This window comes from Tachysurus fulvidraco, chromosome 20 (assembly GCF_022655615.1).
Source record: "Tachysurus fulvidraco isolate hzauxx_2018 chromosome 20, HZAU_PFXX_2.0, whole genome shotgun sequence".
NCBI lineage: Eukaryota > Metazoa > Chordata > Actinopteri > Siluriformes > Bagridae > Tachysurus > Tachysurus fulvidraco.
Window position 1 is genome coordinate 18,920,145 of NC_062537.1, and position 72,089 is coordinate 18,992,233.

Below are 72,089 nucleotides of genomic sequence, written 5' to 3' on the forward strand. Positions count from 1 at the left end.
ATAGATAGATAGATAGATAGATCGATCGATCACAGGGTACAATGTAACTAAGTGTCAATCATTATGGTGCATAAAATGGTCAAATAAATTATTAATATATAAAAAATATAAAATAAACATACGTGATCCAATAAAACTCTATTTAGTTGGTAATAATAATTAGCTGAGGTTTAAAATCATTGTGTGCCGGATTTATCTGAATGTATCCTATAACTACACAACCCAGGATTCACTTTACCCGGGTTTAATAATCAGTTGTCACAAGTCATTAGTAATGCAGAGAAAACCTCATAGCAAGAGTCCAGGATTTTCATACAAAACATGAGAAAAGGCTTATAAGCTGACAGCAAGACCTAGGAGTTATGTTCATTTTACACCGGAAAAGCAAATCTTCACAGCGTTGCCGCCATGTCGCCGGATCAATTCAGCGATCAGCAGGGTACTGCTTTTAAAAATGAAATGCTGATTGCTTTATTTGTCAGACATTGAGCTTTCTACCTAAGCGAGTGATAAAGTAGCATGCTGCTAACCTTGAGGATCATTAACCTTGTGCAAAATTAAGACGTCTCAGCTTATTAACCGCATCTGAAGGGCAAGAAAATCGTAATGTGTACATTTCATTATAGCTTCAAAATAAAGAATTGCTTAATTAACTTAATTTACTCGTGACATGCTAAGAGTATCGATTTCTATGCTAGCCTATAGCCTATATAGTTTGAATTATTACTTTTGTTTCTCATGGCAGAGTTCTCACATCTGTGTTTTAGTAACAGGGCTGTTAACTGTGTATTGCATCAGAAAACAAAAATGAAGTCTGTGCAGAAAGAATATAGATCCAACGAAGGAAAGAGAAAAAGAGTGAAAAATATGAAAAAAGTGTTACTTCTTTGGATTTAATGACAGACTAAAGAGTGTTTTTTTAGGGTATAGATAGATATAGATGGTTTATTGTAGATAGTGAGTTATTTAGATGTTAAACGTAGGTGCAGTCTCACATTATTGTACGTAGCTAGCCGTTGCTAACTGCCATAGCTAGTGAACCTCGTTTTTACATTAATAGAAAAAAAAACTTTATAGAACTTTATAAAAGTTTATAGCATGGCAGATGAATTAAAGACACAGCTTTTTTTTTTAAAGCAAAACTCTATAATCATGTTTAAATATTAAAAAAAAAAATAAAAAGTTAGAATTGTAACTCCACTGTGAAAGTTAGACACGTCGTAGCTGTTTGATTACATTCTGAGAAAAAAGAATAGGAATATTTCAAAAAACTATTTGTTTTCATTTTTCAATTATTATGAACATATGCTATGCATTTTCACTTCCATGCCAGCTTTTGGTCAAATAGTTTGCTCTTAACACATTTTGTTGCCCCATCTTTCAGTGAATTCAGTGACCTTTTTAGTGACCTGTCTTCTGTTTTGTATTTACAGAAATTTGTTTTTGGAATGTTTATATCATGAAATGTTTATACACCACTTTATACTGAAGCTTAAAAGATCAGGGTTGTGTCTCTTTGCTGGTGTTGCTAAAGGTTTGCTGGGGTTGATCTTAGTGCAGCTGAGCAGTTGATACCATTGACCATGCTATTTTACTTAATAGGCTAGAAAATGTTGTTTGGTGTTAAAGGGACAGCCCTCCCCTGGCTCAGGTCTTCATTCATTCATTCATTCATTCATTTATTTTCTACCGCTTATCTGAACTTCTCGGGTCACGGGGAGCCTGTGCCTATCTCAGGCGTCATCGGGCATCAAGGCAGGATACACCCTGGACGGAGTGCCAACCCATCACAGGGCACACACACACTCTCATTCACTCACACACTCACACACTACAAACAATTTTCCAGAGATGCCAATCAACCTACCATGCATGTCTTTGGACCGGGGAGGAAACCGGAGTACCCGGAGTAAACCCCCAAGGCACGGGGAGAACATGCAAACTCCACACATACAAGGCGGAGGTGGGAATCGACCCCCCAACCCTGGAGGTGTGAGTCGAACGTGCTGACCGCTAAGCCACCGTCCCGTCCCCCCGGCTCAGGTCTTATTTGATGGATTTCTATCAGTTTGTAGATCTAAATGGTGACTACACTAAACAAACTTAGGTAATGTTTGGTGTTCCGCAAGCTTCTGTTTTCGGGCACTGCTTTTCTCCCTATATATGCTACCCCTTGGTGCAATTATTCGTAAGCATGTTGCCTTCCACTGTTATGCGGATGACACATAGCTATATGTTTCAGCTACGTCAGATGTGAGTTACCAGCTTAATAAGATTAAAGATTGTGTGAAGGACATTAGACAGTGGATGCTTACTAACCTTCTCCTGCTTAACTATGAAGACAGAAGTTCTTGTACTTGGAACACAGGCAGCCAGAAGTAAGCTTCTGATTACAGAGTTACTCTGGATGGTCTTTCTATTACGTCATGTGCAGCAGTAAAAGACCTTAGTGTGATTATTGATACCGGTCTCTCATTTAAAGCTTACATAAATAATATCACAAGGGTAGCCATCTTTCTTCTCAGAAATATCGCCAAGATACGAAATATGATGTAATGCATTTGTTCATGCATATATGATGTTCATGCATTTGTTACCTCTAGGTTGGACTATTGTAATGCTTTACTGTCTGGATGTTCCAATAGGAGCATTAGTTACTCAAGAGCTCTCAACTGCAGTATAATAATGTTGTTATTTACATCACTTACTCTTCAATGTCACACAAATGAGGATGGTTTCCCTTCTGAGCCTGGTTCCTCTCAAGGTTTCTTCCTCATATCATCTCAGGGAGTTGTATATATTTACATTTTACATTTGTATTTTATTTTTACTCGTATTTCTTCTTATTATTATGATGCATATTTCTTTCTTTTTTTTCTCTTCTGTTTCTATACTTCTGTAAAGCTGCTTTGAGACAATGTGAATTGTTAAAAGCGCTATACAAATAAATTGAATTTGAATTTGAATTAAACATGTGGACATATTCTATGTGTACACTAGATAGCAGAGCCTCCATCTGAACCAGTTTAATTTTATAATTTTATATGCCCTAATGTGTCGGGGGGCACGGTGGCTTAGTGGGTAGCACGTTCGCCTCACACCTCCAGGGTCGGGGTTCGATTCCCGCCTCCGCCTTGTGTGTGTGGAGTTTGCATGTTCTCCCCGTGCCTCGGGGGTTTCCTCCGGGTACTCCGGTTTCCTCCCCCGGTCCAAAGACATGCATGGTAGGTTGATTGGCATCTCTGGAAAATTGTCCGTAGTGTGTGAATGAGAGTGTGTGTGTGCCCTGCGATGGGTTGGCAATCCATCCAGGGTGTATCCTGCCTTGATGCCCGATGACGCCTGAGATAGGCACAGGCTCCCCGTGACCCGAGGTAGTTCGGATAAAGCGGTAGAAAATGAATGAATGAATGCCCTAACGTGGTCAATGAGAATTCGACAGAAAAATATATACATGTTTTGTACATTATTGTACATTTTGAACTGTATTTCCTTTTTAATTACCATCTTTAGGCAAGGACAAAACAACCCTTTACACAATGACGGAAGTTATTTCCTAACACGTTACATAATTCCTTGTTAAGGATCAAAGGTAGGTGTGGGAAGAGTTTGATTAGTGGGGAAACATTAACACAACATTTAAAACCATTATGGCTCATCATATCTGTTCAGGCGACACAAAGACACATAAAGAGTCACACATACAATATGGCTGATTCAATTACCAAACCTAATGACCATGTGCTATAAATGTGTGTGTGTGTGTGTGTGTGTGTGTGTGTGTGTGTGTGTGTGTGTGTGTGTGTGTGTGTGTGTGTGTGTGTGAATGGTGAAATCCAGATCTCTAATGCGAATCCCATTACACCTCCTGATAATATGTGCTATATGATGCACTAGCATTGATACAGAAGTAAAAACTCTAATGTAGGGTGGGGTTTATGTGGGTTTTTGGTATTTTTCTCATATATACAATAGAGCAGAGTTAATTTTTTTCTTTGCATATCCAAAATTTGGTGGAGTTTAGGGGTCAGGGCCAACAGCGGCAGCTTGGCAGTGCTGGGGCATGAATCCTGATCCTCTGATCAACAACCCAGAGACTTGAGCCTCCACTGCGCCTTTAAAGAAACTGTAAAGAAGTGTGATTTCTTTACAGCTGCACCAACCAACTGCCTCAGAAAAAATTCATGTACTCAGAGTAATGTTTTTATTGACCCCAACCACCAAAGTTAAAATATGTGAAGAAAGACTTGCGGTAATGTATATGTGACACAAGAAATTCCAGTGTACTGTAGGTTATAATACAGATGAAGAATTTGAGGCCAGAAAGCTGGAAGTGAAGATTTCCAAGAACACTTCAAATCAACAACAAATTTGGACGTCAGTGAGACAATCATGTACGGTTGAAAGATATTAGCTTGTTTTTCCCTTGGGAGTATTTTTAAATACTGCCTTTAGATGGGGGATTTAAAGTGCTCTCCATTATCATGACTCTGTCAACATGTGCACAATAGAAAATTAAAGGAAGCTTATTCAGAAAATGCTGTGAGCACTTAAAATGATCTAACGACTGCCTTTGAGAGGGGAAATGGCAGCTTACAACAAAGAATGGATGTTATTACTAGCCGAAGTATGCCCTCGATTTTCATATTTGGATGTGGATGAAAGAGAAAGTTTAATTTTCTTAAAAAAAAATACATTTGAGCATCATACGGTATGATGGCATACAGACCCTGGCACCGGGAATGATGCCTGCTTGCTTATAAGTGCTGTGCGTCTGGCACCGAGACTCGTGTATTCATCATGGCTTGGCCAGCAGGCTTGATGTGCTCGCCTCCTCCCCTGGGTTTGGCCAAATGAGCACTAATGGAGGACGCAGTGCTCTGCTGATGGGCCGCTAATGGTGATGGAGGTAGCACGACTGCACCTTTTTTTTTTTATCATTTTGTAAGACGGTACTGAGCTCGACCGCTGTTCAGGGACAATAACTGTTCACAACACAATGGTGAAGTTTTGTTTGGTCAATCTCTTGTTTTGGTGTCCGTGCATTATTTATTATTATTTTATATTCTTGATATATAGAGAAGAAAGCATCAGGATCCGAATTAGTTAATGAGATCACCACATGCTGATAAAATGCACTGTAAAAAAAAATCCTTTATAAGGTCTCAGGATACTCAGGATAATGTGGGGTTGGCGATGACCAACGATGAAGCTTGTATATTCTCTTCGGCTTCATATCGGCCGTTAGATTCTCCTGTATTTTCTCCAGTACTGCAGCTGCTGCTATTAACATTTCATGACAATTTTCATAACAAAAGGATAAAGGATTGGCTGCTTAACCTAAACCATGCCAATACCATAAATCCCAAGCTGAGTCATGCAGTGTGTTTGTCCACGGTTTTCACATAGCTCCCATGTTTGCAACAAAGAACGCGAAGCCTAAAAAACATCATTTATTTGCACTTCAATTACATCATGTTGTTCGTGGAAGCTGACCAAATGTCATCTCCACGTGAAACCTGTAACATGAGGTCCTAATGGAGAGCAGTGACAACACTACCATATTGTCCTCCTTCATGTCGCAGTTCTGTTCCTGTTTATTTTGGTTTCAGTTCTAGACACTAGCTCAAAGTTTCAGTTGTTTGTTGCCCGATTGTGCTCATCGTTCCTCGTGTAACTTCCCGGACTAGTTTAGACATCTTATCATGCTTTATTTTCACTATTTCTATCTATTTACTAGATTTTTTAGATTATCCATGTTACAAAACAAAAACAAAAACATAAATGTTACTTAACTCTGCTTACTTAAATGCTGAAAATTTCACTACAATTTACTCCAGAAGTTACGTATACGCGTTCTATATTGACTCATCGTATTTTACTTTTTCTTACATTCTGTCTGAATTCCTGGTTGAAATTTCTAGAAAATCAAGATTTGTGATGGTTTGACACCCAATTATTACACCGCTATATGCTTTATGTTCATCCTATTCTAGTCTTTGTCCAAGTATCACTTGAACTCTTCTGGGAAGGCTTACCACTAGAAAGTACAGAGTGGCTGTGGGTATTTGTGATCATTCACAAATGAAGTGGTAGCTCAGTGTTTGAGTTGTTGGACTACTGATCATAAGGTTGTGAGCTCAAAACCCAGGACTACCAAGCTGCAACTGCTGGGCCCTTAACCTTCAACAGCTTTGTAGTATTAATAAGATAAATGTAAGACAGGATACGGGCATTTGCCAAATGCTGTAGATGTACTGCGATCATTTAGCCGTAAGAGCCTGAGTGAGGTCTGATGAAGCCTGGGGTGCAGTCAGTTAGGGTTGAGGTCAGAGCCACTCAAGTTTTTCCACACCAAATTTGGCAAACCATGTTATCTGGGACAGGTCTGGGCCTTTTAGTTACAGGGAAGGGTAATTATAATGCTACAGCACAGAAATAATACTTATATAGCCGTATGCTTGCAATTACATTTATAGTAACAGTTTGGGGAAGAACCACATATGGGTTATGATGGCTCATTGTCCACAAACCATCGGATATATCGATTCGGCTACTTTCAGTCCTGAAATTGTCCTGAATCCTGCTTTTTGAATATTTCCCATACTTCTTACTGTTTTTCATCATTAGCCTAGCATCTGGTTAACACATTTTTTTGCACATGTCCTTTATGAATTCTACTCTTTGGATAGTATCCAGGTTTCCTTCTTTCTAATTTCTGTTTTTGTGTTGTTTTCAAATGTAAGAATACATTTCGGTATTTGTTTATGGTATCTTATGACTCATAGTTCATGAAAGAACGTTAATAAAGGAGCGTTTAGATATAATTACTGCCTGAACCGTGGCTCCTGTCTGTTATAGTCATGCTGAGATTTCATACAGGTAGCTTTGAACAGAGGGCTAAGGTAACACTAGTGTTTATAAATGAAAGATCATTACATTTAATCTGCTCCACTGGGTTCCACATCGCTGCAGGATCTCTAACAGTCGGGAGTCTTATCCGAACGCTAATGTATACTGAGCCTTAAGATAATGATACGCCTGCATAACTCCGTTATGAGTCCAGATGAAGAAGAAGCTTTCTCTTCATCAAAGCTCAAGTATGAACATGATCAGACTGAAATGAAGCCGAGAGGCTTCAGGAAGAGAGTACAGAGTTTTACTCAGGTCTGTCACCTAGTTTTACTTCTCCTCTTTCTCCAAATCTTTCATCTTCATCTATGATGTCATCATGATTTTCTGCTTTGTCTGATCATTTCCTTGACCAAGATGATCACTAAAAGGAGCATCATCATTTTTTATCTGTTCCTATTCTTCTCCGTCATCATCATCATCATCATCATCATCATCATCATCATCATCATCATCATCATCATCATGGTTTGTCATAATCACAATCCTCTTATTATCTTCTCCCTCTCGCTGGGTTTATATCATTATCATCAGCATCAGCATCATTTTCTTATTTCCTCCTCTTTCTTTCTTAATCAGTTCTTCATTGTTATTGTTGTCATCATCATCAGCATCAGCATCAACAACAGTGTATTGTTTTTTTCTTTATTCTATTTTTAATTCTTCATTCTATTTTATAATTATTTTCTTCTTCTTCTTCTTCTTCTTCTTCTTCTTCTTCTAAATTGTATTATTTATAAAATGTTTCCACTCGTTCTCAATATTTTCATTAATCATAATGATTTTCTTTTTCTTCTTTTTTATTCTTCAGCTCTTTCACAATATATTCTTCACTTTTTCTTCATAATAATCGTCATCATCATCATCATCATCATCGTCATCATCATCATGTGTATCATAGTTTGTTGCTATTTGTTGTTATTGTGCTGCTAACCCTTATTGTTGACATTATTATTATTATTATTATTATTATTATTATTATTATTATTATTATTATTATTATTATTATCATCAGTAATATGCATTATTGTGCAGTGTTGCATTACATAACCTTTATATAAACAAACAAAATAATTAGAATTCATTATCATGTTGTTACAATCCACAAATCCATTGTGAACTCCATTAAGGCTGATGTGTGTGTGTGTGTGTGTGTGTGTGTGTGTGTGTGTGTGTGTGTGTGTGTGTGTGTGTGTGTGTGTGTGTGTGTGCACGCTTTTTGACATGATGATGATTATAATGCTTATGTTTACACACAGTGAAGAGACAGACCCTAGCTCCACTCTCCACGCCTCAGGAAGCTGCTGATGTATTTGACGTCTTTTGCAGCCTCACTCGGATCTTATTGGTCCAGTTCAGCCGGACCAATGCAGAGCCTCCGTGTGCAGGATGTTGTCAGTTTTTTCCTCCCCCATTAGCGACTATGAGGAGCTTCTGCACCCAGTGACGTGCGAGTGCATCCTCCTTTCATTCAACTTTTAATCTTGCGTCGCTTTGCATCACCTAAGAAGAGACCTGGAGGACTTCAGTACCGGAGCTGTCCACTCTCCACTCACTCTCCACCCTTAGCGTCACGATTTCACACACACACACACACACACACACACACACACACACACACACACACACACACACACACACACACACACACACACACACACACACACACACACACACACACACACACACACACACACACTTGAGCAGAGCACTGACATGCCGGGCTGCAGTGCATAGTAAAAGGAAGCGACAAAGTGCAAACGGAGTGCATTTGAGTCTCAACACAGGTACGTTCCCGTTTTCTTCTCGAGGGTGGCTATTCTTCTTTCATCTACTTTTATTTTATTCTTATTATTCTTCTTATTATCGTTATTTATTTTTATTGAATGGCCGTGCAACGGACGGAGTTTCACTTTGTCCCGTGCTCTCGAGCAATCGGGGCTACTCACGTTTTATTGATTAAGACGCGCGCGTGTGGTGTATTTGGGTCAGCGCTCGCGCGAGGGTGTGGATACGATTTAGTTCGTTCATCAGCCTCATTAGTTACAATAAAGAAACAAATATAAATAAAATAAATCACGCCGAGTTTAAACATGCATGCATTTCTGTAAAAAAAATTAAAATTAAAATTAATGCACGCGGGTGCATGGTTCATTTTCAGATCTCTCTCTCTCTCTCTCTCTCTCTCTCTCTCTCTCTCTCTCTCTCTCTCTCTCTCTCTCTCTCTCTCTCTGTGTGTGTGTGTGTGTGTGTGTGTGTGTGTGTGTGTGTGTGTGTGTGTGTGTGTTAGCAGTAAAATCGGCACTGCGGAGCTGAATGTATCAAATCAGCCTTCTTTAAATTATTCCTGCATCACCTCTGACGTATTTCAAGAATCACTACGTATTGCTTGTGGATATGCCTGTACACTCTCAGGGATAAAATGGTACCAAAGGGTACTTTTCCTTATCGCTTTGGGGGTTTTGAGTGGTACACGTTTAACCTTGGAAGAAGGAGGTGAAGTATCTTTATCTTTAAAACAAGAATAAACCTGTAAAGGAACATCAGAGACCCATCAAAGTCTCACATATGTACCATCGTTCAAGATCAAATGTAAAGGTGAGTGAAGGTACATACTACGATGTGTAGCCTTTAGGACACGTGTACCTTAAGGGTGGGTAACTTTTGTTTGCAGCCTGGTTTGTCCTGAGATATTTCCTTGAACAGCTTTATTCCTACATGACAGCTTTTCTTTTTGCGTTGCCGTATACGGCACTCTCAGAACTGAAGTTCACCTGTTACCACTGTATAATGTTTCTCCATGAGAAGGTATGTTTGTAGCTTATCTTAAATAAGTGAACGGTCATACATGCTTGTAGAATCTCATAAACAAAATTCTACCAACCTGTACTTTTCTTTGTCTTTGCTTAAACATTTTTGTGCTTTAATCATAAATGATTGCTTTTCAAATTTTTTCAAACTCAAATTCCGCCTGAGGATTCTGTCGCTCTATCAGAAATACATTTCCTTGTTGTTGGGATGCTTCCTTTAAGTAAACCTTATATTTTTGTTTCTTTATCCTGGGAATGTGCATGTAATAAAGATTTAAGGGTTTGTCAGTGATCCATTAACATTATAAAGGTGAAAGATACACCTTAAGAGCAATAAGTTGTATTTGGTATCCTTCTATTTTGTGGTATAAAGTCAAACCAAATATTTTTGTTCATTCAAAGTTCCCAAGAAACAAATCTAAGTATCTCAGACTCTTATACACAATCTGCTCACACTGAACATCCCCAAGGTTTCTTTCTTACTCTAAGTCAGTTTTTCCAAATGGGTTTTTTTCCAAATGGGTTTTTTTCCAAATAGGTTCCTACTTTTCCAAATAGGTTCCTTTGGCTTATTCATTCGAAATCTCGATTAAATCTTTGGGACAATTTTAGAAGTGCTGTACAGATTGAAATTGAAGTGAAAATTTCCTATTTGGAGCCAACAGTGATTTCAGAATTCATTAAGTAACTTTAATAACTTTCATTTTCCTTGATACTCTCATGAATGTGGATGCTCGTTACAGCAGATCGTCCATTCTGCATATTTTATTTGGGACAGGTATTAAACCAGATGCCGTTCCTGATGCTCCCATTTTATCTGGGCTTGGAGTTAACCCCTTAAAACCCCCAGTTAACCTGACCGCCACTAGAGCACTAGGGGACCAAATGCAAGTAATAAAAGTAATACACTAAAAACCGGAAGCTTTAGTGTTCAGGTGAGTTAGAGAGTTGTAATATCTGGATTGGATTGGGAATGGGAGTTGTGGTTGTTGTATGTGACACAATACAAGAAGGAAATGTTGTATTAAGGCTAGAGCTTTTAGGACATGTGAATATGTACACAATTAGACCACAAATTAGTTAAAGGAATAACTAAGGGATTTGTATTTCTCCTATCTATCTATCTATCTATCTATCTATCTATCTATCTATCTATCTATCTATCTATCTATCTATCTATCTATCTATCTATCTATCTATCTATCTATCTATCTATCTATCTATCTATCTATCTATCTATCTATCTACCTACCTACCTACCTACATACCTACCTACCTACCTACCTATTTCCACTTTGTCTGTAATGAATGTTTAACTCCTAGCAGATTAAGAGGTTAAATAGATTTTTTAGCAAAATATATTTCACAAAAAATATACATCATATGTTTTATTGTTTATATTACTTCAGGTATATTTGATGTTGCACAACATAGCAGAGTCATTCGACCCATCTATCTCTTTCATCCTCTATTCTGAATACTTTTAAACTGAAAACATTAGTGCAAGATGATAAGAAATGTTGTTTAACTTTAAGGTATCCATTTGGCTAAATTTCACATGAGCATCTGCACTGAAAGCTGTAGCTATTGACCTTTACTCTATTTGATTATCCGTTTTCATTGCGTGGTTTATTGAGATTGTGCTCGTTTCTGACCTTTATAGCTCTGTTAATATTGCTGATCCTTAAGGATCCTGTAACATCCCAGACGAACGTTTTAAAGTGGAAATGCGGTTCCTTGGGATGTCTACTGTCTCCGCAGTGCTCAGTGGTGGTGGCTGTGTTCCTGTGCCAGTGCATGTGTCCTGACTTTAATGCAATGCTTCTTTCTATGACCTTGTTTTAGGAGACACCTTTCCTTGCATGCCATGCCTATTTAGCACCACTGCTCTTTCACCTGTCTTTGATGATCACTCTGATTCTCCAAACCGATTTTTAAGGGGAAGGGATAATTGGTGGGAAAATACATTTTGGTGGAAAGAGCATAATTCTAAAGTACAGAATGTTAACTTGATCTTCTGTGCTTCACAACGTCTTAACACAAGCTGTTCTGTTTTCTGTCTGGCAGGATTTAAATCCTAGCATGGGGGCTCTTCTTCCATGTCCTTCAATCTCTACAGTTATTTAAATTCAGATTCCTGCACGTTCCTGAAAGAGACCCTCTTTCCCTATGAGCTGCCTGCCAGAAATTCCATCTACATGGTGGAGACCTTTATTATTTGCGGTCCTTAGTGATAGAACAGACTTGCTCTTACATTCTACACGAGGCAAATGAGTAAAAGATACATTTTACAAAAGCTCCATCTTTGCTCGTCCCTGTCATTATTTTTGTTTGGCTGAGTGGGTTGGGTGACTGTTTGTGATTCTGTGGGTGCACAGGCAGAAGGTGGCCTTAGTGAACTCGTTAGCGAGATTAGTTCCAGGGCTTTTGGTCCGTGTGCTGCAGGAACTCAAATCAATGGTGAGCCGTTCCCATGGAGAGAATAAAAGCTTTGTTGCTGCCTCATTTACAGAGAAATTCCCTACAGGAGTGAGGAATGAAAGGCAGAGCTAGTTGGGATTCCAGTCAGAACTGGAAAAGCAGACCTGTGCAAGACAAAATTACAATGAAGACTGTATAAAAAAAAAAAAAAAATAAAAAATACAGTAAGGCAGAATGTTGATCACGATTACAAACTAGTGAAAAATGGCCTTGTGAGAAATACTTAAATAATAAATTTCAATTATATTCATTTTTAATTTCACTGCAAAGGTACGAACACATACCCTTACTTCTAAATATTAAGGATACATTTAAAAGCATGTTTTGGTGCAACAATTTAGAACTATTTTTATAGCACAATCATTAAACATTCCATTGTTAATTGAAAATAATTTACAGAAATAGATGGCCACACTAACATGTATAGAGATGGCCTCACTGGGACTAACAAGGAAAAGGCCACACCTCCTGCGTTGTTACAAACAGGAACAGAGGCCACACCTCCTGCGTTGTTACAAACAGGAACAGAAACCACACCTCCTGCGTTGTTACAAACAGGAACAGAGGCCACACCCCCTACATTGTAACAAACAGGAAATAGGCCACACACCCTGCATTGTAACAAACAGGAAAAAAGGCCACACCTCCTGCATTGTAACAAACAGGAAATAGGCCACACCCCCTGCATTGTAACAAACAGGAAAAAAGGCCACACCTCCTGCATTGTAACAAACAGGAACAGAGGCCACACCTCCTGTGTTGTTACAAACAGGAACAGAGGCCACACCTACTGCATTGTAACAAACAGGAATAGAGGCCACACCTCCTGTGTTGTTACAAACAGGAACAGAGGCCACACCTACTGCATTGTTACAAACAGGAACAAAGGCCACACCCCTGCATTGTAACAAACAGGAACAAAGGCCACACCCCCTGCATTATAACAAACAGGAACAGAGGCCACACCTCCTGCATTGTAACAAACAATAACAGAGGCCACACCCCTGCATTGTAACAAACAGAAACAGAGGCCACACCCCCTGCATTGTAACAAATTTTCAGAGAAACAATGCCTCCTTTATTGGAAATACCAAACACAGAGGCCACACCTCCTTCACAGGAACTGATGGACACATAAAGTACACCTTCTACACAGACATTTAAACCCACGCTCCACGTAGATCCACATGGGTTCCTTAGTTGGATGTAACAAGCACATGAGCCACGCCTCCTCCACTGGCACTAACATATGTAGAGACCATGCCTCTTTCACTAGAATTCCCAGAACCAATGCTTCCCTGCTTCTGCCAAAGGAAAAACTCATTTCATAATCTTTCTAAAATAAAAGACTACGTTAGCAATACCAGTAGATATTACTAATACAGTGACCTCTGTATCGATTTGGAGAGCCAACGTTTAGCTGAGACAAGCTGTTCTAAAGCAGTTTAGCTATATTATACATTTTAAGGCCAGTACACAGATCATCATAATTGAGCATAATTGAGTTATCAGGAAAGTTTCTATGACCTTTCAGTATCAGCTATTATTACATAATGCTTATTTTCTTGGAAAGAAAACAGAGACCTGTTTTTAATTTGTCTCCAAACATATGAGTAGATGTATAGCTAAGTTACTAAGGAAATAACAGCAGTCACTCATGTCAAACTTTGCTTTAAGGTTGTCATCCATGATACCCTCCTCCGCAATGCTTTTTATAATCCGAAGGCGTTTAAATTTTCAGAACAGTCTGGTTGCTCCAAGAGCTGACTGGTCTGACACAGGGGCTTTGGGGAAAATGAATAATTTATTACTTTTTCTTGTTAAAGAAATAGTTAAAAAAAACAGCGTTATAAATGTAATTGTTCAGCCGAGACATGTTTAATTTATTTATTTGAATTTATAATGAATTTATTTCCATTAATGCATAAATAATTTTTTTAAAAATTTGCATTAAATGACCATGCATGGTGAAATTGTGAGTCTTATCTTAGAGACAGCTCTGATGAGTGTGGGTTCGATTCCCACCTCCGCCTTGTGTGTGTGGAGTTTGCATGTTCTCCCCGTGCCTCGGGGGTTTCCTCCGGGTACTCCGGTTTCCTCCCCCGGTCCAAAGACATGCATGGTAGGTTGATTGGCATCTCTGGAAAATTGTCCGTAGTGTGTGAGTGAATGAGAGTGTGTGTGTGCCCTGTGATGGGTTGGCACTCCGTCCAGGGTGTATCCTGCCTCGATGCCCGATGCCCTGAGATAGACACAGGCTCCCCGTGACCCGAGGAAGTTTGGATAAGTGGTAGAAAATGAATGAATGAATGAATGCAAAACATATTTATGTTAATACATAACAAATAGCTATAAATTTCCAAGCATCTTCACAGCACCTAAAATCACAGCCACAAAATTGACCACCATAAAATTCAAAGCTCAGAAAGAGCTGAAAAGGACAAATTGGTGAATAAATGATAACAATAGGCTTCCTATGTGCTGCATGTGCTTAATCTTCTAATAAAGCAGCTCGGCCATTGCACCGCTTCAGTTATCAGAGACGGACATTAATTCTTCCTTTTGCAACAGTGTGCCATTACTTTTGTTCAAACTGTATGGTTATTTCCTGAAAAGCTTATTGTTTTTGTTTTTTTTTTGAATGATTAACAAATAATTTGATTGGTATCTTGCATGAAATCCTCTAATCCTCTCCAGTTCCACAGAGAAAGCGGTTATTTGTTAACAAATGCATGTTATTCAATCCTCTTCATAAGTTTTCCTGATAATGCTGATGGATCTATAAGCATAATTGTTTCCATCAAAAACAATTAGATCTGCCTGTTAAAGATCCATAGCTCAGATGCAGAATATTCACTTTAGAATGTCAGGAAAGAATATTAAGAAGTAAAGGAAGTAAATATTTTTATCCTACAGATAATTTATATGTGAAAGTGAAATGTCATATATTATTGGTCATATAAAGGGATTGTGGTAGCTCAGTGTTTAAGGTGTTGGGCTACTGATCGGAAGGTCATGGGTTCGAACCGCAGGTCCACCAAGCTGCCACTGCTGGGCCCCTGAGCAAGGCCCTTAACCCTCAGTTGCTCAGTTGTAAGTCACTCTGGATAAGTGTGTCTGCTAAATGCTGTAAAGGTTTCTATACTTTACATTTTTTCATTATACTCACTATGATCATAGCATACATTATTTTTTTAAAATTTGTTTTATTTTTTCTTCTAAGCTTTTTGATTTGTTGTCATTATTGTTAGTGTAATTTTCTCTTCTTTTTTCAAATTTTTTTTTCCTTTTTTGTTCTTTTTTTTATTTGTATTTTTTATTATATTTTATTGTTGTCATTGTCATTTTTGCTGTTTTCACTTCTGTTTTTATAGTTTTTTTTACTCTTTTAATGTGAGTGAATATTTTCATTTTATGGGGACACGGTGGCTTAGTGGTTAGCACGTTCGCCTCACACCTCCAGGGTTGGGGGTTCGATTCCCGCTTCCGCCTTGTGTGTGTGTGGAGTTTGCATGTTCTCCCCGTGCCTCAGGGGTTTCCTCCGGGTACTCCGGTTTCCTCAATAGGTTGATCGGCATCTCTGGAAAATTGTCCGTAGTGTGTGAGTGAATGAGTGTGTGTGTGTGTGTGCCCTGTGATGAGTTGGCACTCCGTCCAGGTTGTATCCTGCCTCGATATGAGATAGGCACAGGCTCCCCGAGACCCGAGGAAGTTTGGATAAGCGGTAGAAAATGAATGAATGAATGAATTTTCATTTAATATTTAATTCTCATTTTGTTTTGTTTTACTGTTCATTTTCATTGTGTTGATTAAGTTAATATCTTTTTCTCTGATTGTTTTTATTTAGATTATTTTACTGTTGTACTTGCTTCCATTGTCATTATTGTAATTTTTTTCTGATTTAAAAAAATGTTATTGCTGTTTTTTTTTTTTCTTTACAAAGCCCTATTAAAAAAAACTAATTTACAGTTTGATCTGATGCAAATAAATTCAGAAGCTTCAGCTCAAACCACCTCCCTCTGTGTTGTCTGAAAGCCTGACATCTGATCGTGCGGCAGCCGACATAGAGGAAGAAAGCGTGTGTGGATTTTTCGAGGTTGAGGATTAGTTACTGCAGTGAGCTGTCTCTCACTGACTCTCACACAGTCTTGAAGTTTCTCACTGCTTTCCCACCTTTGCTGGTAATTAAAGTTGCTCCCCAGGACTCCTTCCACAGGGAGAAAGCTGATATAGCAGGTCTGACCAACATGATGATAGACCTCAGCTGTCTGGAAAAAAAAATGTGCCGAAGAGCTTGACAACACTGAGTGAAAGACACAGCAGGGAATTAACAAGAATTATTATTTTTGATATATTTTATTCATATAGAATGATTGCCACCTCACATCTCAGGTTGGGTCCTGATCATGAGTTACTGTTGGATTCCTAATTTGCTCCCAGTGTTCCTGGGATAGACATTAGCTTAAACTTTGGCTTTGCCAAGAAGAAAGATCTTACTGAACTTAAATAAATCATAATTGTTTGTACTGGTATCAGAAGAATAAAACAATTCCGGACAAGCTGTTATCAAGTCCGTGTCCAGACGTGTTTTATCGCTTACTTAAAGGATAACATCCAGACGTGTATGTACCAGTCTCCACTACATGGACGCTGGATCTAGTGAAACTCTCATAAGATTTGAAAAGTAGCTACTTATATACAGTACAGTAGCTTGGAAATGTCAATATTAATGTGTTTCTTGGAATTGCAGGATAAAGGGACAGAATCTTTCAAGCATTCATTGCCAGCAGCACATTAGAAACAGCGATCTGTTGAAATATGGGCTTAAAACCTTCAAAATCCTTTAAAGTGTCTAGGTGAATAATTTAAATTCTAATTTGTGCTTGTGAGATATAAGGTTGCAGTTTCCTCTCATCTCAGCCTCAGTCTACTGTACCGATACAGTGCCATTTTGTTGCTTGTGATCTGTAGTATATATAGTATAAAATCAAGTTTCTACTTTCATATTCTGGTACACGTTATGCCCTAAAATGTAGCCTTCGGATGTTCTTAGTTGTTTGATTGCATATTTATAATTTGGAAGCACTGCCTCTTCTTACAGGTTATACAAAACAACAATGTATGGCTGCTTGTCGTTTAAAGTAGGTGACTCTTGGTTATGTGTTTTCCCTGGAAAGATTTGGCACAAAGTCTAAACTTGCCATTATTATAATAATTAGTATTAGTAGTCAAGTTAAATTAAGCATAATCCTGCTACCCTGTTACAGAACTCAGGAGAGATATACGATAGCTTTTTGCTGCACATTATGATGCTTGTTCAGTATTTTATTTTACTTGTCAATCGATATTCTATTCATCCCAACACTAATCCATGGATAATGAATAATTCACCTAGCTAAATCTCACCTTGTCCCATCAGTCAGATGATAATAATGAGTGGAGTTTCAAACCAAGTGGTTCTTGTTTTCAGTCTTATTAATTAGTTTCACTTTCATCCCACAGATACTATTCCCTAAGCCAACAACAGTGTCCTTTCTTTTCCAGACGTGATTGATAAGATGGCATTTTTGTTTTCCGCCTGCCTGTTGGATTATGCTAATCCGCCTCATGTGTTTTATATGTCTCGAGTTCAACAATGTCAGTCTCTTGTACAGTAATAAATCGTTAGCGTATATTTCTGCATTTTCTGTGGTGAATTTGCGTTCACCAATTCAGTTTTTACTGAAGCGGGTAATTGTAATTATTAGGGATCTCCACTAGCACATACACAACATACTCTTTAGTTCACATGCTGGTTTCTACTACAACTATAAACTTGATTAATGTCGACAAAAGAATAAGAGCTCTGATATCCAATCCCATTCTACTCTATCTACATGTACCGTGTCTCTAAGCCATCTCTTTTTTTGTGTGTTGTAGCCATGGGCGTACTGATGTCCAAGAAGCAGCAGGTGGAGAAGGTTCAGAAATGTAGTGCGGTGGTCTCGGCATTTCGCGATGGTCTGAAGAACCAGCCAAGTGCCACTCAGGTTCAAAACACCTCTGACAGCAAAGATGAGGCTCCGAATCACCCAGAGTCTGATGAGTCTGGACGGAAAGTGGAGGACGGGAAACCCGGGCCTTCCACAGCTCCACCCAAAGAGGAGAACAAAGCCAGTCAGGAGTCCTGGGGACGCTTACGGGATGGGAAAGGAGTAGAGCCTGAGGAGTTAAATAAAGTGCATCAGCTCACACCGCCAGCATTTATAAGACCGAAGAGGCAGCCGAATGAGGATCAGCCCATACAGATCGAGCTTGGTCAGAGAGATCAGGTAGGACTGCACAAAAGAAAGCATTCTGGATCAACATAATATCTTTGCATCATTTTATGTGAGCTTGTATACAGTTTGTAACGCTATAGGGCTTCAGTCTATGGTTGAATAAGCATAAATTAGACTTACTATAAATATTTTCTTTCTTGCTGTGCTGCACTCACTAGAGTGACAGAAAAAAAAACTTTGCTAGCTAACCCATGCACCTTTAAACAGAGAACCCGATTAACAACTTTGCATTTGGACTTATTATTTTGTTAATAAGACGGCCTAGTCTCTAGCATATCACAACCCAAACAAAGGCCCTATCGATATGGAAAGGGTACCATGGCAACAATCACAGATTTCCTCTCGTCCTTTTCACACAAAACACTCCTGACAGACTCGTGCCTCTCTTAACCTGCATAAATGTCATCTAGTTCACAAAGTCCACAGCCGAGGTATCTGACAAGAGCTGGTGATTCATATCGCACCTTTACAAATGAGACATCTCTTTCTCCACACACTCAGCCATCACTGCTCAAAGGCACAAAAATGTCCATCAGACCTTTATTCTAAACAACCAAATACACCAATGTGTGTGTATCAATGTATGAGAGTCCTTTCTGAAGACAGATGTAGACTTACTTTATTATTATTTTGAATGTAGGAAGGAGGGCACGGTGGAATAGTGGTTAGCACGTTCGCCTCACACCTCCAGGGTTGGGGGGTTTCCTCCGGGTACTCCGGTTTCCTCCCCCGGTCCAAAGAGGTGCATGGTAGGTTGATTGGCATCTCTGGAAAATTGTCCGGTGTGAGTGAGTGTGTGAGTGAATGAGAGTGTGTGTGTGCCCTGTGATGGGTTGGCACTCCGTCCAGGGTGTATCCTGCCTTGATGCCCGATGACGTCTGAGATACGCACAGGCTCCCTGTGACCGGAGGTAGTTCGGATGAAGTTCGGATGAAATAAGGCGTGGCTTATTTACCTGTCAGCCATTGTGAAGGAAGTGTGGCCTCTGTGTCTATCAGTCATTATGAAAGAGGCGTGGCTTATTTACCTGTCAGCCACACCTTCTTCACAACGGTCGACAGATGTGACAGGGACATGCGGCGTGACCTCTTTATCTGTCAGTCATTATGAAAGGGGCAGATTCTATTTACCTGTCAGCCATTGTGAAGGAGGTGTGGCCTCTGATAAGCTGGTCAATTAGTGGAAGCACAAAGGTCATGTAAGTAGGTAAGAAATACAAATAAGCTTCTTCAATTTACACATTAGTTATCAATAAAGCATCTATCTATCTATCTATCTATCTATCTATCTATCTATCTATCTATCTATCTATCTATCTATCTATCTATCTATCTATCTATCTATCTATCTATCTAAACGCATTGTGCTGATACGCTGTGGGTCAAAGGCTGATGGTGTGCCTTTGAGAATTAGGAATGTTGATTCTGGCTCAGTTTTAAAAAGGGAACTTCTTCAGAAAGCCATAAGCAAAGGGAGCCACTGTTTGTGTGACTGTGTCGGTGCATTTGGCACCAGGCCTGTGGTGGGTTGGTTGTCAAGGGGCCCAAATTGGGTGAGAAATCTCAAAGCTGAAGAGAAGAGACAAATTCTGTTAGCGTCCAGATCCGAGCTGATTAATTCAGCTGATTAAGGCTGACAGCAGTAGGGTCACCCGTTCCACAGTGGTGGATGAGAACTCTCCACAGTGTGGCTTTGTTTACCGAGCCGTTCTCTCAGTGGAGCACCAGAAGTGATTGGTGAGAGAGGCACCTCTCACTAAGCGACTGTTTGCTGTGAGGGTTTTATGAAGCCTGTGATAAAGGTGTTGAGCACTCGGTTGGAGAGCTGGAAGCAAATGGATTCGTTATGAAACAGATTGCAAAAGGACAGTATTACAGTCACTGCATGTTTAGTGTAATAGCAGTTTTTTTTGTTTTTTTTTGTACATGCATGAAACAAACAGAAAGCATGGAAACTAACTGTCCTTGAAATTTAGATATGACAGTCTTTTAATTAAAGGTGCGGTGCACAAGGTTTGAAAGCCAATGTCGACATTTGAAATCACCAAAACAAACACGCCCCTAACCCAAATGGGTCCCACCCCTGTATCGATAGCTCCGCCCACACATACATATGTAACCCAGGTAACTAATGGAAAGAAACGTGTCTTTATCATAGCTGAAGGGAAGAACAATACGATTGTAGATAAACAAACAAGCAAAAATGACACACAAGCATAATGATGTAAAGGACAAAGGCATATATTAGTTCTGTGTAACAAAGCAAAACCAACGTTACTCACCTATCGAGAAGGAAAAAAGCGCCTCGGCGTCTTAAGTAAAGTCGGCCACATATTCACAGGTCGGAGTTTCCCGAGTCGATAACTCCTGAGCTAAACGCTGTTACTACACAAAACGCGGTTGTAGCTGCGTCTCTACATTACTACGATAGAAAAGAGGTGTTATTTGTGTAGTAACAGCGTTTAGCTCAGGAGTTATTGACTCGGGAAACTCCAACCTGTGAATATGTGGCCAACTTCCTGCTCCTTCAGATCTCTCCAGCGCTGGAAAGCTGATCCTATATTAACACGTCCTACTTCTTGTCCTTATCGTAAGTCTTTCTTCTCTTTCTTTCTTTGTTTTTATCCTCCATGTCGATGTTAAACCCGCTTTCTGCTAATGTCACACATGCGCACCGAACACTCTCTCGGCCGCATATTGACAAGCCCCGCCCCTTGCTGCTCATTGGCTACACGTTTGTTTTGATGCATTTCTCAAAAATCTGAGCCTTTAAAGAAAAGTGAAGATCACCAGGAAAGTGAAAACGGAATGTGCAATCAGAAAGAACAAACTCAGTGACTTATTATTTAGCAAACTAGCCATAATGAACCTTAACATTAACAATTAACCTTAACAATTTTTTAAGTAAAAAATTCATCATCTAGCACTAGGGGATGTCTATTTTTTATCTCCAATCTAGCTAGTGACTTTGTCAGCATGATTCCTTTCACCTTACTGAAAGTGGGATGCTGTACGAGGACAAACAAACTCTCGAAGAGTGAGGACAACATTGTGGACAAGGTGATAACGAATGCCTTTAAAGGTGCCTAGGCTTTTTTGTCAGCTTGGCTCCCTACAGACTGAGAAAAAAAAACTCATCACACCTCCTCATCACATTCAGACCCGGAGATCCTGCTCTGTTTCACTGATGGCACTCGTGGGAGGCTGACTGGCACTCGAGTCCTTTTATACTTGCCTGCCCTCCTGCATGCTGCTAAGAAAAATGCTTGGTCGTGTTCATCAGCATGGATAAAGATGGATTAACTCCCGAGGCATCTTAAATACATGGACTGTTTCGTATGGGAAATGTAGAACTGATCCACTATTGTAAACGCTCGGATGACAATGGGGCTCTGAGTGTTTTGTGGGAAGCTAATTGCAATGCTGATTAGCCTGGCATTAACACGGTCAGCCAGCTCTGGAATGGAGAGTGCAGAAATATAATTATAGCAGACATGTAATCAGACAAAGTATTTCTGAGTTTATTATTATGTATACAGAAAAAAAAAAAAACATGAACTGATCAAGGTTCAATAATAGTAGTGGGTCCTCATCCTTGACGAGTCAGAAGACAATGTTTTATTATTTAGCAAATTTTGCCGTGAACACGTGTAAGGTTCTGCAGGACGAATATACTTTAATGCATTTCATAAACCGACTCGAAGGGCATGGACGTAGAATTTCATGCCTCGGAAATGGAAGAGGGTTAACAGAGTAATTATGAAAGTTTGATTATGGAAATTCAAGTTCAAATGAGGTTCAAGATGCCAGACTAAACTGAACCGTAACACCTTTAAATTTAGAAATAAATCAGCTGTGGCCAGAGGAATAAGGGTTTTATTACAGAAGGGTTCCGCTCAGCTTCAGTCTATTTCCATAGTCCCTATTTATATTTCTTCCTAGTTTCCAGTAGACACAATGTTCTTTTTTCCATCAGCTGCTCTGATTAATGCGTTTAATTATTTGTACCCCCAGACAACTAGGTTAATCTGGCTTATTTATAGATATTGGCCATAAAGCTTTGATAAATAGAAGTGTTAAATAGAAGGACTACAGTCACATACCTTCGGAAATAAATTTGGATTGAATGAACCATACAGGAATTATGACTTTAGAATGAATTATTGATAAAGCACTTGGCTCCCACTGGCAGCATATGACCACTGAGATTGTGATATTTTCTACTAATGCTAGTTTATGATACATCAATGCCTAATACAGAAGCTTTATTCTTTAGATTAATAGGTGAAGTGCAATGGCACCCAAGATGAAACTTATATTGAAATTCAATTTGAGTCATTTCTTTTCTTTTTTTTTATATATAAAAAACCATGAACCATGGATCGATCGCAACCATGCATCGATTGCACGGTTCTTTGAAAATGTATTAAAATTCTTTAAATACCTTTAAACAAGGAGAAGGAAAAAAAAAAGCTTTCACAAATAAGTGAACACCAGACAACTATTTTAATGAGAACCATGGACAGGTTCTATGAACTAAATCTTGGACTTCAAAACAGCATTCACTTTCCCCAAATGTAGCCAACCCTCACTGAATACCACTATTATATTGATCCTGGAATTTTCCAGGTTATGATGTTTCAGTGAACATTGTGGAACGGCAGACTTCCTAGAGTCTAGCAGCAGTAGAATTGCTACCATAAAGTCACTGGCAATTTACAGTTAGGCTAAATGCATAACGTTTACAGCACCTGCTAGAGCCGTTTATACACCAAATGTCTGACATTAAACACCTTTGTGCCCTTGTGGCCAAAATAAAAAGACTGTCCTTTTTAAAAAGTAAACAAAAAGTAAAAGTCCTTTTACTGCTCACTTTTTCTTAATCCATGTTCAGAGATGAGTAAAATAAGCCATTATCACTGGCTTACAGTATTAGCCAGTGAAACTGAACCTAATGTCTTTTTTGGTTCTCTTTTTTGCAGCCAGTGAATGATGAGATGTGTGAGGTGTGTGAAGTGTGGACGGCGGATGATCTGTACCCGTGTCGGACATGTACAAGGGTGTTTCATGATGGTTGCCTGAAGGAGATTGGATACCTACGTGCTGACACTGTGCAGGAGATGCGAGAGACGGCTCACACCACCATGGGCTGGAGCTGCTATTACTGCGTGAGTCTGCCCTGACACTACATACAGTACATGTGTAAAATATTCTAATTTAGCTAGTAAATTAAAGCGCAAGATTAGAAAGATTTTATAAAGAATTTAATTCTTTAATAAAACATAATAATAATTTATTCTTTAAAAGAATCATGAAGACCAAGGGGCTATTTCATTTCCATATAGTGAAGCATGGTAATTGCAGAATCTATAGTCTATACTGTATACTGTACAAGTCACTGACCTCATGGCAAAGTTGTCAAATTGCGAATGAAGAGGGAAATCTGTTGCACATTGATGTACCAGTTACTTCACTAACATTTATTCTGTATTAACTAGCTTGGTAGCATATTTGTAACTAGTTGTATTTACATGCCAAACCACTTGTTTGCTAGTTCTAGTTAAATTATTTTGTATTAGCTATCTTGCTAGTAGGGAGCACGGTGGCTTAGTGGTTAGCACGTTCGCCTCACACCTCCAGGGTCGAGGGTTCGATTCCCGCCTCCGCCTTGTGTGTGTGGAGTTTGCATGTTCTCCCCGTGCCTCGGGGGTTTCCTCCGGGTACTCCGGTTTCCTCCCCCGGTCCAAAGACATGCATGGTAGGTTGATTGGCATCTCTGGAAAATTGTCCGTAGTGTGTGAGTGTGTGAGTGAATGAGAGTGTGTGTGTGTGATGGGTTGGCACTCCGTCCAGGGTGTACTGTATGCTGCCTTGATTCTCAAGATACTGAGATACTGTAGGCACAGGCTCCCCGTGACCCGAGTAGTTCGGATAAGCGGTAGAAAATGAATGAATGAATGAATGAATGAATATCTTGCTAGCAAACATATCTAAACAAAGTGTATAATATAATGAAGACCAAGGGGCTAGTCACTTTCCATACAGTGAAACATGGTGGTGGTAGCATATATCCTCTTTATCCCTGTCACTCATATTGCCCTCCTCTTGGCAGAGTCACGGTTGCCATATACTAGAAAGTAAGGATTTAATGGTGCTTTCAAAGACTTATTTAAAGCAAATCTTGATTGATATTTTCCCAGAACTTTGTCCAGACTTGTTTTGCTAGCTCCCTCGTCATGAAGCTGTTTGTTTCAAGAAGGCAACACCTGGGTTCTTGCACAAGCAGGTGTATTTATACTAAGATCATGTCACTATATCTGTGATCTGTGTCTAATAGTGATCGGTTAAACCAGAATGAATGAAATGTTGAGAAATACATCTGCACAATGAAGTAGCGGAATTCTTTTTCTCTAAACGATCCAATCCGCCGTTTCACTCTCAAACCACCTGTACAGTATTCTGATCACACAAAGCTCTGCAGCATCTAGCTTCCTCATCTAAAGTGTTGGCTGTGTGAGGTTTTAAGGTTAAAGAGGAAATAAGTGTGTGAGGATTAGCTTGTCATGTTTCACTGTTTGGATGATCGTGATGGCTGATCCTCTCTGACTGTTAAAGATTTATAGAGCTGAATTTGCGGTGCGGGTTGTCAGATGGTGCCAATGTGCTTCAGATTGAAACACACGGCTTATCTCAGCCTCGCAGCCCGCTGAGGATTAAGGAAATTGGCCAGCTGGTGGAGAGTGTGAAGAGTTTGAAGTGTTGTTTTTTTGCAGAAGTGTGAATAAGCGTGGCTTCATGCGCACGCTTTAAGATATGTGTATGCCGTGTACATGTGTACATAAATCTATACATTTATTCATGAATATACACAACCATGAATATGTAGATTCTGATTTTACAAAGTGAGCTAAACAAGATTAATACTTAAGTCCAGCTAATCGCAAACAAGACAGGAATCTGTTACTCATTGATATACCAATTGCTTGATTAGTATTGATTGTTACTATTGTAAACAAAACCATATACACATAGTGAGCTTAGTAACATAATTATGTTGGCTTTGTAGAACATTCTGTTTTCCTATTTAAGCTTAGACAAAAATTTATAAAATTGAATGCGGTCTTGGGCTTTCGAGCCACATGCACTAAATTCGGATATGTTTTAGACCCTGGTCTGAAGTTTGTTGCTATTACTTTTCTAAGCGAAGTTTTAAATTGGTGTACCGACTGGCCTTTCGGTTGTGCCACAGCCCCGCCCCCAAAATATGCAAAATCAAAAACATTTTTACAACATGGTCATGTGACGTATCAAAACACTCAGCACAATGAGGGGAACTGCCTCACGGGTATCCTGATGATGTCACGTGACGTCATGTGATGTCACGTGAAAATCAAAAATTAGCACAACATGAACATGTGACAGCCCAATGAGGGGAACTTCCTCAGGAGTATTCGGATAACGTCACATGCTCGTCTCCACTTGCCTCCAAATGTTTTGGCGCCCTATCTTTCTGTCCACTTGCCTCCAAAAGAAACACTGACCCTTATGTCCACTCGCCTCCAAAAAAGCACCGGCCTTTGCGAATACTTGCCTTGTCAAAGCCAACATCAAAGTTTGTCGTGACGAACTTTACAAATCTAGTTGACCACTATTTGTTACACATGTATATTAATATTAGAGAGTGTGTAACAGTTATCCTGTTACAGGGATTAAATTCTGATTCAGACCTTAAGGAGCAGCAGAGAGCAGGGGAGTGAATTTTATTTCAAATGCTTAACTAGAATTCAAATGCAAACATAAGGTATCTCTGATAACATGGTAATTTATAGTTTATAATTTTGCAGGGAATCTTGGGAAGCTTTATAAGGTTGAGAAGCTCGCTGAGGTCTCTGTTATGGAGCTTTAAAAGAACCTAAGAATGAAGGGTCTTTCGATTATACTAGATTTGGGATCCATTTCATCTTTTGTCTTCACTGACTGTTGGGACGTTCACAAGACCGACTGATCACCTACTAACCTGAGATAAGAATTTTGTGTTGTGAATTATGTATTTATATTTTTTATATTTTTGATGCAAGGATTTGTGAATTTCTTTATTAACACATATTTGATAACATCTAACAATCATTCTTTAAGGTACAACACTTTATATTTTCGGATTTGATTTGGATTGTTGGTCGGTGTTTCTCTCATTTATCTGAGAATCCTACAGTTATTTTGAACAGAAATTTTGAACAGAGAGAGAGAGAGAACTGTATGAATGTAATTATGTGATGGACAATGTACATTATGTGCAAAGTGCCATAACTAAAAGGCTAGAGCCAGAAAGTGACACAGACATGATGGCTTCCTGGGATGTAAACCTGAGCAACTTGTAAGGGTGGTAAATATCATGCTGATATTTTACATGGATTATTGTTTACCAAGTATCTAAAACCAGTGACCAAGTTTCCTAGCAAGATAGCTAGTATTACATAATGTTACTTTGCTAGTGAAATAAGCTGCTTCTTTTATAATATCGCTTTGCCTAATCTTACCTATCTTGCTAACACATTTCTTTACTTTTATTCTTTCTTAATGCCAGCTTGTAACCAACCTTTTTTATTAATAATATACAAATGTTTATCTAACATTAAAAACATTGCTAGTACACCTGTGACATCTACTAATGGCACGGACATGCTAATATCAGTTCTAATGTTAGCCAGGATACTGTTATACCTGGCTGCTAGTTAGATACCTACTGTAATAATGTTAGGTATATTGATATTGAACAAACATTCCTGCTAAATGTTTGCTAACCTAAAAGCAAAGCTAATTCTAGGATTTAATGACATCTTTTAATGAAACCATGTATGTATTGATATTTACAGTATATTCTTGGCTATTGGTTTAAATCAATAAAATATTCATACCTAGCATGCTATTGTAACTAGTTAAAATGACACAATACAAGCTGTATTACTTTGCCTGCTAGCAAACTCTAAATATAGGTCAGATAGGTAATATTCTGTAAAAGGTCATGTTAAAAGCACAATATTAGCGGTGCTCTTGTTTTGCATATTTGGTTAGCTTTGCTAGTGTTAAACATTCCACAGGCTGGATTACAAACACCCATTAGCAGCTGTGAGCTAGCATTCTTCTGCAGTTTGTAATTATTGTGGCTGCGGCGTCTTGCATGTGTTTCCTCTGAGGAGACGTTTCACAGCTTCTGGATTTCATACTAGCTGCTGAATAATCTATGTGTGATTGTGTATGTATGTGAGAAAGGGAGAGAGAAAGGGAGAACTTGTTCTTTGTGATTGCAACCACCTCATAAATTCCCAGTTGACTCACACCACAGGATTTTTGCCATATTATTCCACGCGGTAGCCGACATTAACGGAGGTTCACCGCGAGCCAGGATGAACCGAAGGCTAACGAGGAATGACAGAAGCATGGCGGAAAGATGACACTGCATCACACACACAAAATTGGTTGGAGGAGACTTTTATCTGAGGTGTCGCATCGATTTTTAGCCAGTGGTTTGCATCTCAGGAAACACTTTCCAGTCATTGATGTAACTGTCCAGCTCTTTTTAACCATGACACGGCGTCCTCATTGCGCTGCTGTTTCATCGACATTTCTTATTATTACACATCGTTTTTTAAGTGGGAAAACAAAAAAAAATCATTCTGGAAACCACAAAGGGCCTGAATAATACATACCTAATATGTTATAGAGCATAGCTGTGACTGTGGGTTTATTCCTCAAAATTAGGGCTGAGGAGAAAACAGACAAACATGACTGGACCAGTATTCTCAAATCTGATTGGTCTGTATTGCAGCTCCAAATAGCAGATGTGTTTGTTCTAATGTGTTATCCTCTCTCTAGTAGTTAGTTAGGTCAGAGAGTCTGGTAGCCAACACTTTTAGGGTGTTTTTACACTCATTTGATCTTATTTTTACTAAGAATAAAAGAGAATTTTTAAAGCTAAATTTGAAAAATCATCAGATGCTAATATGTAAAATATTAGCTAGCTAGTATGAGGTAACTATTGAGCCTTACTTGCTCCCTAAAACAAATTAACTTTATCAGTAATGCAGATAAAAGGCAGACCGTTGAATGAAATCCGGGTGTGAGGAAGCATTTTTCCTTCACTGGAGTTTCAGAAAGAGAAAATGAAGAAAATTGACCTGCTTTGTGCAACTGAACGTAGGTCTAAAAATATAGACGGCATTTTTTTTATATATATTCATTCACGCTTATGGCTCATTTTTCACTGGCGAGCTTGACCTGATAAAAAAGCAGTTGTTGTCACTCTGCAATTGTCCTTGAAAGTGAAAAAATGACAAATTTTCTGAGGATTCATATAAAACACTTAAAAATACATTAATAAATGAGGATATAAATATACATATTGATAGAAAACACCAAGTGTGAAAAAAGGTTTATTATTTTTTTTTAGATATTTCAGATTCTGTTCATATTTTCACGGTGGTTTATACCATCGGTTAAAAAAAGGACCGATCAGTTATTAAGAACGGATTGATGTTTGTTATGAAGATTCTTTAGAACTGATTCTGTTCCATCGTTTTTGGTGAATCCTTGCTCGAAATTTTCCATTGTCAGTAATTATGCACCGTATAAACTTGATAATAAATTAAGTGTTGTGTTTAAGTTGTAGGGTTAAATGTTCAATCTTCCAATCACAATGTCCTCTCCATCAGTCCTGCACTTGAGTTAAAACCGAGCTGAGAAAAAAACACGTCTCGTTCGCCCTTGGTGCTAACAGCCTTTAAAAAGGTGCATTAGAAAGGCTTTTTATACCAAAGAGACCTTTCTACATTTGATCTTGAGAGCTTCCTCCTTCAGGCACCACAAGCTCATTAGGCCTTTTTAAAGAGCCCGATTAATCAGTGTGATTATTATCTTCTCTTCTTCTCCTGTTCATCTCACCCACTTCTTTCAGATATAGAGAGATTGAGAGAGAGAGAGAGAGAGAGAGAGAGAGAGAGAGAGAGAGAGAGAGAGAGAGAATAGTTTGATATAACAAAGGTTTAATAAAAAGAGCTCATTGAAAAAAGTTCATTGTTATCTCTTACACAAACCTGTAAAATTACAATTCATTTGCTGTTGATTGCTTAAGTCTGATTGGACAAAAGGTCTTGATTTAATCTCACTAACCTCAGCTCTGACACTAGCTATGGTAGCTTTATCTGAGTTAAATACTAGTTATCCTCTAATATGATATCAGATGAAACTGTAATTTTACATTCTCCATTAACTACAAGAAGATGTGTGAGATTTCTCAGCAAGCGTTTTTACATTTACGGCATTTAGCAGACACCCTTATCCAAAGTGACTTACAACTGAGGGTTAAGGGCCTTGCTCAGGGGCCCAGCAGTGGCAGCTTGGTGGACCTGGGGTTCAAACCGTGACCTTCCGATCAGTAGCCCAACACCTTAACCACTGAGCTAACATTTCCCCCTCCCTATTACTCTTAAAGTGACAAAAATGTGGCTGGTGATAATTATAGTCAGAGTCAAGAGTCAAGAAGCTTTTATCGTCATTTTGACCATATATAGCTGATGCAGTCTGTTGTGAAAAACAATGCTCTTCCAGGACCACAGAACTATTACAAGGGACAGGAATTCTATAAGCGGGTTTAATGGCAGAAATGGCAACTGCCGTCATACAAAGGTAAGCAAAAAAAGCCGAAACACAGAAAAAAAAAGGCTGTTTTGTGTCTTAAAGCAGACTCTTTGTTTCAGAGATTTTGTGTACAGGTTTGTTTTGAGCCACCTGGCAACAAATTCTCACATTTACTTTTAATTAGCAGAGGTTTAACCAAGCCAAGCCACCATACTGTAGGATTTCAGCTCCAAGACCTGGGCATTGTGTCCTGTACTGGTTTACTTCACCCCAGCAGAGACTGCTGTCTCTTCACTGCCCACTCGAACCTCTCAACAGCTTGTTAATTATCCCAAAAGTGTTTTAAATGGACTCCAGACTTGTAGATTTTTGGAGATGTGTGACTCTAACAGGCTAATTCACTCATCCAGAAATGATTTCCATATTTTTTTTTTCAAAATGAGAAAAGAAATCTGTGCTAATGATAATTTCCTTCCTAGGACAATGTGAACTTGATTCTGACTGAAGAAGAGATGTACAGCTTGATGGAGACATTCAAGCAGTGCAAGATCATCCCAGGTACATCTACACACACACACACACACACACACACACACACACACACACACACACACACACACACACACACACACACACACACATCTAGTCATGACCTCTATGTCCTCATGCTATGCAGCACTGTAGGACAGCTTATGCATGCACCCCAGATGGTTGTAGCTTATAAAAAAACATCAGTTCATTCATCACAGTGTGTGCTAATTAGCTCTGTGTCTCACTGTGTGCCAGGATTGGTGATGGCTGAGGGTCTGTTCTTTGCTCCTCTGTTTTAGAATCCTGCCTCGTCTCAGACGAGCTCCTTCAGTACAGGCATTTTGTGTCGAAGCAGCTGTTTGAGAAGGATCTGACAGACGATCAGGAGGAGGAGGTGCTGGCCCAGTTCGCTGCTCTTGACCCAGAGAAGAAGGGACAGATAGAGTGGTCAGATTTCCTGTATCATGAGTCGCTGTCAGTGCTGCAGAAATTTCGGACAGAGGTACCGGAGCATGTTTGTTAAGTTCTGTATTTTATGACAGTATACTATTCTTTGTGACAAACTAACACATAAACCACACCTCCCGTGTTACCACTGAAAAGCACAAAGCCATGCCTCCCTCACTGTGACTGACTAAAATAGAAGCCACACCTCCCTCACTGTGACTAACACAGATGTTACACCTCCTTTATTGTGACTGACAAAAAAACAGAAGCCATGCCACCCTCACTGCGACTAAAACAGAAGCCACACCTCCTTTACTGTGACTAACACAGAAGCCACACCTCCCTTACTGTAACTAACACCCAAGCCACACCTCCTTTACTGTGACTAACACAGAAGCCACACCTCCCTCACTGTGAATAACACAGAAGCCACACCTCCCTCACTGTGACTAACCCAAAAACCACACCTCCTTTACTGTGACTAAAACAGAAGCCACACCTCCTTTACTGTGACTAAAACAGAAGCCACACCTCCTTTACTGTGACTAAAACAGAAGCCACACCTCCTTTACTGTGACTAAAACAGAAGCCACACCTCCCTCACTGTGACTAAAACAGTAGCCACACCTCCCTCACTGTGACTAAAACAGTAGCCACACCTCCCTCACTGTGACTAAAACAGAAGCCACGCCTCCTTCCCCGTGACTAACACAGAAGCCACACCTCCCTCACTGTGACTAAAACAGAAGTCACGCCTCCTTCCCTGTGAGTAACACAGAAGCCACACCTCCTTTACTGTGACTAAAACAGAAGCCACACCTCCTTTACTGTGACTAAAACAGAAGCCACACCTCCCTCACTGTGACTAAAGCAGAAGCTCCGCCTCCTTTACTGTGAGTAAAAGATAGGACACACCCCCTCAATGTGGCTAACACAGAAGTCACACCCCCTTCACTGTGACTAACACAGTGCCACATCTACCTTCCTAATCCCATAATACACCCAGAAGCGATAAAGGTTTGCATTTTATATGCGAAAAAGCAGCTTGATTTTAAGTCTATTTTAAATATAAATTAAATGTTTTAAACTAGTAAACCCCTATCTCTAGATTTAAAGAAGCTGAAACAGTTTTGATGTAAGGTAATAACACAAAATAACACAAATTATCCCTAATCACACATTTATTTTTCTTGCTACAGCTGTTAATTACCCATCTGCTGTCGTCAGTGTCAGACTGTGCCTTCCAAAACCCGGCCTTCAAGACATTATATGAAACTGTATTTAGATTTAAGATGGAATACATTACAGTGTGGAGATTATACAGTAAAATAAATACAAGACACAATACAAGAAGTGTAATAATAAGAACAGGTAATGACCTGCGCTGTGGACGTTCGTTCTATAAGGGTAAATGTAACTATAAATGGATAAAAAGTTTGACTTGTATGATTTTTAATACATAAAATGTGTAAAATTGGGTAAATCCTGTGGTAGAAGAGAAATAAAATGCTTTGGGATGTGCTGTTGTATTAAAATAATTGGCTTCGGGTGAGAACGGCATGCAGCTCAAAATTGTATTAATTTAATTTGTTGAAAATAAAATATTTAGGCTTGTTTGAGGCTCGGGTGGTGGGGGTGGGTGGTGGATTTAATGGTTAGCACGTTTGCCTCACACATCCAGGGTTGGGGTTCGATTCCCGCCTCCGCCTTGTGTGTGTGGAGTTTGCATGTTCTCCTCGTGCCTCGGGGGTTTCCTCCGGGTACTCCGGTTTTGTCACGAGGTGACACGGTGAGACAAAGGCGAGTGAGGATCCAAATGCAGTTTAAAGGTTTTTACTAAACAAAACACAAACAAACAGGCAGGCAACGCGGAACAAACAGGAAACGGGAACACGGACATGCACACACCAACAACGACCAACAACATTGAGGTGAACAGACAGAGTATATATGGTGAACGAGAACCAATCACAAAACAGAGACAGACAAGGACTAAGACAAAACACCTGGGGAAGAGAATGAATGTAATTAGTGTCCATGGTAACAGATAGGTGGGCGGGGTCAACAATTAACATCAGGGAAAGACGGCAGACAGAAACAAGGGGAAAACACAGACAGACACATTACAGGTTTCCTCCTCGGTCCAAAGACATGCATGGTAGGTTGATTGGCATCTCTGGAAAATTGTCCGTAGTGTGTGAGAGTGTGTGTGAGTGAATGAGAGTGTGTGTGTGCCCTGTGATGGGTTGGCACTCCGTCCAGGGTGTATCCTGCCTCGATGCCCGATGACGCGCGAGATAGGCACAGGCTCCCCGTGACCTGAGAAGTTCGGATAAGCGGTAGAAAATGAATGAATGAATGAATGAATGAATGTTCGAGGCTCATTGCATATTGCATATTAATAACAATTCCACCAAATTGCTAGACAATTTCAAACGTTGTGAATGAATAAGATTCAAAAGTCTCTTTCCGTCTATAATTATTTTTCATTTCTAGAGCAGATTCTAGATGTTTATTTTGTAACGATTAACGGTTTTGCCCTCAGAACTCCCTGGTGCGTCTGCTCACGGCTAAAGAGCGTGACCGAGCGCGTGCAGTCTTCCAGAGTCTTGACCAGGATAAAGATGGTGTCATAACGGCTATAGAGACCCGGCGAGCCCAAGCCTCATGGTTCCGTAAGCACAGCAAAGAGCCTCAGTCCTGCAACGTCAGGTGGGTCAGGACGTCTAGCTCGGAGTAATCACAGTGTTCTTTATGCATCTGTCTGTAATAAGCACTTAAACAATCAGGACTATGGTTAAAGAAATTAATTATAAGCCCTTCTCTGTCCTTCAGAATCCTTCAGGAAGCAGAAAATCTGCACGAGTGTGGCCAGTTATTAATAAATCTATAATCGACAGCCAAGTGTTTTTAGTGATTTTATGATAACACTGTCACAAAGCAGCTTTACAGAAATTGGGATGTAGATCGAGAAGCTTAACGAAAAACCCTAAAGTGACAATAGCAAAGAAAACCATTCTCTTCTGGGTGAAATTATGAATCAATCTATCTTAAGCTCTCAGGGATAAATTAGATGCTAATTAGCATTCGGTTATCTTATGAGTAACAGCAGATTTTGTTTCTTATAACTCAGGAACTGCTGACAGCCGCTGAAGGGATTTAAAGGAACCAGAAAGAATTAGAAGTAGAAAAATGAAGAAAAAAAAGAGCAGAGAAACAGGGGAAGAGATAAAGCCTGACATTAATGAAACATTCCTCGACAAACCTTCCTTGTTAAGCGGCTTGTAAAAGCTAATAACTTTGAAAGAATGACGATTTCCAGTGTGATGAAAAATTCTGCTTATCCCGCTTGCGGACATTTTAAAAAGTATCATTTAGTTATTTTAGATTCGGGAGGGAAGATGTATGTTTTAGGTCTGACGTGCCGCAAATCTTCATCTACACCCAAGTCTTAATCTGCGTCCCAAATGACATACTAAATGTTACACACTTACACTATGTACTCTAGCGTCTAAAGCACTATTCGGACGGGACTAGTTTTACGTGGGGACGTGGGGGGGTAAAGTAATTATTACCAGAGCTTCTCGGTGATTTTAGTCCCGACCGAATGTGCCATCTCGGTAATCATTACGGACAATGTCAGTAAAGATTACGGCGACTTTTACCTTCTGTAAAAAGGTCCGGAAAAATTACCTCAGGTAATACTGATCGCGTCCGAAAAGACCCACTGTAAATCTGTACGGTAAAATTCCGTCATTTCCTTTTTAAAAGTAAGGAAAAAGTGGCGCGTTTTGCAAGCATGGAGGCGCTTGAAACAGGAAGCAACGTCATACGCACATGACGACAAGGAGGTTACTGTGGTGCGTAAAGCGAGTTACCCCTCCCACTTCTGCTAGTTTTACTGAGATGTCTTGTCCCGTGCGAATTGGCCAATTAATATTACAGACGTCCTGAGGTAAAATTGCATTACTCCACGTCCCCACGTAAAACTAGTCCCGTCCGAATAGTGCTTAAGGTATGAGTTTTTTTAAAAGATGTATCGTCTCAAATGGAACACTAACATTTGTAACACTGACATTTGTAAGACCTATCGAAAGCCAGAGTGTCACCATTAAAATGTTTTTCTCATCCAATATAAATGCCTGGAAGCCCCGCCCCTTTCCTCTACCTCAGAATAGCTGGGGGCTTTTAATGCATGAAGTCCAATGCTCCTCATTTTGATTTTTCAGGTTGAAAATAAAGCATCCTTTGTGTACTCAGGGAACATCTTGTTCTTCTTCTTTTTCTTGGAATTTGAGACACTACTCACATTATTTACTGTATATTGCACAATTGGGACACACCTTTAACCTCCTGGCAGAGGTAAACATAAGATTTCGGTCTCATCAACATACAATACATTCCTCCAAGTTGTTTTCTTCTTGTCCTGGAAATTAGAAATATGTTGATTTGGTACTATAACTCCCCTCCTCTCCCCTCCCCTCCCCTCCCCTCAGTGTACAGTAAATATGGGTGCATCGTGCCTTCCAATAGACTAGCAACCTATCCAGAATGTATTCCTACAATAATTATAGTGCATACTAATATAGTGCCAATAATAGTGCGACATCTTTTGACTGATTTTCTTAAATAATGAAAAGAATGGAAGGTAAGTTCTCTCAATATTTCCATGAAAACGTTGTATCATTGTGTTCGCAGTATTTGTCCACGCTCAAGAAGGGTGCTATTAATTTTGTACCTGGATTTACAGTGTTTGCATGCTATTACATGGCTGTAATAGCATTTGTGTCTTTGTTTTCTATGTTGTCTCACCGCTGTCCATCCATCTTTCCATCATCCTTATTGTCACTGAATGTGTTCCTTCCTTCAGACTCAGGGGATTGTGTTCTCCTATAATGAATATGGGGTAAGTCACAGTTTAAAAGAAAACCTTAATTTACTAAAAAAACAAACAAACTACATCTACATTTTACATGGTTAAGAGAAAAAAATTCCCAAGTACACTAATGTCTAATATATAATCGTGTCCAATTTTTTTTTTTTTTTTTTTTTTTTTACCTTTTTTTAAGTTATAGCTATTAACCTATTATAGAATAAACACATGGCTAAATGTCTTTCCTTTACACTACACTAAATAACAGAAATGATTTTTCTTGTCTCTGATGGTCTTCTCTATAACAACACAGCTCAACTACATAGTGAAATTTTCTTCATTTCTTTCTTCTTTTTTAAAAATTAAGATTTAAGATCAGACTGAACTGAAAAATGTTACTTAATAAATAAATAACCCTAAAGGAATAATACGAAATGAATAGAAATAAGAAGAAATAAGGAATAATATGAATGACATAGAATACAGATGTGCTGTACAGAATGTGGAGGTGAAAGTTGTCGGGAATTCGGAAAAAAAAGTGGGGATAAGAAATATATTATTATATTATTATATTATTATTATTAAAAAACATACCACAAAATGGATTACCACAAAATGTGTTGATATATCCTGACTTACTTAGCAGGCAAGAATATATATATATATATATATATATATATATATATATATATATATATATATATATATATATATATATATATATATATCAGGGGTCGGCAACCTTAAACACTCAAAGAGCCATTTGGACCCGTTTCCCACAGAAAAAAAAAAACACAGCGAGCCACAAGAACCATTTGACATCTAAAATGAAGATAACGCTGCATATATCGTTTTTTACCTTTATGGAAAATATAGAAAAAACTGTAGTGTGTTGCATTTATGAAATCAATGAACCGCTACCGAGTAAACGCAATTTTATTTCTGCAGGCAAACAAAAATATTTTGAACAGTATGAACTAACCTTAACAAAAAAGACGCTGAGTTGAAGGTTACTTTCAAATAAAATGTGCAATGTCTAATCGAGTCCTCTTCGTATTCATGACATCAACATTTTAACTTGCTTTATGGCGCATATTTTGAGCGACAAAAAAAATTTAAACACTGTTTATTTTAATGTTACAAGAGCATCACGATCTTAGAATTTAGATTTACATTTTTTAAAAAGTTAACTAACTAAAATAAAATACATTTAAATGAAATATTTATTTTCCAAATCTATAGGGAGCCGCAGCAGAGGGATGAAACAGCCACACTTGCGGCTCCGGAGCCGCGGCTTGCCGACCCCTGATATATATATACACAACTGTACAATGGTGTCTTTTCAGGTTGGGCCAAGTCCACATTAATCCACATTTAGGAGTTTCCTTATCTTAAATAAAAGCAAAAGACTCCTCAAAAGAAAATGTCAGCCAGACCAATGAAAAAACCAAGCTCAAAGTCAGAGAAACACAAACCAGAACAGAATCTACACAGTAATCACAAATACAACAAACCTCATAATACCACTTCTACTGCCCTCCTGCTTGCTTCTCTTCTTCTTCTTCTTCTTCTTCTTCTTCTTCTTCTTCTTCTTCTTCTTCTTCTTCTTTAAATAGGGGCGCCAGAGGCAGTATCAGGCCAGGCTAGAGCCTTAAAAAATACATGGACAAAAACATGGGTTATAACACAAGAAACTTCAACAAAAGCATGCCAAAAAAGTCTTTAAAACACAAGGACATGTACAGGGCTGAAATTGGAAATGGGTGAAGGTGACATGTGGAGGTGCAGGGGCTGATGGGTAATGTAGTTCAAACCTAAATTCAGTAAGAAAACCAAGCATTTGGCTTTAGCCCTATTATGACTGATTTGCCTGAGTGACCTCTGAGTGACGGTCTGTAAACCCAATATTTGCATCACACATGCTTCTATTATCTCATTAATCTAACATAACACTTTACAGCCATAAAGCTGCACTCTGTAATTTATTTACTTCTAACTAAAAGGTTTGTGATTTTACGGGATGCGTGAATATAAAGTGGATTTATATCTGTAGCTAACGACATCCGTTGTAATCGGGCTTCATTTGGATTTTATTTGCTTTCTCCTTCTAAAAGCCACGGATGATAAAATCATAAGACGATAAAGTTATACGACTCACGCCATGTAATGATCAGAGTAAAACGTTCCCAAAGAGTTGGTTAAAAAACAAGTATATAATTTGATCTGTAATGTTTCTGAAGGGAGAAAAACACCAACATGGCTGATTTGAACGAAAGAATGACGCTGGAATTGCTTCAGGTCAACATCTAAATTTATCTGACCCTAATCATCATCACCATCATCATCATCATCATAATCATCATCATCATCATCATCATTATCATCATCATAAGAATTAGTCCTGATGATGTTATTAGCTAACACATCCAAGTCCTGCTGTTATCTGTGCTCATTGTGAGGATTGTTTTCCTCTGGAAAGTGCTCCTGCTTTGGGCTCCACATGTCGTGACCATCATTGCCTTTTAATCTGAGCTCGTTAAAATCAGCTTGAGGAGAAAGAGGAAAACTTGGAGCCCTGAGTGACTGCTTGTGTTGTGCAAGTCCCAAAAACTGACAAGACTCAAGTTTAGTCTTCGCTTTCTGTAATATATTTACACACGGATGACAAATTAAAGGAAAAAACATTGTTATACTGTAGATGGCATGCATTTATTTATTACTGTATTTATTTAAGGAGAAAAAACATAAGAAAAAAAATCGTTTTCTTGACATTATATTGTTAAATTGTTTCTTGCTCTTCCTCATTGCGTATTTTTTTCCTCTTCATTTTGCTTCCTGTTCGCTAAATGATCCTTTGTTCTGAACGTTCGGATGACATAGCGCACAAACATTATTAGTTTTTCTTTCTATTCTTAGAGTTTTTGGTTAAAAGGAGGCACAAAATATAATATGTCATAATTCATCCTCTTACCCACAGCATCAGCCACGTAGGCCCGATATCAGAGAGCAGTCCTGCCAGCTCAAGCAGTGACAGGAGCAGAGACAAGGCCATGGAAAAGTACGACAACAGGTGCGTGTTCGTCTGTTTGCGTGTCTTTGCTATAGGCTATAAGAAGCACATATAAAGTCATAGTACATTATGGAAAAAAATTGGTAGCCTAGTGGTTAAGGTGTTGGGCTACCAATCGGAAGGTTGTGAGTTCGATTCTTACGTCCACCAAGCTGTCACTGCTGGGCCCCTGAGCAAGGCCCTTAACCCTCAATCGCTCAGTTGTATAAAAATGTAAGTCGCTCTGGATAAGGGAGTCTGCTAAATGCTGTAAATGTAAATATTATGCCATGAGAACCAGAGTCCACTGTGTAGGAATTATAGGTCCAGCTGACGATTCTTTATATTCTTTGAATATCTTTCAAGGCCGGTGACATGGGACGCATTCTTGCGTGAGAGCGCCATCTACATCCTGGCTGCTCGACCCAACAGCAGCGCCATGCACATCCGCCTGCCCCTGTAATCCCACCGAACCCAGAGTGGGATCTGCGGTAGGGTACAACAGCGTGGAAAAAGTTCTGCCACTGACCAAAAGGACACGACACTCAGAGGCTGGCTAAGCCATCGACGCACCACCTTTCAACCAGACCACTATTACTTCTATTGCAGCACACTGAAAAAAAAAAAGATTTTACTCTAAGATTTTTTTCTGAGATGTTTCTCCGACACACGTTGTAACCCGAGCCATTGTGGCTGGTTGGGTGAGAAGATTGACAGCTATTTCTGTATGTAAACTATAAGGAGCACTGCCATTTACTGTGTATAAAATAGCAACAATGCACCACAGTATTAAACCATCAGCCTTTAAATATCCAGTCACTTGTGATCCAAATACATATGGGATTACCAACAGTGTTTAAAGTTTTAAAGCCATTGATTATCGGTGTAATGCGTAGCACAAGCACTAACAGGAAAGAAAGCTATCTGCATATATTATATAATATATAAAATATATCAATGTTAATATTAATATGTATTATATGTGTGTATTTATTCCTGAATCCTCACAGTTTTAAAAATGTCCGGGTTTTAGATGCACCATTTTTTTTTTTTTTAAACATGCTAATAATAGGGGTTGAATTTGTCACTATTTGAAATCCCAATCTGCAAAAAAATCAAAGACTAATTCACGGCATGTAATTAAAAATTAAATATAGCTAATCTTTTAATCACTGGCTTAAATTCTCCAGAAGATTCCCACAGGTTTGAATCTTTTAATGAATTTTTTTTATTCCCCAGTTGATCCCTGATGATAAATATGATGAATTTGACCTAAAAACTTTGAAACCCTTTCCAGAATCTTCTTTGAAGCAAAGCAAGCTCACTACAACAATCTATCAGCTCTTATAAATAGCACAAAGTGGCTTCTACGTTGTTGTTCTTTTTGAGGGTCCAGCTCAGTGTACTTGCTTCATGGTGATCACTTGTTGAGTCGGTTGAAGCAGTAGGTTCAAGTGAAAGTGTAACGCTCCAAAATTTGCAGCAGTTACTGGAAATAAAAGCATGGCATTAACTCCACAACCATCAGCTGTCTATGTTTTATTATTATTATTATTATTCATATATTCACTCATCTTCTACCGCTTATCCGAACTTCTCGGGTCACGGGGAGCCTGTGCCTATCTCAGGCGTCATCGGGCATCGAGGCAGGATACACCCTGGACGGAATGCCAACCCATCACAGGACACACACACACTCTCATTCACTCACACACTACGGACAATTTTCCAGAAATGCCAATCAACCTTGGTCACCTAAAGCCGCACCAATACCGCGCATGCGCAAAATATCATGATATCGGGCCGGGTTTAGGTGACGTCTGGAGCTGAGCGGCTGCGAGCTGCAGTGGTGTTGTAGCTTTGGTGGAGAGAGAAGGTGTGTATCGCTCTTCTCTCTGTTCACCGGTACTTTGTCATGTTTAACAGTGCTTGGTGTACGTGTATATTGTGTTTGCTCAAATTTAACCCACAAATTAGCAAAAATGAGCACGAAACAGACGTCGTTAGAAAGTTAGAAACTCTGCCGGTGTTCTGGATTAAAGTCATGGCGGAATACCCTGAGATTGTCACCACAGCACTTACATCCCTATCGCCATTTCTGACATGCTATCTGTGTGAAGCGGGGATTTCTGCAGTGACGGCAACCGAAACAAAACAACGGAATAAACTGGACATAAGCGACACACTTCGGGTGTCATTGTCTCCTATTACCCCAGATGGAACCGTCTCGTTGTAAAGAAACAAGCTCAGGGTTCTCATTGATTTAGCGTTGTAGTGAGTTAAAAAGGCATGTTTAAATACAATTAAAATAAAATTATTAATTTTAATTTAATTGTATAGTCACCACCCCCACCCCCAGCGGGCCGCGGTAAAATGATCAAACATTGACCGGTCCGCGGCGAAAAAAAGTTTGGGGACCACTGTCATATGGTATGTAGGGATTTGACCTAATTGGTTACAGGTACAACCTTATGTTGCAAGTTCAACAAGGACCCGTAAAAAATACAAAACTAGAGTCAAACCAGTCAGGAAGGATAAAGAAAGCATAACCGTTCCCTTTTTCTGGGTTGTCCCTCCGTTGCACCTCCAAGGCACCTCTTGTACTTTATTTTGAAAGTTTTTATTTTGAAGCCCAAGAGTTTAAGGACAGTAACTTTGGTTTAGTAATTAAGACTTTATTACAATAACTTTAGCCTAAGGCTGCAGTTTTTTTTGTGTGTGTGTTTTCCATTATAGTGTTGTTGTAGCTAACATCACACCAATGATTAGAAAAATGAGGTGACATTTAAAAAGTCACAAATTTGTAACCTTTTTATTGTTTCATTTTATTTCTCTAATTTATTTCTTTTTTCTCCTCAACGGTGTTATTAAAGAATTAAATCATGCGATCCTATCGGTTCTCAAAACCTTTTTCATATAGAAACATATTTAATTATCGATCAGTTAACGATTAACCGCTAATGGGTTGGTCCTGGGCAGAAGGTTCTTCAGGAGAAGATTCAAGAACCTTGAATTAAATCACTTTAAGATGTCTTCATTACACTGGGGCCATGAACCTTTCAGCACCGACCATGAAATGTCTGTCATGAAGTGATACAGTACAATCAGCCATTTGTTATATCTCCATAAGACTATAACTCTTAATACACACATACTCTTTACTAGATGATAACAACACTGTGATGCTTTCTGTTCTCCTAAAATATTTAAATATAAAGAGCATCCTGTAAAATCAGACACTGTAAAACAATTCCAAACGGTGTGTGAAACGCGAGGCAGCCGCTCTCAGGGCAGCCGCCTCTCGCTCAAAGAAGACACGTCCTGGATCTGACATTCTCCGTTAAATACCAGATCACTTTTTAGAATGCAGATTGATTTATTCAGCATGGATTATGATATTATGATATTATGAGATTACTTACAAGCGGCCGTTTAAATATTATAAAGCGATTTATATGTAAATAAAATTTTTTTCATTTCACTAAATTTCAGACTCCTTGAAGGTTATTATTTATCACACTGAGAGAGAGAAATGATCGAAGTAAAATTTTGGTTTTACCAAATTCTATAAATTCTATATTTCACATGTGAAATAGTTCACCATGGGTCATTATAAATCCTGGATATAGGAATACTGTTTTTTTTCCCACATTTCACACTCATACTTTACAATAAATGAAGTAACAATCTTGAGTCTTCATAATCTGTACATTCCTTAACATTTCTTTATACTTTTTGCGGCATGAACAAACGTAATTGGATAATAAAAGCACGATCCCAAATGGCGCTTCATTTAGTATCACTCTTAACCTTCTCCCTTACCCTAATTTAGCGATTGAGAATGGTTTGTGTTTTACTAAGCAATTTTTTATTTTTTATTTTTTATTATTATAAAAACCTTATTTTTATGCACTTGCTTTGTTACTAAATACAGTTACTATTGTTTAACATTTTAACAAAATCTTTAAATGAACAACTGAACACAGAACCACAGAAAACAAATTAAATAAATGAAGGCCGATGTCTTAACATTACGACAACTTAACATTATTCATCTCTGTGATTATTTGTCCTGTTTTTAAGAAGACTCTCTCTCAGGAGACCGATGTTGCTTAATCTTTCTTCCATTACCTTAACCAATTGTGGGTAGACTGAAGCCTTGACCTTCCACAGTTCAGTGGGTTTTCATCTCTTTGGATGAGGCGCTCCTAAAGCCTCAGCAGAGCGAAGCTGATGAAGATCCGGCTGTCCACGATGGGAGTTGGCTCTTTTCCTTCGCACACGAACGACACCTTGCTTGTTTGTTGATATCAAGCTTCTGCTTATTTTTCTGTCACACAACATATTTCAGTAGGCAGTGGTGGCATAAATGGTTAAGGCTCTGGGTTGTTGATTGGAGGATCAGGGTTCAAGCTGCCACTGTTGCATATAATATATAATAATATTCATTCATTCATTTTCTACCGCTTATCCAAACTACCTCGGGTCACTGGGAGCCTGTGCCTACCTCAGGCGTCATCGGGCATCGAGGCAGGATACACCCTGGATGGAGTGCCAACACATCGCAGGGCACACACACTCTCATAAACTCACACACTACCATGCATGTCTTTGGACCGGGGGAGGAAACCGGAGTACCCGGAGGAAACCCCCAAGGCACGGGGAGAACATGAAAACTCGATACACACAAGGCAGAGGCGGGAATCGAACCCCCAACCCTGGAGGTGTGAGGCGAACGTGCTAACACTGTACTACTGTATATGTGTGACAAAAATAAAGGCTTCTGTTCTAGGTGTCTATTTCCCTTTTGAAAAGCACTTCCATAATGTTCAGTGTTAGCTGCCTGACGCTACCAAGCAGTTTTTGTTCGGCAGGGCCCCCAAGTGTCACGCATCGAGAGTGACAGTCACTCAGTTGGGTCTTTTGTCACGCTCTCCCGCCACACATTGTATTTCTCACACAGAAAACTTACTGTTTATCATATATTTAATAAGCCGCAGCACTCATAACGTATCAGTCCGCACCGCTGTCTCTATGGAACCGGGCAGGAATCAAGCGAGTCTAACCTGGAGCTCTTAGTCGAGCCTGACACTTTTCAGCCAATCAGAAAAAGAAGCTACACAATAGCCAATCAGAAAATAGCACTATTGTATCTGGGTAAGATTTAATGCAACAGCCAATGAAAAAAAGCAGATCCTGGAATTGTTCAGCATCATCCTCGTTCACCCACAGAGAAAACCACTGGAGCTGCGAGCATCACTTTGAGCATAGAGTAAGTCATGATCACCTGTTTTAATGTTACAACAAATTCACAACTTGTTTGAAACAATATTTTATATGTCACTCTTGCCTGTCTTCAAAACTTGAAAGCCCTGGTGCTGTTTCTATGTCTTATACACTCACAGCAGGTAGTACGACTGCATTGTGGGTAATGTAGCCTTAACCCTAATCTGTTAACTGAAATAACAAAAAAAAAAAAGATTTTGATTAGAGATATTGATTATTGTTAAATATTGATAAGAAGTTGTTCAGGATGTTTAATGGAGTCAGACTTAACACGGTTTTTAATGTGGATGCAGTTTTAGTAGCTTCGCTTCTCCACAGAGGCGTGCTGCGGATCAGAGAGAGACCCTTGCCACCGTGAAAGGTCATGACATCTGGGGTTTCTGATCCGAGCTTAGTCCACCAATTAGTCTCTGAAGAACAGGATCAGTGACTGCGGGTGTGGATTCTGGCAGCACTAACAGCCATGAAAAGGGCATGTGTCTCGTTTATTTTTAAAAAGCTTCCTCCTTAAAGCCATTGTTGTTGCCATTTATTTTTAGCCCTTGTTAAGCAGGAGAGAGAAAAAGAAAGAAAGAAAGAAAGAAAGAAAGAAAGAAAGAAAGAAAGAAAGAAAGAAAGAAAGACAGAAAGAAAGACGTTCTCATCTTGAGGTGTGATTTGAGTTTCCCACACAAACAGAATGAAACTACATCAGCTACAAACAATCACCCACACATATTGGAAGGGAAGCGAGTGATTATAGGTGCTCTGAGTTTATCACAGTAAAGTATCGAGTTCTGATTTTGAATACACACTCATCACACACACACACCACACACACACACACACACACACACACACACACACACACACACACACACACACACACACACACACACACACACACCACACACACACACACACACACACACACAAAACCAGCTAGTGGAGTCTGCTTCTGTAGCTCCAGGGAGATCCTGGCTCTTTCTTTGTCTCTGTTTTTTTATAGGACACTGCCATGAAAAACGAATGTTCTCTTCTCTGAAAGCTTTTACAGAACGAACTCCAGACTTTTGTTTGCATCGCTAAATAAATTTCCTCACAACACTTCACAACTTCTGTATTTAAATAGTGACAGATTAGTAAAATAACTTGAATTCAGGGCTGTCAAGTGTCATGCATTGAGAGTGACAGTCACGCATTTGGGTCTTTTGTCACGCTCTCCCGCCACACATCGTATTTCTCATGCAGAAAAATTTACTGTTTATCATATATTTAATATGCCACAGCGCCCAAAACGTATCAGTCCGCATCGCTGTCTCTATGGAACCGGGCAGGAATCAAGCGCGTCTACCCTGGAGCTCTTATTCGAGCCTGACACTTATCAGCCAATCAAAAAAGAGGCTACACGATAACCAATCAGAAAATAGCACTATCTGGTTAAGATTTAGAGCAACAACCAATGGGGGGTTGGAGATGTCATGCTTGCCTGTCTTCAAAACTTGAGAGCCCTGTGAATTTAATATGCTAATCACATCAGATTACTGCAGGCTGCATGCTAGCTTCATAGATCTAGCTAGCTAAATTGTGCTTCATGTCCACACTGCGTTTATTTATAAAACTCTAAAATCCGAGCACATCAGAGAGACAGATCAGGTTGGCTGTTTTGGGGACAAGGACAGAGAGGCTAGATTGAGATGGTTTGGACATGTACAGAGAAGGGAGATGGTTATATTGGTAGAAGAATGTTGGAGATGGAGCTGCAGGTAAGAGGTCAAGAGGAAGGACAAAGAGGAGATTTATGGATGTGTTAAAATAGGACATGAAGGTTATTGGTGCGAGAGTAAAGTATGCTAGCAGGAAAAGTTGAAAGAAGAACAGTCTAAATGCGAGTTTATCTGAAGAGACTTTCCATTCGTAGCTGGAAACAGAAAAATAAATCAGATTGTACAGTTCATGCAAAACTCCATGAGCCAGGACATGTTTGGTGTTTAGTTTAAAGGATGCTAATAACCACCAAGCTAGCATGATGTAAACTGCCTGTGAAGCTAATCACACATTCACCTCACATGAATGCACACATCTTGCATTTTTTTAAACAACATAGAACACATTTGTACTGAATAGCAAACAAAAAGAATATTAGTCATGCAATCATTACTAACACTGAATTTATCTGTATTAAAACAATTAAACAAATACAATGAATACAAGTATATTATATTTTTGGTAAATCACCACTGAACTTACTGAATAAATGTAATAATAATAATAATAATAATAATAATAATAATAATAATAATAATAATAATAATAATAATTTAAAATTTCATTATTATTATTGTTATTATTATTATTAGTATTATAACTATCATTATTATTAGAAGAATATTATTATTACAAGAAGAATGCTAAACTATACATCCACATTTATAGACAATAATAAGAGAATCCATTCTTTGAAGGATGACATCAGCAACACGGTTATATAACTACAGAGCGTGATGAACGTTTTAACCACACACACACACACACACACACACACACACACACACACACACACACACACACACACACACACACACACACACACACACACACACACACACACACACACACACACACACAAACACTCAGAATCAGAATCAGATTCAGCTTTATTGCCAGGCATGTTTTCACATGCGAGGAATTGGTTTTAGTGACATAATCTCTACAGTGTAACAGAATGATATATGTAGTATAGATGAAATTGTATGTACAAATTTACAGGTGTGAAATGTGCAGTTTAAATAAGCATATGAAATACATATGCAAATAGTATACAATATATACAATTTGTATGTACACATGTGCAATTGTGAAATGTGCAGTTGAAGTTAACATAAACATTCAGACAATATGTATGCATGTATGTACAGAGTGCAAGTATGAAATGTGCAATTGAGGTATACATAGTGCAAATATTATGTGTTGTGTGTTCCATGGTGTTAATTGTTCATCAGGTGGATTGTTTGAGGGAAGAAACTGTTCCTATGTCTGGTCGTTCTGGAGCTCAGGGCTCTGTAGCGCCGACCAGATGGCAACAGTTCAAAGAGGGAGTGTGCTGGATGTAAGGGGTCCAGGGTGATTTTCTTTGCTCTTTTGCACATTCTGGACGAGTACAGGTCTTCAAAAGTGGGGAGAAGTGCCAATGATTCACTCAGCAGTCCGGACTACCCTCTGCATGCTTCTGAGGTCGAATTTGGTGGCAGAGCTGAACCAGTTACCGAGGTACAGAGGATGGATTCACACACACACACACACACACACACACACACACACACACACACACACACACACACACACACACACACTCTCTCTCTCTCTCTCTCTCTCTCTCTCTCTCTCTCTCTCTCTGTCTCTCTCTCTGTCTCTCACACACACTCACAAAAACACACTCTCTCTCTCTCTCTCTCTCTCTCTCTCTCTCTCACACACACACACACACACACACACACACACACACACACACACACACACACACACACACAATGTGTATGTCAGGAATCGGTTAAGGACGCAAGTGCAGCTACACAATGATGTTTACTGTTGAACAGAGTAGTACTCTCGTGAATGAAGAAAACTATTTTATTCTGTTATGTTCATGTCGCTATCTACCGACAAGACACAGGAATGACAAGCAAATTCCCTTAGAATAAATATGACGTCTTCTGAATGGTGAATAGAATTTCTGCAGCTGTTATAATTCGTTTCGTTCGATTTTAAATAAATATAGATTTCCCCCTAAACTTTGAGTTTAAAAAAAATTATGTATTACATGCATTGGATTCGGACCTTTCTTTTCACTATTAAAAGACTTGGCAACACAGGTAAACAGGGGTTTTTGTAGCGAGAATCTGGCAACCACGCATCGCGCTGCAGGGGGCGGGGTCGTGTAGATGTCTTGCAGTCAAAACCGATGGGGATTTTAAACTAGAGATAAAATAACACACAAAAAAAGAAAGAAATGAAGTCAAATAAGTGTTAAACTGTCATTCAGCTGCATTTACGATAACGAGGTAAGAAATAAATTGTAATGAATTTATCTGAAAAGGGTGATGTGCATGTCGATGCTAAGACGCTATGCTAAGATGCTATGCTAAGATGCTATGCTAAACAGGTAGATTTATAGCTTTTAGATTTATATATATATATATAAAATCATTCAGGTTTGTTTCTATGTGCCTCTTGTTTGTTGTTTCTATGTGCCTCTTTTGTAGAATTCCAATTTCTCCTGTACACCCTACATAGTGTACACTACAAGTGCGCATTAGTACAAATGAAAGGGATCTAAACCTTTACACTCTTACTATATAGTGCTGTTTATATACAGTAGGGAGTCATGTAGGGTTTGGGACTCAGCCCTGGTGGTGCATGCTGGGGGTAATAATGTGGTGGTGGTGGTGGTGGAAATATTAACCCGGTGTTTGTTCTTGAATGTCCTTGTGCTTTGGTTTCTTGATAATTAGTGAATAAACAGACCAAAGTTGTGCGAATGCTTCATCTGATTGGTTATTTCTTCTTGTGACGTCGTACATTTGTGTCTTTATTATAAAACGCATTTAGTGTCACGTGTCTCTGTATGGTTACAAATCTTCACTTCTTTCTTTCTTTCTTTCTTTCTTTCTTTCTTTCATTTTTTGTTTTCTTTCTTTTATCTTTTGTTTTGTTTTTCTTTCTTGTTTTCTTTCATTTTTTGTTTGTTTTTCTTTCTCTCTTTCTTTCTTTTTTGTTTTGTTTGTTCTTTCTTTCTTTCTTTCTTTCTTTCTTTCTTTCTTTTGTGTTGTTTTTCTTTCTCTCTTTTTTGTTTTCTTTCTTTCTTTTTTGTTTGTTTTTCTTTCTCTCTCTTTCTTTCTTTCTTTCTTTCTTTTTCTTTTTTGTTTTCTTTCTTTCTTTCTTTCTTTCTTTCTTGTTTGTTTTCTTTCTTTCTTTCATTTTTTGTTTTCTTTCTTTTATCTTTTGTTTTGTTTTTCTTTCTTTTTTTCTTTCATTTTTTGTTTGTTTTTCTTTCTCTCTTTCTTTCTTTTTTGTTTTGTTTGTTCTTTCTTTCTTTCTTTCTTTCTTTTTTGTTTGTTTTTCTTTCTTTCTTTCTTTCTTTCTTTCTTTCTTTCTTTTTTGTTTTGTTTATTTTCTTTCTTTTATTTTTTGTTTTCTTTCTTTCTTTTTTGTTTTTTCTTTCTTTCTTTCTTTCTTTCTTTCTTTCTTTCTTTCTTTCTTTCTTCATGTCTTTACATCCATAATGTTTAAAACAAAATAAGAACAAAAAAGAAAGCATTATATATATATATATATATATATATATATATATATATATATATATATATATATATATATATAAACATTATTTATAAATGTTTTATACTTTAACATATTAAATGTGTATAAAATAGTTCTATATAATTTTTATGTTCATATTTATATAGTATTGCGTTTGAATTTTTTTATTATCTCTTTATATAAAATAATATTCAGTTTACATGATCCTTCAAGATATTTACTCAGATAATGTTGAGTTTCTTGGGGTTCTGCTGTTAATGTAAATTAGCACTTTCTGACCAATCAGAGTGTAGAATTTCGGAGCACTCTGCTGTTAAATTACTATACATTACGTTTTTTTTTTTTTAAATACTTGGGCATAAATAGTATTATGCTTAAGCCTTTATTAAGCTCCAGTGATTCAGAATTATTCAAGAAAGATTTGTGATTCTTAAAAGAATCAGTTTTGAAACATATGACACACTGAATCAGCAGATTTATGTGTGTTCTAGTGAATACACGGGAAACCAAATGCAGAGAAGTTACATAAACATCAGGTGAAAAGTTTTCCACTGCAGCGAACCATGTTTTATCTGTTTGTCTACTTTCTAATCAAGTTTTGTTTAATGTGTTTTATCTTTTTGCCCACAGTGTATTCGAGGACTTATCAGCTGACCGCACGGCTCCACTCGTAAAGGCACCATGGGAAACACGAGCAGCGAGAGGTCAGGAGTGGGTCAGGGCGAAAAAGCCAACCGCAGGGACAGCCGAGGTGCTAAAGAGGGAGACCGGCCCAAAATCCTCATGGACAGCCCTGAGGACGCAGACATTTTCCATGGAGAGGATGTTAAGGTGTCTGTCTGTCTGTTTTCCTTCACATTTACAGCATTTGGCAGACGCCCTTATTCAAAAGCGCTTTTAAATCTCTATCATTGAATACATTAACTCTGGTTCTGTCTGTCTGTCTGTCTGCATATTTGTCTGCATAGCTGTCTGTCTGAGTACCTGTCTGTCTGCCTGCCTGCCTGCATATCTGTTTGTCTGTCTGACTAACTGTCTATCTGTCTGCCTGTTTTCATATCTGTCTGTCTACCTGTCCATTTGTCTGTCTGTCTGCCTGTCTGCATATCTGTTTGTCTGTCTGACTAACTGTCTATCTGTTTGCCTGTTTTCATATCTGTCTGTCTACCTGTCTATTTGTCTGTCTGTCTGTCTGTCTGCCTGTCTGCCTGTCTGCATATCTACCTGTTATTTAATAAGGATAGATTGCAACCACATAGTACAGTTAAAAAGAGTAGATTTCAACCGACACCAGAGACCACAGAAACTTGCCATTTTAGCTGGCTTTGGAGCTCTGTTTGTTATGGAGCTTTTAACGTCCCCAGCTCTGTTATTATTATTATTATTATTATTATTATTATTATTATTATTATTATTATTATTATTATTATTTGGAAGCATTTGTCTATTTGCTTATTTTTAAGATATGGTGAGTGCATTGAGTTCACAATGTTAATACCCCTGTGCATTGCACTTTATTTGTCCTGTTCTTCCCCTCAGGCTCCCTTAGAGAAGGAGGAGTTTTTAGCTTGGAGACAGGACCTCGAGTCTGCTGATAAGGAGCTCTTGGCACGACCCACAGTGTTTCGTTGGACCGGTGCCGGAAAAGAGGTCTATGTTTCTGGATCTTTTGACAACTGGGCAAATAAGATTCCTCTAACTCGGAGGTAAATAAGGACGTCGTATTAAGATTCTAAAACTAATCAAAAGGTCACATGAATAAAGAGGAATACATTCTGTACGGTGTGGCCAAAGATAACGGTCAGATTTCTGTGGAAAAAGAAGCGTTCAGGATTTGAAGTGAAAGGTAATTAATCCACCTTTTTATCTATAATATCACTTCCCCAATTTTATCCTCTTCTCCTTCATGCAGTCAGAACAATTTTGTGGCGATCGTGGACTTGCCTGAAGGTGAACATCTGTATAAGTTCTACGTGGACGGACAGTGGACCCACGACCCATCCGAGGTGACCAGCATGCACATTCTTACTCTCGCTCCGTCACGCAGTTAACACTACAACCTGTAACTAATTGCTGTGTTTTTTTTTATTTATAAATCAGCCTGTAGTGACCAATCAGCTCGGAACAATCAACAACATCATCCAGGTGAAGAAAACCGATTTTGAGGTGTTTGATGCTCTCATGGTGGACTCGCAGAAATGCTCAGATATGTCAGGTAGCTATAGAGTTTACGTTTGTATTATTGTTGACCATTTTATGGATATAAATCTGATGATAAAGTACACACACACACACACACACACACACACACACACACACACACACACACACACACACACACTGTCATTTTTTATTTTTTTTGACCTGCTTTTCCCTTTCCCTTCATGTTTGCTTAAACAAAGAGACTTTTTTAGTACTAATTCTGATTGTACTTGTGTTGGTTAAATCTCTGTAACTCTGTGATATAAAAAATTGTGTTAATTGTGTAATTTTCCTATAAATCCATTTGTGTTTTAGTCCTTATACATGTACCTCCATACAGATTTAAGATCAGGACTGTAGTAAGGCTTCAGGGCTTGATCTGTTTTCCTTCTTGATATACAAAATTCATCCCGTTAAGCAGCTGCTCTTGTTGCTGATTGATTTTCTTTTTTTCGTAATTGTTTAGATCTCTCAAGCTCTCCTCCTGGGCCATATCATCAAGACGCTTACATACCCAAACAGGACGAGAAGTTCAAGTCTCCACCCATCCTCCCTCCTCACCTGCTGCAGGTCATCCTCAACAAGGACACAGGCATCTCAGTACGTACCGTATCTCCTACATACATCATGCGTCTTCGAGGTCTAATTGAATTCTCTATTTAATTACTTCATTACAAGTGACTTTTTTTTTGTTTTGTTTAATTTTTTTTATTTCTATTCGAATGAAACATATTTCAGTTATTATTACTTTAACCTATAACTAAAATTGGACCTATAACAATGTGGGTGGAGTTTAGCTTACAGTCTCTCATGATTGGCCTGCTAGGCTCTACGTTGTGTCGTGGTTTATTTAACCTGCACAGCACATCGCACAATCTGGTGTGTTTAACAACTTAGTCATCCCTAACAAGCCTTGACATTTGCTCACTCACTCATTCATTTTCTACCGCTTATCCGAACTTCCCGGGTCACGGGGAGCCTGTGCCTATCTCAGGCGTCATCGGGCATCGAGGCAGGATACACCATGGACGGAGTGCCGAATCATCGCAGGACACACACACTCTCATTCACTCACACACTCACACACTACGGACAATTATCCAGAGATGCCAATCAACCTACCATGCATGTCTTTGGACCGGGGGAGGAAACCGGAGTACCCGGAGGAAACCCCCGAAGCACGGGGAGAACATGCAAACTCCACACACACAAGACGGAGAGAGGAATCGAACCCCCAACCCTGGAGGTGTGAGGCAAATGTGCTAATCTCTAAGCCAGCGTGTCCCCCCTTGACATTTGCTTCCAGAGCTTATTTAAATTATATATATATATCCCAAGTATGAAATGCAGAATGAATTTCTAATAAATAAATTCATACATGCACACGTGTACCAAATTGAATATATTTGGTAAAGTCTAATAATATTACTGACGACCTCATATCATTAAAAACAAACGTACAAACAAATAAATCTGGATTACAGATGTTACATAAAGCTTGGGAAATTCAGCCTGGTAAACAGAACAAACAGAACAGCCTACCGCCTGAAGCGTGCACCTTCCCACGCTGCTGCCATGGGGAGCGACTTTATTAATTCAGTGAAAGAGAACGTTTAGAAGTGTGGGATCATTTAAATAAGCTCTCGAGGCTAAATGTCTACTTGTTAGGGATGACTAAGATGTTAAACACACCAGATTGTGCGATGTGCTGTGCAGGTTTAATAAACCACGACACAACGTAGAGGCAAGCGGGCCAATCATGAGAGAATGTAAGCTAAACTCCACCCACTTTGTTATAGGTCCAGTTTTAGTTTTAGGTTAAAGTGTAATCAAACATTTTTAGTTACATTTGAAAACTTTTGTGTTTGATAGAAATATGTAAAAAAAAATTAATAACTTGTTTTATACTTAATAAAGTTAGAACCAAATGGGGATAAAAATCCTATATTTTTATCTTACCAGTGTGACCCTGCTTTACTTCCTGAGCCCAATCATGTGATGTTGAACCATCTTTATGCTCTGTCCATTAAGGTAAGCGTGACCCATGAAATGAAACGTCTTGGACATAAACACACAGTACATGTATACACACAGACACGACATGTATACACACGACATGTATATGCACACTATACATATACACACGCTACATGTATACACCCTATATGTATATACACACAATGCGTATACACACGCTACATGTGAACACATGCGACATGTACAGTATACACACATGACATGTATATGCACACAACATGTACAGTACAGACCAAAAGTTTGGACACCCCTTCTCATTCAAAGAGTTTTCTTTATTTTCATAACTATGAAAATTGTAGATTCACACCGAAGGCATCAAAACTATGAATGAACACGTGTGGAATTATATACGTACATAACAAAAAAGTGTGAAACGACTGAAAATATGTCATATTCTAGGTTCTTCAAAGTAGCCACCTTTTGCTCTGATTACTGCTTTGCACACTCTTGGCATTCTCTTGATGAGCTTCAAGAGGTCGTCACCTGAAATGGTCTTCCAACAGTCTTGAAGGAGTTCCCAGAGATGCTTAGCACTTGTTGGCCCTTTTGCCTTCACTCTGCGGTCCAGCTCACCCCAAACCGTCTCGATCGGGTTCAGGTCCGGTGACTGTGGAGGCCAGGTCATCTGGCGCAGCACCCCATCACTCTCCTTCATGGTCAAATAGCCCTTACACAGCCTGGAGGTGTGTTTGGGGTGTCCTGTTGAAAAGGTGGTGTGTCCAAACTTTTGGTCTGTACTGTATACGCACATGACATGTATATACACACGACATGTATATACACACACTATACCTATACACATACATGGGCACTTTTTAAAAACCGCCGCCGATGTCACCTATACAGTGTTTTATTTTTAAAAGGTAAAGAAAAAGGAGCTACATAAAACGAGGGCTCAGATCAGAACAAACAAACTGGAGGACAGAGTATACAAGTCTACATATAGTCTAAGTAGATAAGTTAGATAAGTGGTTACAGTGTGTACATCATGTGTGTTGACCCCCCCCCCCACACACACACAAGTACAGAAGGAGATTTGACTAGTTTTTTACATAATAATTTTTAATAATTGCTTCACCATCTATCTTTTTTTCTTTCTCTCGACAATAAAAAGACAAAATGCTAACAAGGTGAAAAATATTTTTATTGTTAATTTTCTTAATGTTAAACAAGGGAACGATATCACAACTATACATACTACACAATTTAGTCATGCTAACAAAGTGCCGATAAAAAAAAATAAATAAATAAAAATCAGTGTAGCATTAAAATTATAAAGCGAACAAAAACAAACTCGGTGAATAACGTTAAGGTTTATCAGAAAAGATATCGCATTACCTGCTTTGTTTTAAAGACCGACCAAGAAGAAATCCAGATAAGAGATAAAATGATGTCAAATGATGAGTGTTGAACAGCTAAAAATAAATAAATAAATAAACCGCTTGATGTATATGTTGTGGCTGTTTCTTAACTTTTGCTTTTAGAAAATAATTTGATATTTATTTATTTATTTATTTATTTATTTATAATAATTTGTGTAGCAACCTATACTATGTGTTTTTGTTTTTTTTTGTTTTTTTTCCCCCCAAGGATGGAGTAATGGTTCTTAGTGCCACACATCGCTATAAGAAGAAGTACGTCACCACCCTGCTGTATAAACCCATCTGACCCCAGCGGCTCTGCTCACGAATTCTACCACGAATTCTAGTTGTATATGTTAACTTTAGGTTTAGGTGTCTTCTCATGTCTTTTATTGTTTTTTTATTATTATTATTATTATATGTAATATACGTCGGCACTGGTTGCCAAGAGATAACCATGTAGATTTTTTGCTGTCAAGAGAATATATTATAAATAAAAAAACAACCAGATTGGTATCCATAAGTGGTACGGAAGAGACCAAAAATATGTGTAGGTTCAGGCATTTCTCTTGTCTATGTGCTCTGTGGTATAGCTGCTGAGTTACTGTTACCACCTTAAAGTTTATTTCCCAATAACCGTACCTCTTGAAGTGTTTTATTCTTCTTATTACCAAGTATTACACGAATGTATTAAAGACTGACACGTACTTTTTTTTTATTTATAGATACATTTATGTTGTGGGACGTGTTGTAAAAAACACAAAGCATAAACTCCGCAGTCTTTACCTCTGACTGTTACACAGCTCTGACACTAGATAGTCCTTAAATAAATAATAAAATATATGGTTGACGGAAATCATTACCTTATTGACGTCGTTTGAATTCATTTCGGTGAAGCATCCGCCATAAAGCTGCTGTAGTATCATGTAAAATCTCAGATAAAGGGATGAAGGTGACTGAATCAGTGCTGTGTCGGATGTGAGATGAATTTGGTGAATGTTCGCAAAAAAAAAAAAATTAAGAAACATTTATTTGATATTTGATATTTCTATATTGTTTTTTTTTTAAATACATGACTAATTATTTACAGCAGTAATGTCTCATTTGATTTATTTGTACAGCATGATTGTGTCTTACTGAACGCTAATGTATACTCTAAAAGGAAGAGGATCAAAATCAGTTGTCAATAAACTTTATTTTTTAACACCCTTACATGATTTTGTTTATTCTATGAGTGACGGATGTCTAGTGAGTATGGACGTGATATAGATTCCTTATGAGTAAGACCGAGGTGATCGTGATGTTGGAGACACTGTGAGACAACAGCTAGTGTGAATAAAAGTTGTGAAATGTTCATTATGAAGCGATTGTGTGAATAATAAGTCCTGAGATGAGCACAGCTCTCAGGTATAAACTGTTTGTTCAGTCAATAAAGAAAACCAAACCTGTTCATTATCGTCTGTTAACTCTCAGTCTCGGTGAGGAGTGATTATCAGAGCAAGCATACCGTAGCATTTGATTATATACACTGAAACGTGAAAGATACATGCAAGATATATTTAAGATTATAAGTTACAACATTTACTCACTATTGATTCGAACCAAGATAGGTGGCACGGTGGCTTAGTGGTTAGCATGTTCGCCTCACACCTCCAGGATTGGGGGTTCGATTCCCACCTGCGCCTTGTGTGTGTGGAGTTTACATGTTCTCCCCGTGCCTCGGGGGTTTCCTCCGGGTACTCCGGTTTCCTCCCCTGGTCCAAAGACATGCATGGTAGGTTGATTGACATCTCTGGAAAAATTGCCCGTAGTGTGTGTGTGTGAGTGAATGAGAGTGTGTGTGTGTGTGCCCTGCGATGGGTTGGCACTCCGTCCATGGTGTATCCTGCCTCGATGCCCGATGACGCCTGAGATAGGCACAGGCTCCCCGTGACCCGAGAAGTTCAGATGAGCGGTAAAAAATGAATGAATGTATGAATGATTCGACCGGGCTGTCAATGTACAGTACTATTGCTGTAATAATAATTAGAAAAAAGATAGGGTCGCAGATTTTGCCGTGAACGATAAGGGTCTAAAAATCGTTTTTTGGTGTTGCTGCCATGCTTGCATTCCTTACCATGCCAGATCAGACCTCAACTGCAAACCACTGGAGCTTACTTTAATTCTGTAGATGTCTCTCGTTGTTCCGGATGATTCCTTTGAATTTTTACCACTGGTGAGTGGAAATCCATATATCTTTATCTTCCAAACCCTTGTCCTGGAGAACACCTTTCCTGGATGTTTTCCATGCACTAACCATGTTGGCTATCTGCTAACCCACCGATAAGTTTGATCAGGTTTATCGAAGCAACAAAAGTCTTCACAAGACTTCAATCACTTGCCCTTATCATTTCCAACCAGGGGACTACCATAGTTTCATTATTCAAATGTTATTATTGATGGGTCACTTTTAAATAGAACCAATTCCTAAAGCATATGGGAAAGCAGAGGCATTCCAGAGAGAAAAAAAACCCACAGCAAATCTGCGTGCCTATCGGAGTGCCTACTGTATAATACCAGGGTGTCCTGAGATAAGGTAGGGTTTCTCAGGTTGTGAGAATTTCCAGCCTTGTATCCACATGTTCAGTGAAATTAATATACTGGCAAATCTACGTTATCTGAGCAGGTTAAAGCTTTCAAGGCTACGTTGTGACTACATAATGAGAAGTTGCTAAAGTTTGATTTTCAGTGAACCTTTCCAAAGGACACCATGAAGACCCTCCATATGGTCCTCCTGTTGGTTTTTGGCATTACTATTGGCAAGTGCATTGACTTTTTATTAAAAACTGAGGGCAGACCAAAGGATTGAAAAATTAGTGAAATGCTGAAATCATAATGTGATAGTACAGAATTAGGGTCTGGTATCTTTTTCCCTTTGGTTGTAGAATTATAAAATTTGAGGGAACCAAAGAAATTTAATGGTAGTGTATTTTCCTGTTTCTTACTAAACCTTAAACGAGAGATTACATTATTAACTTCTGGCTACAAAGGCAACAAATCCTTGAGCAATTTTTAGGAAAGATCAGATGAATGGGTTTGGATATGCTGAGATGAACGAGCTGTCTATGAGATGAAGATTACTGTCTTTATTTTGTGAAGATGGGATTGTACCATGACTATGTCCAGAATCTTGGTGAATTAAAATTGGATTTACCCAAGACTTATCTTTATTTATGTCTGTGATACAGCTCAGGCTCTTGACTACAGGGCGCTATGGCAACTCAGGGGTATGATCCTCTGTGTCAAGCCCCATAGCTGGCCAGCCCTAGACTACGCTGACTACGGCTGCTACTGTGGTTATGGTGGCTCAGGGACCCCTCTTGATGATCTGGACAGGTTGAAAACCACCTTTTATGCTTGCCTAGACCATAATTCATTGAATGTGTGATATCTGATGTTCTACCTTGCATGGTTTTGTTACCTTTGACATGAAATGTCTACGGTGCGAACTTGAAAATAAGAATGTGAATGTATTTCTTGAACAATACTGAAGGATGTTGTACAGGTCTGAACTATAGAGTAGGTCAATAAATGATTTATCATTCATCATTTACTAGGTACACATTTCTTGTAATTATGGCTTTAAGGTGAATTAATTAAAAATAAAAAAATAATAAAAATTGTAGCAAAAATAATCAGATTAATAATTTTTATATAATATTTTTTTTTTCATTAGATTAATTATTTTTATAGCAAAAAATGGCTAATAATTTCAGTGAGGAATCTATAATTTACCCAGACTTACTTGATATCTATATACAGTACCGTGGAGCAGATCTAGTTCTATGTATTCCATTTTGAATCGATTTTTCACCTCTTCCATGTCTGAGGTTTTACTTAATGTTACGGAGCGAGGATTCCGCAGCACATCCCAAAGTGATTCTTTCCTCCTGAACCACATCTAGTTCTCCTACTATAACAAGTTATAAACATTCATTCGCACATATCTTTTTTCTTTTTTGAAGTTAAAAGATAAAAACTGTAAACAAATTCAGTCCCAGGAGGGCACGGTGGCTAAGTGGTTAGCACTAAGGTAGTCGTGGTAGTCGTTTGCCTCACACCTCCAGGGTTGGGGGTTCGATTCCCGACTCTGCCTTGTGTGTGTGGAGTTTGCATGTTCTCCCCGTGCCTCGGGGGTTTCCTCCGGGTACTCCGGTTTCCTCCCCCGGTCCAAAGACATGCATGGTAGGTTGATTGGCATCTCTGGAAAAATTGCCCGTAGTGTGTGAGTGTGTGAGTGAATGAGAGTGTGTGTGTGTGCCCTGTGATGGGTTGGCACTCCATCCAGGGTGTATCCTGCCTTGATGCCCGATGACGTAGGCACAGGCTCCCCGTGACCCGAGAAGTTCGGATAAGGGGTAAAAAATGAATGAATGAATGAAGGAAATTCAGTCCCAATTACTTTTTTTATCCTAAACATTCTCACTCTCCTTTTAAGTAACTGCTTGTTGTGAACCCAGGGTCCATCTTGGGAACTCTGGGCATGAGCCAGGAATACACCAAGGGGACCATGCACTGACATATTCACACACTTATTTATACCCAGGGGCAGTTAATCTATTTAGCCAAACCACCAAAGTTTTGGGGGAAAACTAATGAATACAAAAGCTCTTTGCTGGTCCAACATACTGACAAATATTTTAGTAGGATGTTTTAGAATTTACTGAATTACGCAGTTCTTTCCATCTACAGATGCTGTCAGGTACATGACAAGTGCTACAGTGATGCCATGCAAGATGATTCATGCTGGCCAATCCTAGACAACCCTTATACTGAGATCTACTCCTATAACTGTGATAAAAACACTAAGACAATCACCTGCAAGAGTGAGTGATGATCTAAATACCTTTTAGCTCAGAGTGAACATTTTTAGTACTGAGTACTGTTATAATTTACTGTTATATTTCCTTTCTTTCTCTCTCTCTCAGGCAACAACAATGCCTGTGAGATGTTCGTCTGTGAGTGTGACCGGAAGGTTGCAGAGTGCTTTTCTGTGAATGAGTACCACGAGGAAAACAAGCATGCGTCCAGTGACCGCTGCAAATAATTTACAGACAACTTACACACTATACCACATAGCAAACATGAGTATGACATAAAAGCTGACAAAAAACTGTCTCAGTAATTATTTATGTCCACTCAAGGAATAAACAGCTTATGATAAGCAGCTGCTGTGATTTCTCATTCTGTAATATTTCTTCATCTCATAAAAAAATCTAATAATAAATAATATTAAACCTATTTATCCCATAATAATATGTACTATACAAACGACAGGACAAGATCAAGTGTATGTTTGTACTTGTGTGTTGCACCCATTACAGAATAAACATGATTAAATGAGTCACTAAGGTATAAGTGCTCAGATGTACATTTCGCCAAAAGATGTTATATCACCAAGAAATAAAATATGACCTATAGTAGGTGCATACTAGAGGTTCTTCACGGGTCCACTTAGATCCGAAAACCCGTGGTCCGACCCGAGACCCGAGCAGGTTCGGGTCTAAAAGTTTCACGTGTGCCTCGGACACGGGTCGGGTATAATAATAGCGGCATCTGGTATCGGGTAATTTAAAATGAATGTGTTTTTACCGAACGGACCCGAGAAGACCCGAACTACTGTATCTAGTGTGTGTGCATCGACTCGAGTCCTTTTCCAACCTCTCTTCTGTTTGCCAAGACCGCTTGCGACATGTGGCTGGCGACGTGCGGCTGGCGACGTGCGACGTGCTGGCAGTGTGTATCCTGCCTCGATGCCCGATGACGCCTGAGATAGGCACAGGCTCCCCGTGACCCGAGAAGTTCGGATAAGCGGTAGAAAATGAATGAATGAATGAATGAATGAATGAATAAAATTATGTTAAATACTGATGTCACTGTACTGATATTATTCAACATATTAGGACCATATTAGAATTTAGATAATTTTTGTAAATCCCCATAGCTGGCAAGCCCTAGACTATACACACTATGGCTGTTGTGATTTGGGTGGCTCAGGAACCGCTATCAATGGACAGGTTGAAAACCAACTTTCATCCTTTGCATGCTATGCTTGTTTAGGGGAGTTTGAATGTAGTTCATATGTTATGAGGATTTAAACATTTTTTGGATACCACATTATTTATAGAGCCCCATGAACACCAGCTAGTCTACACTGAATTCATCATGCAACACATAGAAATCATTTAGCATGCATTCAATCTGCATGGCTTTGAAAATACTTATTGTATCCTAGTGGAATCCTAATTATGAAACCTACGCATATAATTATGACAAAGACACTAATACCTGCAACCTGAAAAAGTTAGTGAGTAGAATTAGTTTTTAATGATGTATTTCATTTTTCTCTCTTAGACAACATTAGTATGAGATGTTCATCTGTGCATGTGGTTGTAAGGCCCATTGGCATGGTAAGGTACATTGCCATGTCTGAATATCATGAGGAAGCAAAACCCTGTCAAGTGATTTCTGCAAATAAATGATTAGAGCAAATATTTTGTCCATGTATGTTATCTTATAAAAGCCTCTATCCAAACATTATCCAATAAATGTTACCCTCTCATCACAACACTTTTTCAGTGCCATTATATCATTAATGCTTCCAATTACATGGTCAAACAAATATATGGCACAACTATACACAATAAAAGTATGAATGAAACATTTAGGATTGTATGGAACAGGTGTGGACTGTACAAATGAAGAGTTTAAATAGGATACGTTTGTCCATACTGTGCCAAATCAATTATGCATTATGAATTTCCCTTTACTGGAAATAAGAGGTCTAATACATACCAAATGACCACCCCCTTGTGGACAGCCTGAGCTCCATAAAGGCATGGTTTGGTGGGACAAACTTGACCCTCAACCACTCTGAACACTCTTGTTTATTGAATAAGGAGTGACGGTCATGCTGAATGTTTAAATGATTATTAAAGTCAAAACTGAATCAGCACCTTCAAATTAGATGGGTTGTGGTGGTGTACAGCAATCTTCAAGTCATGTCTATACACACTACATGTACCGATTAATTATTTTTTATACTTAAAAGGCTGCTGAAGGTAAGTTTATTCTGTGACCATAAATGGTAGGACAATTTCAGTGAAAATAAATAATGATCATGTTAGAGACTGAACTAAATCCAAATACTGAAAACATTGACTTGTGTTGTGTAGTAAAATTGAAAAAAATGAAACCAAAGGCAAAAATTGGGCATTCTCCATTTATTACAAAATACTCAGACAAGCATCCAAGTAACCAATAATGTACCACAAATGAGGAAATATTCAGAGATCAGCAGTCTTCAGTAATGGCAGCACTTAATATTTAAAGCACATTTGAGCTGCTTGGGAGGGCCCAGAGTTGCAGCATTACTGGGGCAATGTGTGCTGGAAAGGAGCCTGAGATATAGAAACAGACTGACCTGCCCAAAGTTGTTTTGCGATCAGTGGGTTTAATGATGGCTTCTGGATTTCAGACGCTTGGGAGGAGGATGCAAGAGTCTGCCCAGGTAAACTTGTGTACCAATTGGCATGTCCTGATGTTTCAGCCCCATTGCTACCATGAGATATAGAAACAGAATTGGCATCTGAATCCTGTGTTGTAGTGCTAGGCTGGTAGGTCATCTGATTCTGCCATCCAGAGATTCGGTTTGTACTGACCACAGACTGGGAGGAAGATGGAATGCTCTGGGCCAATGAAGTCAAATACCTGCCAGAGGTTAGACCTTGACCCAATAAACCCCCAATGGACTCTGACTGAGATGTAAATGCAGTCTGGCCTGCTGAAACTGCTGTTGTAGTGCTAGGCTGGTTAAATCCAGAGATTTGGTTTGTACTGTCCACAGACTGGGAGGAGGAGGAAATGCTCTGGTCCAGTGAAGGCAAATACCTGCCAGAAGTTAGACCTTGATACAATGTCGAAGCACCCATGGACTGTGCTTGAGATGTAGAAACAGACTGACCTGCTAAAACCTGTGTTGTGGTACTAGGCCTGTATGAGTTCTGATTTTGGAATCCAAATATAGGGTTTTCACTGACCACAGACTGGGAGGAGGATGGAATGCTCTGGTCCAGTGAAGGCAAATACCTGCCAGAGGTTAAACCTTGATACAATGTCGAAGCACCCATGGACTGTGCCTGCGATGAAGCAGACTGACCTGCTGAAACCTGTGTTGTAGTGCTAGGCCAATGGAATCCAGACATTTGGTTTGTACTGGCCACAGACTGGGCAGAGTATGGAATGCTCTGGTTCAGTGAAGGCAAATACCTGCCAGATGTTAAACCATGATACAATGTCGAAGCACCCATGGATTGTGCTTGAGATGTAGAAGTAGACTGACCTGCCCAAACTGGTGCAGAGCTAGGTAGGTTTAATGACTGCCTCTGGATTTCAGACACTTGGGAAGAGGATGGAATCGTCTGACCAGGTAAAATGTTATACCATTTAGTATGTCCTGATGTTTCAGCCCCATAGCTACCCTGCACCTGGGACACAGAAACAGATTGGCCAGCTGAAACCTGTGTTGTAGTGCTAGGCTGGTATGAGGTCTGATTTTGGAATCCAAATATAGGGTTTTCACTGACCACAGACTGGGAGGAGGATGGAATGCTCTGGGACAGTGGAGGCAAATACCTGCCAGATGTTAAACCTTGATACAATGTTGAAGCACCCATGGATTGTGCCTGAGCAGTAGAAACAGATTGACCTGCTGAAACCTGTGTTGTGGTGCTAGGCTGGTACGAGGTCTGGTTTGGGAATCCAGTAATTTGGTTTGTACTGACCACAGACTGGGAGGAGGATGGAATGCTCTGGGACAGTGAAGGCAAATACCTGCCAGATGTTAAACCTTGATACAATGTTGAAGCACCCACAGACTGTGCTTGAAATGAAGCAGCCTGACCTGCTGAAACCCGTGTTGTAGTGCTAGGCCAATGGAATCCAGACATTTGGTTTGTATTGGCCACAGACTGGGAGGAGTATGGAATGCTCTGGTTCAGTGAAGGCAAATACCTGCCAGATGTTAAACCATGATACAATGTTGAAGCACCCGTGGACTGTGCTTGAGATGTAGAAGTAGACTGACCTGCCCAGACTGGTGCAGAGCTAGGTAGGTTTAATGACTGCCTCTGGATTTCAGACACTTGGGAAGAGGATGGAATCGTCTGACCAGGTAAAATGTTATACCATTTAGTATGTCCTGATGTTTCAGCCCCATAGCTACCCTGCACCTGGGACACAGAAACAGATTGGCCAGCTGAAACCTGTGTAGTAGTGCTAGGCTGGTATGAGGTCTGATTTTGGAATCCAAATATAGGGTTTTCACTGACCACAGACTGGGAGGAGGATGGAATGCTCTGGTTCAGTGGAGGCAAATACCTGCCAGAGGTTAAACCATGATACAATGTTGAAGCACCCATGGACTGTGCCTGCGACGAAGCAGACTGACCTGCTGAAACCTGTGTTGTGGTGCTAGGCCAATGGAATCCAGACATTTGGTTTGTACTGGCCACAGACTGCGCGGAGTATGGAATGCTCTGGTTCAGTGAAGGCAAATACCTGCCAGATGTTAAACCTTGATACAATGTGGATTGTGCCTGAGCAGTAGAAACCGATTGACCTGCTGAAACCTGTGTTGTGGTGCTAGGCTGGTATGAGGTCTGGTTTGGGAATCCAGTAATTTGGTTTGTACTGACCACAGACTGGGAGGAGGATGGAATGCTCTGGGACAATGGAGGCAAATACCTGCCAGAGGTTAAACCTTGATACAATGTTGAAGCACCCACAGACTGTGCTTGAGAAGTAGAAGCAGAAACAGGTATTGTAGAGTGAGCCTCATATGTTGAATGGGTTTGGGATCCATATGCCAGGTTTGGTGTGGCTGCAGACTGAGCTTGAGAGAGCAAAGTGCCAGTACTTTCAGTCTTTAGAGAATCAAACCAGTAGATCTTTGATGTTGACACCTCAGCCTTGTCCTGGTTTTGGTTTGTAGTAGCAGCTTGACTATTAGAATTTTCAACAGAAGACTGAACAAAACTAGAATCATGTTGAGCAGTTTGGACTTCAGAAGCAAGCAGAAGACTTTCTGAATTTCCTCCTACAGCATTTCCATTTGCACTTTTTCTAGCCAGTAGCTCAAAAGGTTGAACACGTGTAGCAAGCTGAAAATTTTGGTCCCCCGTGGTATTAAAATCTACAGCTTGCCAACCCACAACAAAGGTTCTGTTCCACACTATAAGAGATAAAGTCAGTTTTAGGTTATAGTGTACAGTATAAAGTACAGTGCACATGACTATTAAGTGTTAATTTACCTCCAAATCTATTTGCATTTCCCCAAAGAACCAAAGCAATGAAAATTAGATGGAGCCTGAAAGAAAATAAACATTATCCAACAAAGTTACATACTTGAGTTGTGTTATTAAAAAAAAAAAAGCATGGAAAAAACACTCGATTCATACCTCTTCATTATCCATGACATATCTCAAAGTATGCTTAACAAAAGAAAGCCACACTACTAACACAAAAGTAACACCGTGTCCACATACAAAACCTCCTCTAAATTAAACGTGCTACTTATATAATTAGTTTCAGCTGGTCACATGTCACAGACAACTAATACTTCTGTCTCTCCTGGGTCCTAAACAACCTTGTTTTTCTTTAGTCTTGTCTACTAGATTTGCAGGAGAGAGGAACCAACTTTTTTAAAGGCACCACTCACTTAGTAGTAATTTGAGTCTAAAGATACAATAAAGAAGCAGCTAATTATTTGCATGTCTCAATGCATCATTATTTTAGAACCTACTCATTGGCAATTCAGGACCTTTTCAGCAATAAAGAGAAACATGAACAAATATTAGAGTGCAAATTAAAATCGATGAAAAACAATAGCAGGTAATAACTACAGAAATCAGACAAATATTTGAAAACCACCAGCTCCAGGTACATCAATATTGCATCAGTAAACATATATACATACCCAACATGACACACATTCTGGTAGAATGGAATTCTGTGCTCCTTCTTATGAGAGAACAATATTTTTGAAAAGTTTCGGTCCCCTTCATAGCACAGAAGCTGCACTTGTTAAAGTTACCAAATGACCAAGACTGCATTTCTCGATTAGTTCTACTTTACCTTAGTGCTGCGTTCGACACTATAGATCACAACATTCTTCTAGATTGCTTACAAAATTACACAGGTATTCAGTTACAGGATTTAAGTTGGTTTAGACATTCAGTACCCAAGTCTGAGGTCCAGAGGGATTTATAATATGCCATTTTGCAGCCTGATAGATGCCTTGAGCCCAAGATGTCGAAGCAGTCTGGCTTGCAGAAACCTTTGATGCAGATCTAGGCTGGTATGGTCTGCTGAAACCTGTGTTATGGTGCTAGGATGGTATGATGACTGGGACTGAGGTGGAATACTCTGGTACTGTGATGATGTTGTTCCTGGATGATTGCCATTAAATGTCATTAAATATTGAAAAATCTGAGGACTGTACCTGAGGATTAGAAGCAGACTGGCCTATAAAAACCCATTCTGCGTAGCTAGGCCCGTGTTGTAGAGCTAGACTCAAAGTTTAAGTGAAACACCTAAAGTTAAATAAGTTTTATTTACCATATCTAGCTAATTAATTTATTTGTAATTAAAAATGTTAAAAATATATAGAACCAGGATACATGTGTAACAGTAGAGTTAAAACTGAACCGAGGTTAGAACATTGAGGTCACATGTTTGTGAAAGATGCCCGCCTACTGTTGACATACTGTAATGTATATGCTTATGCCATATGTTGTAGGAATCTTGCCAAATCCTAGTTGTGCAATGGAGGATATATTAAATATATAACTTCTACTCTATGTATGTAGCTGTTTAGGACAGTTTAGGGGAATACTAGCCAAGCTGTTCGAGAATTTCTGCAGAAATCATCATTTCATGCAAACCCGTACCAGCCACTGGTCCACAATATTACATCTTACTTTTACAGATGAAAGGATCTAGACACTATATGGACAAAAGTATGTGGACAACTGTCCATCACAATCATATGTGGATCTTCTTAAATTTGTTTCAACAAAGTTGAAACTTCAGTCTTGATCTTAACCGTGAACAATTTGGGGATAAAGCGGATTATCAAATGTGTCCCCGGCCTTCTCACCTCTCATCAGTTCCTGTTCTTACTCATTGATTTATGGCTACAAAATCTATTGGACACCTTCTTAGAAGAGTGAAGGTTGGGTGGATTTTTTGTAGGAGGTTGTAGCTATGTAATTATTCGGGTTATATCTTCATTCATTCATTCATTCATTCATTCATTCATTCATTCATTCATTCATTCATTCATTCATTCATTCGCTTATCCAAACTTCTCGGGTCACGGGGAGCCTGTGCCTATCTCAGGCGCCATCGGGCATCGAGGCAGGATACTCTTGGATGGAGTGCCAACCCATTGCAGGGCACAAACACACTCTCATTCACTCACACACTCACACCAATTTTCCAGAGATGCCAATAAACCTACCATGCATGTCTTTGGACCGGGGGAGGAAACCGGAGAACCCGGAGGAAACCCCCGAGGCACGGGGAGAACATGCAAACTCCACACACACAGGTCAGAGGCGAACGTGCCAACCACTAAGCCACCGTGCCTCCCGGGGTAATATCTTAAATATTAAATCATGGATTGCTATAATGGATTGCCAGGGTATTCACCCACAGGAGGATAGGTATAACATAAACCTATTGAGACATTTATGTTAAGGGCTGCAAGCACTTAAATTATTTCAATGATACCTGTTGTGGATATAGTCTCATAGCACTTGGATGTGATTATAGAAATATATATAAATAGCAAACGGTACTTAATGAAAATACAGTAAACATAAGAAAAGTACTACAGAAATAAAACAGTGGATGGTGCTGTAACACAGGAGATAGATGACATTTCGACATTCATCACATTGAAGATTTTAGCACCTCCTTCTTGTGTGTGTGGAGTTTGCATGTTCTCCCCGTGCCTCGGGGGTTTCCTCCAGGTACTCCGGTTTCCTTCCCCGGTCCAAAGACATGCATGGTAGGTTGATTGGCATCTTTGGAAAATTGTCCGTAGTGTGTGTGTGTGAATGAGAGTGTGTGTGTGCCCTGTGATGGGTTGGCACTCCATCCAGGGTGTATCCTGCCTCGATGCCCAATGACGCCTAAGATAGGCACAGGCTCCCCGTGACCCGAGAAGTTCGGATAAGAGGTAGAATATGAATGAATGATCAAAATGCAGTAAATATCTATTCTTTTTATCATAGCCAAATCTTATTACAATTACTAGGAAAAAATGATAACTGATTACTCTGTCTCCCTCTCATCTGTAGGTAACCCTTATCTCCTTATCATGCTATATTAGAGTACTATAGAGTATACTATAGAGTACCTATTTTCCCCTATATTTTATTATATGATCTACAATTCACGATCATATTACTCTAAAGCTAAATATTTTTCCATCAATAAACAGTAAAATTGTGTCTGGTTGAAATGAATACAATATTGTTCAACAATTTGTAATAGCTGAATGTCTCCTAAGTAAATTATTTATATATCTGGCCTCTATCTATATACAGTATATGTAGTTGGAGTTCATCCCTAAGGTGTTTAATGGGGTTAAGTCAGAGTCAGGGCTTTTTGTAGGACACTTAATGTCTTCCTTTCCAACTTTGACAAACCATGTCTTCATAGACCTCACTTTGTGCACAGAGACACTGCCATGCTGGAAAGGCTTTGAACCAAGCTAAGTTTGGCGCAACAGTTTTGAGAAGGCCAACATATGAGTGTCACTGTCTACTGTCCATACGTTTGGCCATATGGTATAGCTCAGAAGTCAGTGATTGTCGAAGTGAGAGGACACAACAAGGAAACTCGTGTCAGAAAATAGATCAATCCTCATAGCTCAATAACCAGCCTTTGTTGGTTGGAGGATGAGATGTATACATAACCTACAATCCGGGAGGTGATTCCAGGGTGATAACTAACCAGAAGTTGAACTTCCATGTTCCCCTCCAGCCTCAAGAGTATCTGTGAATGAATATCTGCTGCTAAACTACAGCAGCTGAGTAAGAATCGATAGTAAATGCAATGCAAAGAAGTGAACACATAATTTTAGTAAATAATAATAAAAAAAACAATTATTTGAATAGAGTGGGAGTGGGATAAAGAAAACAACTGTGCACATCTCTATTCATACAGAGTGATATAGTAATTAAATCAAATGGGAAAAATAAAGACTTTTCCAAGCAGACTCCATTTATATTTTAGGAATACTTTACTATCTACATCATTGTTTCCTATTTACATTTCATCGCAATATTTTCATTTCATTTCAAATCTTTATTTGTCTCCCAATCAATGGGCAATTCATTATGCAACAGATAGTGAACAAATCACACACAATCACACACACACAACAACAATACAAAAGATTGCCTACTATGCAGGCATAGTTAAAATAATAAAACCAATTAACCAATAAACAAACAGTAAATAATAAAGTTATCTTTTATTCTTTGTAGAATTGAGAAGCAGAATGGCTGCAGGAACAAAAGAGTGTTTAGAGCCTCTTTTCCACCAAAAAGAACCGGGTGCTGGTTCTCGCGCTGGTGCTGGTTCAAAGTTGGTTCCACTGGCGAACCTTCTAAGAACCGGTTTGCCTTTCCACCGGCTAGAGAGCCATCACAGCGCCGAGTGTGACGTCACTGTATACGTGTCACGTGTCCCAGCAACGTTAGCGCAGCAGCGGCAAACACAAACAAAACAACAATGGCGGATGTTGCTTTACTGTTAATGCTCATGGCTTTGTGAACCTACATTGGCATCCAAACACGGCGAATAAAACGTGTACGTTCGGCTCCGTGTAATCTGTATAAACGGAGGTTGTAATCGAGAAAGTACATAACGTTATTTTATCATTAACACAGAAAAAAAGTTAGCCTTAGCATGTAGCTACCTACTATCATGTGTGCTGATAATGTATCATATCGCGGTAAAGTAAAAGTGTATTAAACATTAGTATACTTAAGGTACATTATCAAACGCGCTAACAGTAGCCCCGCCCACAGCTCCTGACGCAAGCGGTTCTTAAGTCTAGACCAGCGACGTTTTGGTGCTACTTAAGAAGCACTTTTCCTGGGTCGGAGCCGGTGCTTTGGCGGTCGAAACAGAAAGAACTGGTTCTAAATTAGGCTCCGAACCTGCACTCGAACTGCCTCGGTGGAAAAGGGGCATATATCTGTTGGTTCTGGATTTTGGGAGTTTAAAGCATAATCCCAATGGCAACATCTGATGAGAATTATCTGACAAGATAGACTCAACCCTCCTTAACATCTGCTTCTGATAAAGTTCCTCCAGACCTTTCTGCCTAGAACCTGTGATGCCGCTGCTCACCTTAATTAACCTCGACTAATACAGAACAGTGCTGTTTTTTTTTGTTTTACAGTAATGGACCCATACCAGCAGATTAAGGAGAAGGTAACAACTGACTCAACAAAAGACCTGTAAAAAAGAGTTTCCAGCACTTATACACATTGAACTTTGCCAGCTTCCTCAAGCAGTACAGGCGTTGCTGGCCTTTCTTGCAGAGCAAACTGATATTTGAATCAATAATGTATCCTAAGTGCTTATACTCTGTAACCACCTCTATATAGTATATTTATACTAGTTTTCTCGGAGTTAGTTACATTGCGCCTAAAATCAATACACATGACCATGGTCTTAGAGGCATTCAGTTCAAGAAAAGCATCCTTACACCACGTAACAAAGTGATCAATGACCGGACCGTGTCAAGGTTCCTCATTGTCAATAAATTTGTCAATATACATCTGCTATTATGGCATTAGTAAACGTTCTAGCTCAGTGACGGTTCTCTTTTTAAAATTTCTGTCCAAATATGGACATTGCTAAGGCACGATCTTTCAGTTCAAATGCAGATAAAGGACGCTTTTTGTGCACAACACATTAGACAAGAATTAGAACAATCCACTGATGTTATGTCAGCAATCCAAGTACGGACTTGCATTTATCCATTTGATATCACTTTACTTCCTGTTTCCCTGTGATTTTATCTAATGTTTAATCAGTGAGTCTCACAACGCTCTTTATTGCTTGGGTGGTATGGAAAACAGATGGACATACAGTATAAAGTACTTATCTAGTTTATTAAATTTGTCAGGGATCGTGCTAATATTCGATTTTAGTTACAGTAATATGTAATTTCTTTAAATCTATTTTGAAAAGATCTAGCAAAAGATCTCCCTGTGTCTATGTGTGTTTGCTCCCTATTATCTTGTTTCTTGGACTGGCTTAGATAAAAAGCAGAATTTTCTAATATCTCTTTCACCTTGGATTTAGTATAAATGATGAATATTACATAGACAATGCATGAAAAGAAAATGGGACTACGAATTCAAGGCTTTGTCCTTTTAGCGTTAAGTAAAGATTATAAAATTTAATGAGGCATTGATGTCATGTAAATAAGGTGCAGATGGGTGTGAGAATTAGTGTGACTCCAAAAGTGCGACATTGGTATACAACAATGCATAAATTCTGTATTAGTCATAAGATGGTTTAGATTCCTCTTGCAAAATTTGCATGGGTTGAACTAAATGAAAAAAGAACAGTGCTGGTTGATATGATAATGGTAATCCTACAAGTACGTATTATATACACAAAGCAGGTGTGTTATATAGGTTGAAACTCAGTCATTAAATAAAATAGAAACAGCTGTGTACGTAGGAGGCTTAAAACTAGGTAAGGAACAGCCAGACTCTC

At 39.0% G+C, this 72,089-nt stretch overlaps 4 protein-coding genes across 9 annotated transcripts; 3 read left to right on the forward strand and 1 right to left on the reverse strand.

The window, feature by feature from the left end:
• Nucleotides 1–8,254: 8,254 nt before the first annotated feature.
• Nucleotides 8,255–40,578, forward strand: phf24 (PHD finger protein 24). Of its 3 annotated transcripts, none has more exons than XM_027132578.2 (9): nt 8,255–8,699; nt 18,123–18,514; nt 23,506–23,691; nt 30,637–30,715; nt 30,988–31,190; nt 33,681–33,847; nt 36,006–36,041; nt 38,986–39,078; nt 39,424–40,578. In XM_027132578.2, exons 2-9 carry the CDS (start codon nt 18,125–18,127, stop codon nt 39,518–39,520), a joined length of 1,251 nt encoding a protein of 416 aa, XP_026988379.1. In that variant the 5' UTR covers nt 8,255–8,699; nt 18,123–18,124; the 3' UTR covers nt 39,521–40,578. The 3 variants fall into 3 exon arrangements, with proteins under 3 accessions (XP_026988379.1, XP_026988381.1, XP_026988380.1); XM_027132579.2 differs by lacking the exon at nt 8,255–8,699 and adding an exon at nt 9,218–9,510; XM_027132580.2 differs by lacking the exon at nt 36,006–36,041 and having other exon boundaries at nt 8,262–8,699.
• A 6,787-nt stretch (nt 40,579–47,365) lies between these two features.
• On the forward strand, nt 47,366–56,450 carry prkab1a (protein kinase, AMP-activated, beta 1 non-catalytic subunit, a). Of its 4 annotated transcripts, none has more exons than XM_027132562.2 (8): nt 47,366–47,592; nt 50,269–50,469; nt 51,178–51,344; nt 51,551–51,644; nt 51,739–51,853; nt 52,307–52,440; nt 53,803–53,871; nt 55,468–56,450. In XM_027132562.2, exons 2-8 carry the CDS (start codon nt 50,320–50,322, stop codon nt 55,543–55,545), a joined length of 807 nt encoding a protein of 268 aa, XP_026988363.1. In that variant the 5' UTR covers nt 47,366–47,592; nt 50,269–50,319; the 3' UTR covers nt 55,546–56,450. The 4 variants fall into 4 exon arrangements, with proteins under 4 accessions (XP_026988363.1, XP_026988367.1, XP_026988362.1 ...); XM_027132566.2 differs by lacking the exons at nt 47,366–47,592; nt 55,468–56,450 and adding exons at nt 47,885–48,380; nt 54,277–54,336; XM_027132561.2 differs by lacking the exon at nt 47,366–47,592 and adding an exon at nt 47,893–48,380.
• Nucleotides 56,451–57,887: 1,437 nt separating this feature from the next.
• LOC113633939 (phospholipase A2-like) lies at nt 57,888–60,441 on the forward strand. The gene is made up of 4 exons (XM_027132596.2): nt 57,888–58,036; nt 58,466–58,613; nt 59,970–60,103; nt 60,206–60,441. The coding sequence occupies exons 1-4, from the start codon at nt 57,988–57,990 to the stop codon at nt 60,322–60,324; spliced, it is 450 nt and encodes a 149-aa protein (XP_026988397.1). The 5' UTR covers nt 57,888–57,987; the 3' UTR covers nt 60,325–60,441.
• A 2,044-nt stretch (nt 60,442–62,485) lies between these two features.
• LOC113633924 (cell wall protein RBR3-like) lies at nt 62,486–65,857 on the reverse strand. The gene is made up of 3 exons (XM_027132575.2): nt 65,735–65,857; nt 65,588–65,643; nt 62,486–65,508 (listed from the first exon to the last, which is right to left on the reverse strand). The coding sequence occupies exons 1-3, from the start codon at nt 65,752–65,754 to the stop codon at nt 62,648–62,650; spliced, it is 2,937 nt and encodes a 978-aa protein (XP_026988376.2). The 5' UTR covers nt 65,755–65,857; the 3' UTR covers nt 62,486–62,647.
• Nucleotides 65,858–72,089: the final 6,232 nt, after the last annotated feature.

Excerpts from the sequence above, each read along its gene's own strand:
- phf24 (XM_027132578.2), top strand. The coding sequence starts at position 18,125 with ATGGGCGTACTGATGTCCAAGAAGCAGCAGGTGGAGAAGGTTCAGAAA. Across the intron at positions 36,042-38,985 it reads TCTCCTATAATGAATATGGG|CATCAGCCACGTAGGCCCGA; the intron begins GTAAGTCACAGT and ends TCTTACCCACAG. Across the intron at positions 39,079-39,423 it reads ATGGAAAAGTACGACAACAG|GCCGGTGACATGGGACGCAT; the intron begins GTGCGTGTTCGT and ends ATATCTTTCAAG.
- prkab1a (XM_027132562.2), top strand. The coding sequence starts at position 50,320 with ATGGGAAACACGAGCAGCGAGAGGTCAGGAGTGGGTCAGGGCGAAAAA. Across the intron at positions 50,470-51,177 it reads TCCATGGAGAGGATGTTAAG|GCTCCCTTAGAGAAGGAGGA; the intron begins GTGTCTGTCTGT and ends TCTTCCCCTCAG. Across the intron at positions 51,345-51,550 it reads AAGATTCCTCTAACTCGGAG|TCAGAACAATTTTGTGGCGA; the intron begins GTAAATAAGGAC and ends TCCTTCATGCAG.
- LOC113633939 (XM_027132596.2), top strand. The coding sequence starts at position 57,988 with ATGAAGACCCTCCATATGGTCCTCCTGTTGGTTTTTGGCATTACTATT. Across the intron at positions 58,037-58,465 it reads GGTTTTTGGCATTACTATTG|CTCAGGCTCTTGACTACAGG; the intron begins GCAAGTGCATTG and ends TCTGTGATACAG. Across the intron at positions 58,614-59,969 it reads CCTCTTGATGATCTGGACAG|ATGCTGTCAGGTACATGACA; the intron begins GTTGAAAACCAC and ends TTCCATCTACAG.
- LOC113633924 (XM_027132575.2), bottom strand. The coding sequence starts at position 65,754 with ATGTCATGGATAATGAAGAG. Across the intron at positions 65,644-65,734 it reads ATGTCATGGATAATGAAGAG|GCTCCATCTAATTTTCATTG; the intron begins GTATGAATCGAG and ends ATTTTCTTTCAG. Across the intron at positions 65,509-65,587 it reads AAATGCAAATAGATTTGGAG|TGTGGAACAGAACCTTTGTT; the intron begins GTAAATTAACAC and ends TATCTCTTATAG.